Raw genomic sequence first — 60,948 nt, forward strand, 5'->3', positions numbered from 1 at the left:
TCAAAAAAAAAAAAAAAAAGAGAGATGGTGGAATGTGTGAAACATCAGAGAGCTCTGACAGCAGCAGAGGATCAGATGAGAGTTTTTTCTTTAATGCTGCACTGTACACTTCTTACGTGCGGCAGCCCGGCAGTCGGTTGCAACAGGTGGAGTAACTGATGCGATTCTGACAGCTTTCGTATCCAGGAGTCATGTGAAGTGATGAAATTTGCACGAAACTCCAGCTGCTCTTCAATCTAGAGGTAAAAAAAAAAAAAGAATCAAACATGGTTTCTAATTAATTTAGATAAGTTTCAAGAGGCTGAATATAAAAAAATGTTCAATTAACCAATGCTGAAGATCTGATTTAACTGAAGTATTAATTTCACTGCTACATATACCTGGATATTTCTTGCCTCTATGAGAAGACTCTGCCAGTGAACTCTATAGGAGGTATTTCCCTCCTCCGCCCTTCTTTTCTATTGCAGCTCAAAGATCTTTCTCTTGTGTTTTTTCATGTGATTAGACACAGTAGTGAATGGCCTTCCTACATACATCACAGTTCACAACATTTTCATTGACAGCTGTAAAATACCTCCACACAATGCTCCTCTTTCATTCAGCCACCACTGTATTCATGTGTCGGATTGGTGCTGATGGTGTGCACGCTGGGTATGTTCGTTGTTTGAGTGCACACACGACACGACAACAGCAGTAGCAGTAAACGTTGTTTGCCCAGGCAGTTTGACTCTTTGATTAAATGTGTACAATGCAGAAGAGAGAAACTGAAACTTGTATCAATTGATCTTCAAAAACGAAACATAGTATCTGTAGTATCAATATTTTGGGATTGATCTGCCCACCCCTACCACAGAAACATGGCAGACTTTTTTTGGCTTCATGCACCACTGAGGAACTTTTATAGGGACAAACACAGTATCCAAATCTCCTTAATAAATCCATGCTAAGGACGGAAATGTTAGTCACGCAATCAATCAAACATTTTGGTCCAAATTATCTCATCAACTACTTGTCCGATTGACACGAAATTTGGTATGAAGCTTCTCAGAGAATGAATATTTTTGGTGATGCCTTGACTTTTATTTGTTATTACAGACTTGTCTGAACAAACAGCCCATGATCTTTGCATGTTTGTCATGACGCAGGCTCTTTAGCTGCTAAATGCTCCACTATGTCCACCAGCTAGCTAACCACCTAACTGTGTCTGTTTGGCGTTTGGAGCAGCTAGTGTACAGTGGCTTTTTGGGGCTTTATCTATGAAAACAGCTGCCTGCTGTGTCCGAAAACGACGCCATGAGAGCCCTGAGTGAACCACAACAGTAAAGTTGCAGCCGGGCAGATAAACAATGAGCTGAAACTCACTATAAAGCTCCGTAAAGCCGAGAGGAGCTGCAGAGTCACTGATAATTCTCATGCACAACACATGCTGTCAGTCAATACATCATTATTATTAATTATCATAATTATTGATTACAGCTGCTTTTACCAATTGCCTTTAGTTGCTTAAACAAAACCATTGCAGTGGTAATTATACTTTAGCTGCTGCAAATAGATGTTGCAGGAACACAGATGACACATGTTGTCAGTGAACATTTTGCATTTTTTGCTAACATGCCAATTAAAAATGCTCCCCTAGTTTTATAAAAAACTTAATTCTAGTGGCATAAAGTGTACCTTCTGTTTAAAATCAGTAGCATGTAAACATCTTGTATATAAACTTAGATTTTAGGAGACGGTTTCCCTACAATCATCACATATTCAAAGGCACACAGACTCAAAGGCTTCAGGCTTGTTTAGTAAAATCTTGCATGATGCATCCTTTAGGAAATATCTGAAAATAGTTTCAATTTTCTCAAAAGCTGTATCCTCATTAAAACCACTTCTATTTTTATAGTTGTGTCTTATTGTTTTGGTATTATCATGATCACATTTCATTATTTTGTCTTGTTTACATCAATGAGTGTGAGAGCTTTGGTTTTCATCTTTGTCCTCTGTAGACTCATCATATTTGTTCTGATGATGAAGAGGCTTCTCCACACTCGAGCGCTGGAAAACACTCCGGACTCTTTTGCCTTTGATCCTTTACCATAACACTGTGAGGAAATTCTCCCCCAAATTCATGATTTCTACCAGTACAGCAGTCCTTCACTGGACCTTTGATCTTTTCTCTGCAATATTCACAGAGGCTCTTATTTCCCAGCCTGGCTTTTTTCCCACCGCGGTGTTGGTGGTTCTTTGTGTGGGGTGATGACGCACTGAACCACATTGCCTGAATCCAGCTGACCTGGATAACCCGGTGTTATCAGAGAAAAGAGAGAGAGAGAAAAAAAAAGCTCTTTTTTACTGTTCAACTCTGATTCTTCAAACTCAGACAGCAAATTCAACATCATTTCAAGTTTTAATGTCTTCAAAGTCAAATAAGAATCAGGAAACGTGACACATACAAATGCAAATGTATGATGTTAAAGCTGCAGTGTCAAACGGCTTTATTACTCATAATGTTTATTAACCTTAATATTTATTAAAAGTGAAACAAACAGCATCCTTGTAGTGAAGTCTTGCTTTTTTCAGAGTTTTCAACCATATTAGCAGGTATGCGTCACTGATGGATGAAACCATAACAGCCTTTTTTTGTCTGCTAAAGCAACATATCTGTTCTGTAAATCACTTTTCCTGTTTTCAAAACAGATACAAAAAGGGTGAAATTCATATTTTAATTTCACAATTATTTCTATGAAATAACGTTCAATCATCTGCTTACGTAGCAGAAGATGAAAACTAACTAGAGTCTCGTTCAACCGGACTAAACAGCACAGATTTGAAAACACCCTTGAAGGAAGTGGTCTCTGAATACAGAAGACCTTGTTTCTGTACATCTGTGACAAAGTGGGTGAAAATACACCATTTGTCATTATTTTCACCATCAATGCCACATAGCTTACAAATTTAACCATGCAAGTTAATAGTTTGTTTAGCCATATGTCCATGATCAATCTGTAACTTGCAGACACATACTATACCGGGGTTGTTTGTGGTTTGCATTATGTTTGGTTACAGTTCACATACCAGCAACATTTTTAGTTCAAGTAAAACACAGATTTAAGTTTAGTGATTGTTTATTGGTTAAGTTCTGCATTTCATGAGTTAATCATTTTCTTTACTTACCATACCCACCATGTGCTCCACAAACAAAAGGAGGAGGCACCCAACTACTTCCTCTATTCATAAACTGGGTTATGTCACTGGGTTAGACCATGTATAGGGGGATTTATGTTATTTCATTAAATGTTTGGTTTAGTATCGATATGATTTGTACTTGTTTTGGCTCAGGCTGAGGTTTAATGTTGTGGATGTGTTTTGTGTAAACAATGTTGACTGATACAAGTAGTATTGTTATATGCCAGGTGGCATGAGGGAAAAGACACCCCTGCAGTAAATATGGTTCTGCCTGATAGATTGGAGGGCCTATTTAAGGGGAGGTTTAGGGGGAGCAGAAATTAGAGGATGACGGTGTAGCTGTGTGGATGTGATCACGCCTTAGTTTGCTTTATTCTGAGTTAAGCTAGTTAACTTTGATTTTGCTTGTGTTAATTTCATTTTTTGGGACACCTTTTTGTTTGTTTTTGCTACACTGGACTGAATAAATCAGTTTTTACTCATTCAACAAGAGTCTGAGTCTGCCTCCTACCATCTTCCTAACCACTATGGTCAGGCTTCCTCACAACATCAAATCAAATCTTACATAAAGTGATAATGTGTCGTAGGCAGAGCAGATGGTTACTGATAAATGCCGCACTGAAATTCATCAGACCACCGCAGAGAATCTGACTGTAAGCTAAGTGACTCAATTTTAAAGTGAAATGAATACAAACAAGCTCCTTTTCACCGTTTTGTCATCCGTAACCATCCCTTCGCCTCCCACACGCCTTCTGGAGCCTCATAAATAAACATTTATTCTTAAGCTCAACAAACTCATAATTAACTGATGTAATTAGCTAAACAGATAGTCATTAGGCTTCCAAGATAATACTTTCCAGGATGAGGATTTCATCAGCGGACCTCTCCACGCTGCCGTCAAACTGTCGGGTGTGACGGCGGTCTGCAGCGATGAGGTGGCCGGGCGTTGCTTCAGACACATCACAGGTACGCTGTCATCACTCAGAAGAGATGTGTTTGATTAGGTTTCAGGCTCTTCTAGCAGGCAGGAAGCATTCTGTTTGTTAATTTGAGATGAGAGAAATAAAAAAAACATGAAGCATTAATTCAGTGTGTGGATGAGTTTAGGGGGTGGAGGAGGGGGGGGGGGGCTCTCAGGTGTCTGACCTTCAGTTTGCCACCAGGTAAACTTGCATTACTTCTGTTATTAATTCTATGAAATGTGTCGTGCACTTTAAAATTCTGCACCGGCTGCATTAAAAACAAGAACTCATCAAGCTGAATATTTAAATAGCCTGAAACATTAATTACATGCTGTGGACATAAATTACTTGAGCATCATGTTTTTTCCTGCACATTTTAAAAAATGCAACACAGGAGAGCTGAAGTAAAACTGGAACTTCCAGGTTCTGGACTGTGTTGCACCAGGTGTTTATTAATCCACCAGTCTGTGTGTTGTATGTTTTAATTGACTCAGGTGGGTGGAGGCAGCCTTGCGAATGCCTTAACTTACACTTTCTGCACACATATATGGTCTATATGAAAGTGAATCTGTTATTTTATAAAATGCACACTACATCTACTGTGCTGTAAATCAATGCTGCTTCTTACTTTTTCCCTCCTTTTGCCTTCTTATTCTTCTTCTGTTGATATTTTCTCTCTCCTGTACCCTTTCTTCTTTTCTTTCTTTCCTCTACTCTCCTCTATCATCTTATTTTCCCTTTCTCCTACATGTAAACATTCATCCACTTTCTCAATATCTTGGATAAGGTAGCCATGGAAACACAGTTGACGTGTGTTGGTGACAAATCTGATTTTGTAACGTCCAATCAATGGATTACTTACCTGCCTGAAACACACAGATACACAAACTTGTGCTTCCAGCTCTCTTCTTATCTCTCTCTCTCTCTGGTGAAATAGCCTTAATCTGTTGCCATGGATACCCTCGTAAGGGTTAAATCCTTCTGGAGGAAACTTTGAAGCACTTAAAAGAAATAAATAATTAAAAAGTGAATATTTTCAGAGAGATTGTCCTGTTGGTCAATGCTTACCCATTCACTCAGTTTGACTATAACTGTTGGTATTTACAGTCACACTGAGGAGCTCCTGCATGTTCTGCTGCAGGTTTGTCTAACAATCCAATACACACAATTCAGATACATACTGCTGCACTGATCAGGAGGACCAGTTACTGTACGAAGCCAATGACATGGCAGCAGCAATCATATCTAAAGCAGTTCCACTCTGATGGTGCTGAATGTGAAAAGGTCAATGCACAACTGCAGCCATGTGTATCATATTTGGACATAGGTGTTGTTTGGTACCAGGTGGTTTACCGTGATATTTAAAAATGGGACAGTAAGCACTAACAAATTAGGGCTTCATGGTGGATGTACGTTACTGTCTTCAGGTGTTCCCTCAGGCTGCACTTACAGCTGTCAAATAAAAGCAAAATTAATCTTAAAAACGCTCCCAAAACATTAAAACATCCATATCATGAGCTTTATGTTAAAGGAAAAGGCTGGCAATAGGATTTGTCAACAAATATGAAAGGATCAAAACCAATAATCTGTCAGTTTGTCTCTCAGTTCTTTTCATCTTCCACTCTGTCTGCGGCACTGAGCCTCAAGCCCGTCGATTCCTGCTGAAGAAAGAAATCCTTAAAATCTTGTTATAAATATACAGTAAACTTTTGGCTGAGTAATATTCTAATAATGGATGGAGGTTTTTGCTTTTGTTTGTTTGTTTGTTTTTACAAACATTAACTCAAATAGGACTAAATGCATTTTATAGTGACTATTTTCAGCTGCAGACTTCAACACATTTTCGTGTTTAAGTGAGTATTTCCAGCAGCGGTGTGTGCGGGATCGACTAAACCATGACAGTTTGGCTCAGTTATGTTATTAGTAATGTTTGGAGCTCTATGTGCACAGAGAAATAAACAATATCAGGCTTTTTGGGTAGGCAGACAATACTTTTGCTCATTTAATAGGATTTGTTGAGAAGAACAAGAGCTCTGCCAGACAGAGTCCTGGGAGATATAAACATGAGAAATACAATATTTCAGTTCCAAAAACTGATTTCATGATGCAATATTGTTTTTCTTTTACTTCAGATTGATGTCAGTCTGTAAGGTCCATCATGTTCCACGGAGGTCAGCCCTGAAAAACGTCCATTAATGAACTGATTTAGGAGCCCCATAAAGGAATATATATATATCTTAATGACCAGCTTTCATCCCTTAAAACATCTTTAACTGCAGGAATAAAGGCACAAGAAAGAGAATCGTCTCTACTAAGGAGGGGATGTACTGGGATACAATTTGGGTTAATATGTCTGGTCCCTCCAAGAACCTGAATCACCAACATGAAATTTTGCCTGGTTGCATGGTTATATAATTAGTGAAAGTGAACTTAAACGAATTCTTAGATCAAGAGGTTTCTCCAGAAGAAAGCAGTACGGTCATCTGCAGGATGCTGTCGGTTTCATTAGTGACCAGTTACTGTTCTCAGGACATCTGCACAGATACAGATGGATGTATTCTAAATGTAGAGAGTTCGGCTTACGAGGAAGAAAAGAGGATGTCTGCTTGATTATGAAAGAGCTGGATCCCAGAGGGGTTTTACTGAGGAAAAGAAGACGTCTCCAGAGGCCGAAAGGCTTGAGTTTATCATAAGAGTCAATATGTCAGATGAAATCTGGTCCCATTGGGAAGTAATTCTGCCTCTGGAGTCATCTCCTTTTCCTCAGTGAAACCCTGATTACTGTACTGCTTTCTTCTAGAGAGACCTCTTGATGTAAGAATTGATTTAATTTTGCTTTGTGTCCTCTGTGTCGTGTTTGTTTATTTTATTAATCTGTTTCAATTTTGCATGTGTCTATATGTGTCTGTAAAGCGCTTTGTAACTGTGTTTTTAAAAGTGCTATATAAATAAAAACTTACTTTCTTACTTTCACTAATTACATAACCATACCTCTTGAGCAGTAGTACTATATCGGCATATTTAATGCCCAGTTCAAAGTAAAATCCAATGAGCTGATCCATACTGGGGTGATGTGCTGAGAGCTCAGAAGGAACGGAAGATGAAAAGTATTGCAAAGTAACACTAAAGTATTGTGAGAGAAAGCAAAATTTATTGCGAGGGAATGCAAAGGAAAAAAAAATCTCACCGTGTCCCTTCGGGGGCTCCGTATTTATGAGAGATAACAGGTGTAGTTGTGTAGTTACATAGTAAATATGAAAGTAAATATCTATATACTGTATGTATACACATATACTTACATGTAGTAAGTGTGGAGTGAATGTGTGGTGAAGCACAATATGATAAAAGACAAAAGCAATCATTTAAATTTTGAAGTAAAAAATACTGAATATGTGCTGAGAGTTTGTCCGTCTGGGACGGCAGTAAAAGTTTTAAAAAAATGGTCTCCATGTTTCCTCAAAACTGGCAGATGATCCTTTAAGTGTAGATTCATTTATTTAATGTTTATTTGTAAAGGAACAAAGCGCTTTGCCATGTTCATCCATTCACACACACATTCATATAATGATGGCAGAGGCTGCCACACAAAGTGCTAACCGACACACACACATACACACACACACACACACACACACACACACACACACACACACACACACACACAGCCATCAGGAACAATTTGTTCAGTATCTTGCCCAAGGACACTTTGACTGGAGGAGCGGAGGATTGATTAGGCCATGTTCAGACAAAATCAAGGAGAATGGCCCACTGCTGCAGGGTTGAGAGGAGGTGTGTGTGTGTGTGTGTGTGTGTGTGGGGTGGGGGGGGGTGTGGGGGGGTGTGGGTGTGTTTATTTGTGCTTGAGACAATACTTCTGTGAAACAATCAGAAAATAATGTTTTATTGATCTGATTCACCAGCTGTTTTGCTACCAGCCCTCCCTCTCTTTATTTACTCTCTATCTCGCTCAACCACAGCTGCTTTCTCTCTCTCTCTGGTGCTCTCAGCTCTCTCTCTCTCTCCTTCTCCGGTCTTTTTTATAACGAGCCGGGAAGCAGACAGCAAAGCATAACTTTACTTTTAACATTATCAAACGAAGATAAATGTCCTCCCCTCCTCCTAGTGACGTCTTTGTTCTCCCTCATGGCAGACTTTACAGCTCTGATCAGTCTGATCTTGGCGCCGCTACGGCCAAAACGCCTGCAGCCAAAACACAGTACCCCCATTCAAACGAATGGGAGAACCTGCTTACGCCGCACCGCCTGATTTGGTCTGACTATGGCCTTAGTGGACGATCCGCTCTACCTCTGAGCCTCAGCCGCCCCATCACTGTAGATTCTGACTCTAGTCAACTCAAGAATTTCATCTCCTCTATATGCATACGCTTAAAGTGATGTGACATTAAAACAGACACTGACAGGATCGATACACTAACTAACCGTTTGGCAGCAAGCAATCAGTCTGTCCATATTTCTGCAGGTGTAAATGAAGAGAAGTGAGCAGCCAAATACAGTCAGTCAGTTTAGATTGAAGTTTCCTGAGCCAATCAAAATGATGCTTATTAGCGGTACTTTAATGTTAATCGAACACATGTTGTTGACAGTTTGATTGGTGTTCGGATCTGATGGTTTCAGTGATGTACGACCGCATGGCCTTTTGTAAAGCATCAATCAGGCTGAAAATAACACGACTGCCAAGCAGAGCACCCCGAGGTGCTGAACACACAGAGAAAGAAAATAACTTCTTACATCAATACTGAAGAAGCTGAGAACACACAAACACACCACACATTATGAAGACTGATTGTAAATGCAGCCATGACTAATTCCAACATCACAGAGAGTCTGCAAACAGCGCCGGTGTTTCAGATCTCTTAAAGTCAGAGAATAGTGATTATATCAGACATGATTGATTTCCACAGCTAGAACCACAATGTGATAATGTTACGAACTGAGGAGACAAATCTGAGTGAATAAAAACTTGTCAGTCTGTTCAGGATAATTTAAATCTCTTCTGTGAAAACAAGATAATCAAAGTTAGGTGTATTGTAAACTGTAGATCATTTTAAAACCTTGTGTCATGAAGTGAAGCCAAAGCCAGTTCTCACATTGTAGACAATAACTTCAAGTCTCAGCCTCAAAAAAAAACAAAACACCCATTTTCACATTTATTTCTAGGAATTTGCCTCCAAAATGTTGAGCACGTATTTTCTAATGCATTCTGCTAATAATGCTTCATCCTCCGTCCTCCTCCGCCACCCGGCAACTGACCGAGGTTGTGTTTCGGAGGAGATGAGGAGAGAAGAACGAACTGTATACTGAAGTTTATTCTACCCCTCCAAAAAACAATCTTGTGTGTGTAGAATCTGTATTACGAATGAATCATGAAAACAGTCTCTTATCTTTATGAGCCAAATGGCTTTTCTTTGCTTCCTTTTTTTTCCTGTTTTCTGTTTGAGGTGCGTCTTGACTCATTCAGTAAAGATATACACCTACACGCTCCTATATATATCCACACTGTCACTGTAATTATTATTACTCCTATAATATCATCCTGAGGCTGAAAAGGACATCAGAGTTCCTGTACCTGTGCTCTTTCACAAACTAATCAGTCAAAATAACATTTATATCAGTTTTTATTGCTCCTTCACATCCGTTTTGTGCTTTTAGTGAGGAAATAATTTGAATTGCATATAAATTATTTGAAAATTTACTCAAAAAGTACTTATTATGAAAATTGGCCCTACTCAGTGTTGTTTCACTGGGTTTTAATACGACTTTTTCACACTAATTGATGGTCTAACTCTTCAGCTGACGGTTAACAAAGTGTTTGTAAATGATCAAATACACAACACTGTAGCTCCATGGAAACTGTGAGAGCTAGGAAATATACAATAATTACTCTATCTTTTCACATTCTGATGATAAGCCCATTGCACTGCAGCCTTACAATATTCATTAATATTCATCAAAGCTAAAACCATATATTAACTTCTGACTAAAATGAATTACAATTTATATTCCAATCATGAAATATCTCCTTTTTAACATAATGAGTACTAGAGGTGAAGATATTTAACTTAAAATGAAATATGTTAACATTATTTTTATGAGCAATCAGGGTCGGAAATTAACTTTTTAAAATATATATCTACCAGCCACTGATAGATAAATGTTCATATTCACCAGCCACTCAATACTAAATCATTATTTTGTGTCTGAAGTCTACCAGCCACTTTTACCAGCATTTGGCTGGTGACTGCTGCTAATTTCCCACCTTGTCTACAACTAATAAAAACATAGAAAAACAATCACACATGCAGCTTTAACCTTTTATATTTCAGTTACTGAAAAACACAAAAATAATGCTGCATTTCTTTATACTGGCAAGCAAACTACTATGAGATGAAAACTTCCTCTTAAGACTGAACTGCTCTGCATCTAGCTAGCTTAAACACGCTAACATAAAACTATATTTTAAAGAAAGCACCACAATACCACTAAAACTTTAACCAAACATTAATTAAACCTTGTTCCCTTATCAGTCAGGTGCTAAACAAACGAAATATCAGACATTTTCCAACGTTTGGCAGGTGCTCGTATAAGATGCGGACACACTTGGCGATCTATAACGTAGAATCTTTGCTCTGCATTTGCTCCTGGCTCCTTCAAGATAAAAGCCTCAACCTTACTATTTAAAATCAATGTTGAGCAGTAACACATTTCTTAAACTCTGTTACTTTTACACTTTGGGGTCCTCGTGCTCGCTGTCTTAAACCTTGTTTATACGGTGCACAACCTACAATGCACAGAGACATTAATGCTCAACACGTTTAAAATATTCTGTAGAGTCAACGAGTGTTAGCGGAAGAACGTCACTATCCAACATGGCTACACACACTGTCCTGGAGCTTGTCATTGCTGAGGAAGAATTCATCTGCTTATAGTTATTAAAACTACAAAGGTGCCACAAGAGGAGGTCGGTCCCTTTCATGTGGAGAGACGTCTCGATGGCGAATATAGCCATATTGTGCTATGGAGAAGGAAACGCACTTCAGCTACTAGTTACAAAAATTCAGAGGAACACAACCAAGCACCACGACAATATGCGAAACCATTGTGCTCAAAGCAAAAGATGAGACAACATCAGTTTTGGTTTGCGCACCCTCGTCCCGGGGACACTGTTGAGCATAAACTTTGCTTTATCAGGATTAATGGAGGGTTGATATCAGTATAGTTTCTGTGTTCAATTGACAGACTGGTCCGGAGGAGGAAGAAGTGCGACTCGCAGTAATCCTTATTCACGTGTTGTGTGTTCTTAGCTGGCTTGCTAACGTTATCCACAGGTACACTGACATTCAGGAGTGACTAGATGCTGGTTTTGTTCAGAATCGGAGAATTGGTATGTGAATTATGCAGCTGAGATCAGAACTTCTGGAGAGCTGTGTGCAGTTACTGAGGCCACGCTGTTAAATACGAAAGATGCAGCATGTGGGTTTGGAGGATTTTGAAAGTAACTTGCCCAACACTGACTAAAATACAGGACAAATAACATAACTTTAAGAAAATACTTAAAAACAACACATTCTTGGAATATCCTAGGCCATTTACACTGATCAACAGAATGTCAAAGTGAAAACAGATGTCTACAAAGTGATCTTAATTCATAACAAATATAAAATCCATTATATGTTTTACTTTTAAAGTGGTCAGTATCTAGATCTGAAAAAAAAAACTACGGTTGTGAAATAAATGTAGTGGAGTAGAAAGTACAACATTTCCCTCTGAAATGTAGTGAAGTGGGAGTATAAAGTAAAATAAAATGAAAATACTCAAGTAAAGTACAAGTACCTCAAAATAGTACTTAAGCACGGTATTTGATTTAAGTAACTCTACTTAAGTTACATTCCTTAGTAACTTAACTTAGTTCAGTTGTTTGCTGTTGAAGAATATTTTATTTAGTCAGTCTAAATGTATCATTTTCTCCAGTATAATAGTTTCCAAAATTCAGTCACCACATTGAGAATATTACTGGTTTATTAGTGGTTGAGTCTTCTGGCTACTTTCAGCTCTGTCCTGGAATGCCTTTATTTGCTGGAGGCCATAAAAAGATTTGGGTTGCTGTCTCTGCTGGCGGCTACAGACTCTGCACTCAAACCTAAATGCTGCTGTGAGGATATCATAAAATGTTGATTTTGGATGAAAACTGTCCCTGAGGAAGAGCAAGTGTGTCTGCTGGCTTGAAGGTATCATCAATATCTAAAGTTCTCTTTTAAATCCTGGACCCTTGAAGGTAGTGTCTACAAATATCGTATATTTACTGGGTATATTTATCTTTTTAGCTTATTTTATTAGCTTTTTATTTAAGGCTTTAAATTCCTCAGAGTTATGTGGCCATATTCATATGATGTCATTAAGTTAAAGGAAATTAAAAAGCTGATAATTGTTTGCACTCACCGGAGAACGTCGTCTCTCATCTGCCATATCAATATTAGCACAGTCAGGAACAAACTTGTTAGATTAGAGTCTGGCATCAATATTCCCTCCTGAATATTTGTTGAACTGTATATATGACCCAGATTCACAAATGATTTTGTGGCAGGTGAAAACAAACTTCAGGTAATTGTCTGTATACTTAAGCCGGGCCGACACTGTGTTTTTTATTAATCATGCACATTGTGTTAACTCAAACTACATGCTTTAGGACCTCTGTGCTCACAGTGAGCTCAGACTGTATGTTTGACTGGTCATGATGTAATCCTCCCACTGAACGTTAATGCAGGTTCTTCTCCTTCGTATGGATTTCCAGCAGACTAGATGTCTTGTGCAAGTGGCAACCTCCAGGGCTGAAAAATGAAGCCAATGCGGAAGTGCCAAAAACTGCAGTTCCTTGAATGACCACATGAGGCTCTAAAAGCGAGTCAATCCCCATAGACCCCCATGTTAAAATGCCCAACTTTACAGCAGAAATAAACATGTTTACAGCCTGGTACAAACAACGGTTTTGGTCTCTAAAGCTAATTTCCCCTTTCATGACAACTGTGTGAATTTTTTTGTAACTCACCCGTTTAAATTTTATTAAGCCGTAAAGTTATGCATAATGAAGGACATGGCTGCTTTGATTGACAGGTCCGCCAGCCGCTAGGTGGGTTGTTTCAGCCGTTCAGCCCGCCTCTTTGCCCATTTTTGATTGGCTGGGAGTTAGGCAGAGTCACGTACTGCCAAGATGGCGACAGCTAGAGCGGCTCACTTTGAGCTTCAAAACCGCTCTTCAGAAACCAACAGGTGACGTCACGGTAACTACATCCATATTTTTATACAGTCTATGGTCTTGTGGCACATTGCTGCCTCTCACAGGGGGACCAAACGGGTTTGTCCATTGACAATTCCAATAAAGTTCCATTCAAACATGATGGTCTCATCCTCAAAGCTGTTGTCAACAATTAAATGATCAAATATGTCATCTAATCATGTGACTCCAGAACAACACATAGGAGCATTTTCTAATCTGGCGGCCCTATTAGCAGTAATTGGCATCAGTTATCTGTGCTTTCCAAAACTGTTACACATCACTGTTAAAAAATAATTATGTTTTATAATGTTACAATGCTGCGGTTAAAGCCTGGTAAGGTTTGGGCACAAAACCAATTGGTTAGGTTTAGGGAAAGATCGTGGTTTGGGTTAAAATTATCACTTTGTTAAGGTTGTCAGGCTACAGTAATAACCATGGGGTTAAGGTTAGCTGACGACTGTAGTTACGGTTTTTAAAAGACAGTCCCAACTCGCATTTGGAAACAGGAAACGAACAGCGCCTGTGGCAAAGTCCGCTGTTCGGTTAATGCCTCCATCCACCCTCCTCCTCTGAATGAGGAAATCTGTCCCGTAGAAATACTGCAGTTAGCAAACAGTAATGGATAAACAGTAGACATAGTTAGCTAACACAAATGGATAACAGATAACACTCAAATTGGATAAATGGTGAAAGAGCTGAAAATACGGATACAAGGTTGAATCTGAATGCTAACGTGACCAAACTGACCTAAACGATGACGTTTATTACTGTAAAAATATCTAAAAAAAAAAAGGGGGGGGGGGGGGGGGGGGGGGGGGGGGGTTGGGACCTTACACATGTGTATCATAAGTATGGCCATAAGTATGTGGTCACTCCTGTGAAAACCAGCCAACTTTTTGCCACAAAAAAAGGTTTCTGCAAGCTGATTTCATAGTGTTCAGACATGAACTGAAACCAGTCTGGAAGGAAATCAATTAAACATTTGGTGTTCTTTGGAAATGCTCACACGTTATGTGCTGACAACCAGCATTGTGCTTTAATACAGTCATGCACGTCTCCTCCGCTCTGTCTGTTTGCTTCTAAAGGGAGGCCCAAAAAAATGATAACAACTGGAAAAAAGATAAGAAAACCCAGCTGTGCTGTTAACACAAACAAACCTGATGTTCTTCTGAAAATAGAGGAAACACAGAGATGATGAAATTCCATCAGTGTGAGAGGGAGCAGGGCAAAACCAGATAAAAACCAAGAAGAGAAATTAAAAGGTGAGCTAGAAGATTTAACACAAACTTATCCGAGGTAGTAAGAGAAGTGGACTGTAATTAATTTCCTGTGAGGCAGGAAGCAAGTTGGTGAGGGGGGGAAAACAATAATGTAACAATAACTTCCTGTACAACATTAGCTCCAAAGTCACTCATAACAGCAGGATAACCAGAATGTAAACAAACAGGCACGGAGGATAATAAGCAAAGCAATTTACAGAACTCCTCCAGTTAGCTCCGAGTATCTCAACATCCCCCCCTTGCTCATTCATTTATTTAATTTTTTTGTTTGTTGTGTTTGTTATATCTCCTGGCAGCACTGAACGTCCCTCGCCGGGTTAATTAACAAACACCGATAAGGAAAAGAGCAGGCGAGTTAACACCTGCCGTTGGAAAATACTGCTATCAGTTGTGGGTTCGGGTGAGTCGCAGATAGCCTCTGAGCCGGGGAGAGTGTATCAGAGATAAGAGGAGTTAACACACGTCGGTCGATAAACATAGCCGCCAGGCAAAGAAACGAGCAAATTAAGCCCTCCAACCAAATCACAATAAAGAGCAATAAAGAAGAAGGTTTGGCCCACTGGCAGTATTACAGCAAAGCATGCTGGTCTCTGGCGGGGATTTCCTATCCTGGTGCTTAAAGCAGGAAGAAAAATGTCAAGGGGGGGGGGCATGTTTTATTAATCACTCCATCAAAGTACAGAATCACTGACTCTGTATACTTATTTCATTCCCTCAATTCAGTCATTTGATTCATAAGTTGTGCTCTTGCTAAACAAAGTTATTATTTTAATGATTGATTAATTATTTTCTTGATTAAATGATTAATTTTGTCTATAAAATGTCAAAAACAGTGAGAAATGCCAGTTGTTTTATCCGATCAACAGTCCAAAACCCAAAAATATTCAGTTTACTATAAAGAAAATAATTAAATTGTCACATTTGAGAAGCATGAGTCAGCAGATTTTAAACATTTAGGTGATAAATGAGTCCACATACTGGAGATATGCTGAATCATTAGTAATATATAAACCAAAACTGTAGGAGATACGGTTGCAAAGTTGGGTTTTTAGTTCTAAAAATGGCACCTGCTTGTTTATTCATCATCATGGCATGATAACAAAAGCAGACGGCAAATGAAGTTTCATCATTTCAGTTTCATCAATTAAAAAAAAAAAAAAAAGATGTGTAGTTTAATATTACATACAGAATACAAAAAGAATAGACCTCCTCATAGTTTGGATTTATTTATTATCTGCGGATTATTGTTGTGGCAGAAAGATGGTCGAGACACAGGTGTCAGATGGGGAATCTCTTTTATTTCATAACGGCTCACCAACAACGTAGACAGAGAAAATTCCAACATTACAGAACATGACATGCCTTTTTATACTGAAGACAGGCTGTGTGTGTGTGTGTGTGTGTGTGTGTGTGTGTGTGCATGTGTTTGTGTTGCGTGACACGTCTCATCCTGTTTGCCAGACTCTTTGGCAATCCCAAATTCTAAAGAAGAACGGTGGGACATTTCTTAATTTCACTGATCTTGGACAAATATGAATGGGCGTCGCTACACTGTGTGTTTGTGTGTGTGTGGTATTCCGCCCCTTTCCCAATATCTCCAGATGTCTTCTGTTTTGGTTTGGTGGACTGACATGTTTGGCATCAGTAAAGGTCACAGTGTCCTGGCTCTCATCTCCAAACATTATCTTGCTAATAAAAAATGTAATCAGACAAACTACGATGTGAGGATCCTCAGTTGAGGATACAATATGATCAACATAAAGTGAACGTTTAAAGGGGGCATATCTAGCTTTCTGTGATTTTTCTGTCATTTATATCCTGTTACGATGTCGGATGTTAAACATGGTCAAAGTTCTAAAACGTGAGGTGACTGTGCAAGACAAAGCCAAGGTTTCAGCTGCCCTGAATGTTTCTTTTAGTGTTCTTCTAGTTTCCTGACGAGATGACATCAGCTCATCATGCATATCCATAAACATGCGTCCATTCTGTAATTCTGTTGCTGAAGTTTTTAGCGTTGTCCACTCTCAGTATTTTGGATCTGGTTTGGGCTCCAACATGTACAGATGGATTTGAGAAGATTATATTTGGAGTAAAGAAGGAGAAGAAGTAGTGAAATCCTTCTACTAGTGTTTGTTTATGTAGCCTCTGGAGCCGGGGGGAAGCGAACATAATCTGGAGGGAGCTGCTTCAATTATGGGTATCATATCAATTATCCTCACTGAGAAAATCAATTAGTTTATTGTGTCTACACATTCATTAGCATACCAGTGCATTTTATTCATAATTCATAGCTGTTTCTCTTCAGCATTTTCTTTCAGTTTTCTCCCCGGTGGCAACAAGAGACTGTTACACTCTTACACAAACACTGTCAGGCATGTGTTGTGTTATCACTGCGTCCTTTGTGTCCATCTCCTCCGTCGTCCTCCGAGATCTCGCTCTGACGTTATCGCTCATTCAGCTGCTTTGCCGGTTTAAAAGGCGACGGATGAACTCTTACAACAAGGTGTCTACAGTAGATGACCTTCGAGGTCGTTTTCAATAATTCATAGTTTGATAAAGAAAAACTACAGTGGCCCTGAGAGCTCAATGCACAGCACGTCAAGAGGTCACGTGCAAATAGACAGCAGAGGCAGATAAAGGCAACATCTTCAACTCGACAACACGTTTAGTAAAAAAAGCATAAAACACAACTAAATATACAAACACGCTGCAAAAAATTAACTCAAGAATCAGCCCCTTGAGGAGCATCATCTGGTTTTCAAGGTCGTCCTCAAAAACAAAAACAAACAATTGAACAAATTAATAAATCATGAAAATATTGATCCTAATAATAAAGCGGACAACACAAGACAATATAATATCAAGCTGCAACGATCAAGGCCTTTACACACCGGGGATGTTTTTTTCCATCATTGGACGTTAATGTTTTTTTTAACTGTTTTTGTCATGAGTACTTTCACACAGAATGTAAATATTATGCAGCGAAAAAGCAACTTTTTTTTCTTGGAACAAGGTCATTTTTTTCCTGAGCTTTCACACCACGAATAAAAGCATCGACCAATCACATTGTGTGGAACAGACGTCACATCACAACACCTGATGACAATGGTTGACCTGCTGATTGTGTTTCTCATCACCCTGAACTGCATGACAAAGGACACAAAATTATAAAGACTATGAGCTGAAGGACGACGTGTAGAGGAGCAAACAACTAGGCTACCAGGATAGTGAGTAATTTATGTAGTTTACTCTTGGATATAGTAGAGTTGGATCCTGTGTACTGCAGATAGACTATCAAAAGTAACATAAGACACTGGAACATAAATATATGTGCTTTATATGAGCGCTCCAGTGTCGTATTTCAGGTATTACTTGACTCTCTACTTTGTGTTTGACGGCTTAAATGCTATGTTTTGATATCGTATGTTAACATACTGTTTATGATTTTAGTTGAAGAAGCTAAGAGAAGAAAAAAAAGGGAGGAGAAAGAAAGAAAAAGTAGAAATACATGGATGTTTTGTCTTTCATTGAGACGTCAACAGCTTGCAGGAAGTAGCGATGGAAAGCTGTGGTGTAAAGTCAAGGGAAATAGAGGATAATTGCATGGATAACCAGTTAACAAAACTAATTCAACACATTACTTTAGGGCACAACATCCCATAAGGATGTCATTGGTGTAGAGGGGTACATAAACATGACATGGGATGACTTGTCAAGATATTTTTGGACGAGTTATACAGCAATCTAGACCAGCCAGAGCAGGATGAGGAGCAGTCAGAAGAGAGCGAGGGAGAGACGACTGCAACTACAGTCTACTGAGGCACCGAAAAGGAAGAGCAGGGATTTCATAGAGCAATATTTAGAGAGGAAGGAGGCGAGGGAGCAGCAGCGGCGGCAGCGTGCCAGGGAGCGTGAGGAGAGAGATTTATTTCTCATGAGGCTGGCATGAGAGGCAGGCAGCCACGGCTTAAAGTTCAGACTGAAGAGATGCTCCATGAGGCAGTTTGGAGCTTCATATTCACAGCTGCCACATGCACAGCTGTGGTGTGTTTGTGTATGTGTGTATATAGTTGAGGTGAGCGTTGATAGCTTTGTTGTTTTTATTGTACATGTTGCTGTTGTATAATTGAGAAAATGAAATCACTGCATTCACTGTAGCGTCATGTTATTTTTGCAGTTGAAAAAAAAAAAGACATGATGTGTATTGTGTGTATTTTTTTATGTATGAGATTAAAGTGTTCAGAACCATTGAACACAAACTTGTTGTTATTCTCTCTGACTCAGTGATCAGCCGTCTGGGTCTTAATGGGACTCGGTGGGGTTTTATTTTGCAGGCTGAAGTCTCCATCAGAACTTGGTTCATTTAAAGTCTGGTTCACCAAAAAAAAAAAAGCAAACCATTTCCCGCATGAATACAATCAGTTTAATTGGGATTTTTTTTTTCTTTCCAGTCCATTTTTCTTATCTGATCAATCCAAACGGAACAGGCAAACTCATAAATATTTAAAAACTCTTTCTTCTTGAACTGCAGTGGGAGGATATATTTCCTATGAAACAGCAATAAATGGACTCTAATCGCATCAATAATTGAACCGGGCAGCCCAGTCTGCACCGCAAATCCCCCCATACAGTCCCAGCAGAGAGGTGTGATTATATTTATAGCTTGATATGAGATAAAGATGGCTGCCTCTGTGTTGCGCTCTCTGATACTTTTTCTGTTTTTGTTTATTTATGCAGTCTTCAGCGCTCCGTTTCATATTACACCCATCAGGGAGGAACTGTTGAATATTCGACAGTTCATTTTGATTCCAACGCAAACCGTTTTATTCACCGCTGGAGTTTTCTTCCCTTATTCTTGTCAGTGTTTATTTCCCACCTCAGGCCTGTGTTACTGAGGCGATAAAACACCTGGCTGACCAGATAACTCACAAACATCCAGACTCCTTTCTCATTATCCTTGGGGATTTTAACAGAGTAAACCTAGTGTCCCATTAGAGATAAAAGCACACTGGACCACTGCTATACAATATTAAAGGACACATATTGCTCTGTTCCCTGTGCAGCTTTAGGACTCTGTCTGGTCACTGTCTGGTTCATCTTCGAGGTTACAGGCAGAAACTAAAATGTGAAAAGCCTTGTGGTTAAAACTGTGAGAAGATGGACTGATAAGAGCTGGAGCTACAGGCTTGCTTTGACTGCTAGAGCTGCTAGAAACTGGAGTCAAATTCCTTAAATGTGTAAACAATAAAGCTGATTGTGATTCAGGTTTTTGGATTTTAAGGTTTGGTCTAGTTTTCAGGCTGGAGAAAGTTCCATTATGGGACTTTGCTTCCAGTCTCTTCCTTCTTTACCCTGCTCTTTTTCTTTTTTTTTTTCTTAAACCAAACAACAGCTGTAAATTTAAGTCGTGCACTGACAGGTCATTCATTCGTTTGACTGACTGACATGCACCAAGGTTTTATAGATTTGATTGTCTTCTCTGGTGGTTCGAGCAGCTCAAAAAGAAAAAGATGAATAACAGTCGAGACTGTAGCTGAGCTGGATCAATCATTGCAGAGAAAACTAGAAAACTGAGGAAGGAGACGATGAAGCAGAAGATTATTCTGGGTAATGTATTCAGTTTTGACTTTAGAGGTGAAAAGTACTGTTATCAATATGTTACCTGTTATAATAACAGGTAAAATAATACTGACCCGCTGAAATGTTTAAGAACAGACTCAGTATTAACCAACTCTGCAGCTCTACAGAGCTTTTTAGCATCTTTTAGCTTGTCAAGACTGAATGACTGAGTCTCGTGGCTCTCATCAGACCCCATTTAAAACAAAAGGCAGCTGTTTTTATCAAACAAGATTAGACAGCTTTATGATTAGACAGCGTTATTAATCCCAAAGGGGATTGCCACCAAATCAACTCATACAGACATCAAATAATACGGACAATGCATTCACAGGATATAACACATAAATACCACCATAAAAAGCTATTTGAGACATGATTACCAGCTGAAGCAAACAATATAGACATCGCATTCACATAACACCAAATAAATAACCTCGTAAAGCCATTTAGACATGATTGACAGCTAAAAGGTGCTGTGGATTTAAACCTGATACACCAAGCAACGACTACCACGGCTTCAGGCTTAAGCTGATGTGGAAGTACCTTAAAGCGCCACCAAAAGCTGCTAGATGCTCAACTTCTCCCTAGAAAAAAGTCAATCATTGTTTTCAATGAGTCATTCTGCTCTCAATCTCTAAAGTCAGGTCCTCTAATAAATGTGCTGGTGGTCGTTTAGGAAATTATTGCTCCGTTAATAAGATTTGAAGACTTATAGTAGCTTTGATGTCTGCTGTGTGGGCGTTGATTGACAGCTGTGATTGACAGTTGGCTCACCTGCTGCTCCGGGACTCACACTGAGTCGGATTATTGTCGCAGTATTTCAGTAAGTTTAATGTTACTTGATTACGATACCTGCTCTATAGTAGCTAACGTTAGCAACGTTAATGTTAGAAAGTAGAACATCTAGCAGAGAGAGATATTTTTTCGCAGGAGTTGGTTTCTCAGTTAGCGTTTCTTTATTTTTAATTTGTACTACTTAGTTTTTCTTTGGACTTTCAAGATTCTCTTTGTGTTTCTTGGATTTTCTTTTGTCTGAGCTTGTTTTTTTATGGTAAATGGACAAATATTCCAGGAGTAGGGATTTTGTGTAGCTTGGTGGCTGTTCTGTTCTTCTATTGGTCTGATAAACTGTCAGTCAGGAAGGCACTGAAGGCAGTAGTGCTGCATATCATCAATTTTACATTTACAGTGTATTTATCCATTTTGCAGATGCTTTTGCCCAAAGCAACATGAAAATGAGTAATGAAAAGTTTTCATTCTTTATTTATGACAATTAGAGTTAGGATGTTTACAATACACCAAGTCTCTGGCATTTTTATTGAACACTAGCTTGTTAGCTTGTTTATTAGCTTGTTAGCTACATCCAGCATTTCACATTGTAGCTCTTTGTCATTTTGGTTGGATAATAATTTGGGGTTGTGGTTAACTTTGGATACTTTGTCTTTCCACCTTTCTTTGTATTTTTATTAACAGACAAAACAAAACAGACTTAAAACCTGTGTTAATTATTATTTTGTCCACTAGTTTTCACCGACATATTATCACCTTTTATGTTGACATGTTGAACTTGTTAGCAAACAGTTGCTTATTTCCGCATTCAGCAGTTACAGAGCAACATTATCATTCATTTGGAGTCGTGTTTCTGTCTATCTGGTGAATGTAAGTCCAATATTCACTCTCTTTTAGCAGAGTCCAGACACTCTAAATGGTGATTAAGGAACAGGGCAGTACTAGACTGAGACTGTAGTCAGTAAATGGTGAAGCTCATATTCCATATGTAGTTTTACTAAATGCTGTTTTGGTTCCTTTTGAGTGTAACAATAGCAAACTTTAAAACAAAAACATGTCTTTAGAGAACAAAAAACTAGACACTTTCTACGCTGCTCTGAACCAGTGAATTTGTTTCTGTCAGCTCTTTCAAAGTCAAAGGGCATAAAAAGTAGACAGATCAGGATCACAGATCAAAGTGTGAGTCTTTCTGGTTCGATACCTGGACCGATTCTGCTCTCATCACCTCGGCCTCGTTTACTCTCATTCCAGCAGCTGTTTGTCAGTTTGTCCATCACTTTGTCAGCTAGAAAATCTTAATAACCTTCAAAAGTGTTCTGTTTGTCCTGTTTTCTGCTTATCAGTGGTGACGTCCTTCATCAGTATTCTGCCTTGTGCTGCATTTACGTCACATAAGCTGGAAGGTATTAATGAGGGAATGTCCGTGTTTACGACTTTGAGTGTTCAAACCATCAAGCAGCTACAGATTGACGGTTGTAGGAATGAAATGAGCATTACATAGTACTGATCATAGTTTTACATCCTTACACCATTTATATGGAATTATGGTACTACTTTCTGATTAGGCATCCTTTATAAAGGGTTTATAAGCATTAATTAATGGCTTAATTAATGGTTAATAAATAATTTACTAATTCTTTATAATTAATGAGCATATTTTTTGGGTTGCAGTTCTGAAAAAGCCCTCCTTTCTATAAAACCTGCTTTAACATTTGCTTTATCTGATTCTTTAGGAAGACACCTCCGATGTTCAACTACTTACCTTCTAGAAAGAGCTGCAGGACATCCAGATGAAAATCCATTTATCAACAATTTATTAACATTTATAACTACACACCTTATTTATTTTCATTAATGACTTATTAAATATAACTGCAGGCTGATGACTTAGAAAATGTTAAACACAACCCTTTATTAATGACTTATAACCAATTATAACTGCGGACCTGATGACTTATCACAAAGTGTTATGTTACAGTAATAAATGATAACGGTAGGACCGATTCCCACCAGCAGGAACTATTCCTTTATGTTAGTTCAACAGGTGATGTGATGAATAACCAGAATGTCAAAACACAACGGGCTACTTCTCTGACCTCAGCATGTTTTCACTCCATTATTCAGAACATTACAGTCATGTACAGAGTGATTAAATTACAGATTCAGCTAAATAATGTGTCATAAGTTGGTTACCCAGCTAGCTAGCTGCTGTTCAGGCTGTTGGATTTGAAGCGATATTACGAACAATTTTTAGTGTCCCCAGGAGGTTAAAGAAAAACTATCAGACACATTTTTTAAATCTTTTTTTTATGTCTTAAAACATGTGGAGGGGATCTTTAAATTCCTTCCTTTAGGTGATTAAAATTTTGACCATAAATCTAAGAAATAGGTCAAAACAAACACCAAGGATATAAATAATCTATTTCTAAGCAAAAATTACTTTTAATTTCAGTTTACTTTGCATGAACAACAGACTTTGGCTGATTTGAGGTTTTCGTGCTTGTTTGTTCTTTTAGGTTCATTATTTAGTGTCAAGTTGGACGTGACCATCACATCAAAAAAATCCCAGTTCCACAATTATAATTTGGTTACTGACATGAACGCTACTCACAAGTTAGCACAGTAAATCTGAGCTCAAAATGTTTAATTTTACAGGAAGTTTCCACACGTTTGCGAATCCTTGAGAAGCAGAAATTGCGCTGGTTGCGCGATTGTTTTCCTAGCGGTGCCCGACTAGGCGGGACCACCACGCATTGCTGGAAATCACCACCGAGCGCTGCGCTGAAAGTTCAAATTATTTCAACTTTGACTTCGGTTGCCGCTGACCTTTCAAAAGCTCAACCAGTGAGTTAACAGCTATATGTGACGTAGCTAGAAGCTCATATGTTTTCAGGCAGGAAAAAATGGCGGCCTGTCACAAACTTTCTCAAATTGCAGCTTAAACAGCACATTAAAATATGTTTCTGAAAACATTTTAAGCGGGAAATAGGCAATGCAGTAACAGAATCATGACCCAGTTTGATCTAAGTTTTGCGAGCAGCTCTGGACAGACTCAAAGAGGATGAGGAAGGAAGAGAGGAATCACCCCTCTCCACCTTCACTTCCACTTTCCCTCCTGAACATGTAACATTTATTAACATCTATTAATGAACAGTATCTGGGTGTTTTATATGTGTAGTCGGGGTTAGACGGATTTGCATCTTTTGCGTAGCCTTTGATTGAGGACCTATGACCTCTATGCTCTGCGCTCTACCTCGCAGTGAGCGAAGAGCAAAGTTCTTATCATCTGAAGGCAGCTTTAGTCTTCCTCAGCAGTCTGCCAGGTCTTTAATGTCTCCAGTCCATCTCCTCCTCAGTTCCTACTCTTCATTAAAGTCTCTTTTCATTTAACTTTCTGCTTGTGTCCTCATTTGGGTCAGTTCCTATATATCCCCCTAGTGAGTATCAAACATGAGATTTATAGACACAGTAAATTTCCCAAGCATATGTTTAGCTTAATTTAATCCAAGTGTAGAGACAGAAACAGCCAATTAAATAAAATTGCAATTCATTAGAATAATTTGGGAGCTAGTGAATTAAAGTTGACATTTTTCCGATAAAAGCTGCCAACTGTTGGATGATTTATGTAATTTATATTACTACATGTACGCATTCATGTGCATATATACATACTGACTCTAATTAGAGCGTGTGTATTCTCACAGGGTCAGCTGTTCTAGCATCTGTGACGTGCCAGAAAGATGATGTCATTATATAATACATATGTGATTCCCCCTGCTGTCACATTATCTGGTTTATAGGCTGATTTATGAGCGACTGACTGATAAAAAAATGTGTCGTGTATGTGTTTAAGATGAGCTAGTAATAGTCTGGTTTATCCCCTCACACAAACTGACACGGTGACTGATGTCGCCCTCGAGATTTACAGCACATCACCTTGAGCTGTCGCAACTTGATGAAATGCAAACAGCTCAGAAAGAGAAGATCCATGAAACCTTCCACAGATCCAGCAGCGCGGGCTCGACTCCAACCTGGCACCCTGACAGCAGGCACCGGCCATCCATCTAACGCCGCCACCACAGGCTCGGCTCCAACCTGGCAACCCAACAACAAGCAAACGGATACTTGGAGTCAGACACACACACACACACACACACACACACACTGCACGCAGCCATCTGCATATTTTTCATTTCACAAACTAGAAGCTGAAAATGGATGAATGCATTGATTATGTGGTGTTTTAGTGCCTGGAGAGACAGGTACAGATACCCGGACACAGGCAGTGAGAAAAACAGCTGATGCCAAATGCACCAGAGCCAGCTCTCAATTTTATGCTAAAAAGGTAAAAAAGCCAAGCCAAAGTGAAAGGTTTATGAACTGTGGAGCAGCATCCTCTGCCCCCCCCCCCCCCCCCCCCACACACACACTATCTGTAGCTGCACGAGTGATGCTTTTATGTAGTTTGTAGGTTTTGATTTTATTTAATTTTTTACATCAGACAAGCTGATGGAACCTCAACTCCCAGAGATCGAGCTGTCAAATTCAACAAAATCAAACATGAAACACTTTTTTTTCAGTGAAATTGGTAAGATTGGTAAGACAAACTGTGCTCAAATTTAGTGGTTCAGGTTTGTTGTTTCTAGGTAAAAATCTAATTTAAATGTTATTTCAATATCCCCAATTTTTCTGTTAACTATGATTTAAAGGTCTATCTGGGGATATTTGTCACTCTACATTTAAAACCACAAAGTTTTGAGCCGAAATGAACTCATTAAAGTAGAACCGCCCGCTGGGACAAAGTAAATCTGAATTGTTTGTGTCAAGTTCAAGAAATTTGTGCCATACAGAGTGTAGCCCACCCACTCAATTCACATTTAACAGTGTGTTATGGCATACCTTTTAACACCTTTTAACATCTGTGCATGAGAGGTAAATTACATTGTGTCAAGTAGTTACACAGCGGTACTCAGGCCCTCTGTTTCAGAACAGTAGTCACTCTATTGTGTCATTGTGGTAAGATGTGTGAATGGCTGGAATACTGTGTGTTGGTAGATGCAACATTCTGCCATCCCTGCCATTTACCATCCATGCCAAGTGTAGTGACTGCCATGAGACTAACACTTGGTGCATCTACTGCGATGTATGAAAATTTATTCTCAGCACTGAGGAACGTCTTCACTGACCACCGTTGGTCCATGCATGTGAGGCGCAGCTGGCCTTTTAGCAAAATGTCACATGCAAATGCCTGAATGAATGGAAGGAGAAGATCCTCAGGAGATTCCACACCGAGACACCTGCAGCTCTTCTAACAGGTGAGTCCAGTGGTTTAACTCTCCTGTTATGTTCAACTGTAAGGAACGGCAATAAATTTGACGCAGTGCATATTTAACCATCCGAAAGTAGTTAACAAAATATTTTTTCTCCATAAACATTATCTTTAGCTCAATTAATATTCATTTAATCAATATTTAGTGTAATCAAGTTTTTCACCCCTTACAGATCATGGTTTGTTTATGATAATTCACTCATTTTTCATTAAAAAAATAATTTCCAAACTGTTTTTTCTGTACATCGGCAAAAACAACACATTTGTTTTATTTATTCTGATTTTATTTAGACGTGTTCAACATTTTTGACATTTTTCTGTCATGGGGGCATGTTGATTAATTGTGTGTGTGTGTGTGTGTGTGTGTCTACAAAGCACACGAGAGGCAGGATGCCACTACATGTTTTGTGGAAATGAATTTTTTGCACTTGAAGCATGTGGTGCTAGTCTTGCTGTCATCTTTGGACTTGATTTGACACCTCTTCCTCTTTTTTTCACCCAGCAGCAACCTAGGCACAGTTAAGAAGTTTGTCTTTTCTTTGCATCCTGATCCCGACACGCACACCCACACTTACCTCAGGCACTGGTGGGGTAGGTGCTTCCCCCTCCTGGATCCTCTTTGCCACGGCTACAGCGGCTGGTGTTCTTGGCAGGTGCTGCCGTCTCTCTATGTAGGGAGTCAGAAGTGTTCTCCCAAGCTCCGGCTTACGGCTTAAGCTTACGGCTGCCACAAACTGCTGCCTTGTGTGTGTCTGTGTGCAGTCATTTTCTTTAGCGTCCTTTTTATGTCATGTCATGTCAAGTCTCCAGTCATCCAGGCTCTCCTCCCACTTCCCGGCTGGTATCGGAGAGGGTCCTGATTGGAGCGGCCCCTGCTCAAGCCAGCCCTCCAATCCCGAGGCTTCAATCCATGTGCCGAACTGATAAATGTCTGGCCAGCCTGCCAGTCGGCGCGGCTGGGACTCAGGGAACAGCCCACCAGGGTGCCTCTCGTTGTTGTTGTGTGAAAACTGGTGTGAGACTAGAAGCTCTCACTGTTTAACTGTGCTTCTCGAGCAATCGCTTGTTGTTAAGGGACTGGGCCAGGGGTAGTTGAGTATTGAGTAGTTTGCTTTGGTAGCCTCATTAGGAGCAGGGGTGCTGTTCTTCTTGTGTTTGTTATAAACCACTGAAAACTAGACATAGAGAGTGAGGGGTTATTTTTGTTGTTTTCTTTGTGTTAGTAAGTTTATCTCTGATTTAGGAGTCCTCTTTTGGTTATATTGTTTTTTTGATTTGCTCAGCACCCGTTGGCCCCTCTCCCTCAGTTAGTAGTTTGCCTTTTGTGTATGTGACCAATCAGCATTCTGGCTTTATGTTGCTTCCCTGGTCATAACAAGCTGTCTCCTGAACAGCTTGGAAGCATTTCAATCTGGGAAGATCTCAGTCCAGATAACAAATGCATTGTAGGCCGACAAATCTACAATGTTATAAAAGACAACCAAAGCATGCATTTGCAGCTGTAGGACCCAGTGACCTTGTCAAGATTGTCCATCCCTCCCTTGCTGGCATTGTAATCCAGGATCATCTCAGGTTTCTGGTCTTCTGCATTCAGCAGCTCCTGTCTCAGGATGTAGGAGGTGAAAAGGTTGTTGCAGATAGTGTTGTGGCCCCTGAGACCCTGGATCATCTGGTGCTCCTCCAATAGGCTTACTAGTGTAAACCTGCATGTTCCATGCATAGCTTGAGTTTGCATCACAAGCTGCCCAGATCTTTATGCCATATTTGCTGGCTTTGAGGGCATGTGTTGCCTAAAGGGGGCAGTGATGTCTGAATGCCACCAGACTTTCATCCACAGTGACATTAGGACCTGGGTTGTAGAGTAGTGGCAGCTGCTCTACCCACTCGTCCCACGCTGTCCTAATAGCTGCCAGCATATCTCTGTACCATCTGCCAACTCCTGTCTCCTGATTATTAAACCTTGAGAAAATACGAAAGGTCTCCAAAGACATGGTGGCTCAGATTATGGTCCCGTCTGTCTCTGCATCCCACAGGCTGGCTGTTGATTCGTCTTTGGACTTATAAACTCCATCCAGGATGAGAAGCCTAAACATGTGATTAGGTTGCATCCAGTTCTCTCCACTCCTGCCCAAAACAAGCCTCCCTTCTAAATTAGTAATTTCTAGATCACTTTTCTTAATTGAATCAGGAATGACCAGCTCAGAGACAAGTCACTGCCATCCTAGTGGACCCTGGCACCGTCTCTATTATGTTTGCAGCTGATATTGTTCCCCGACGCACATTCAGGGATAAGAACCATTCTATTTGGCCATTTTTTGATATGAAAGTCTCTCTTGGAGTTGACGGCTGTGGGGGAACACTCTCATCATCTGACAATTTATCATCATAATCAGAATTGATCTCAGACACTTCCTCCTCTACTTCACTATCCTGATCAAAGATGTGTTTCAGAGCTTCCTGGGCCGTCATTTTTCTGTTCATATTGCTCATATTTCAACCTCTGGGAGAGTTCAGCTGCATAATGTAAGTAGGACTACATTTATATTTATTGCCCATCATCCCTGAGTGTGGGAGTTTTCCTGTGGGAAATACACGGTTCCCATCTTAGGTAGAATAATATTTGATGCTTCTCACACTTTTCCTGCAGAAACTGCAGGAAGGGGTGTCGTTGGGGTCCAGGAACAAATTCTGTTTGTGTGCGTCTGTCTATCTGTCTGTGGTTGGGAGGGGATAGGTAATCACATTGTGTCTCATATTTTTTTGGTCTAAATTTGATATTTTTACCCTTTGTAGCCTCCATTCTCACTGCTGTGTCATGTAAGGAGGGTTGCAAACACATTAAATTAGTCATTTTCCATTTACATATTCATTACACTAAGCCCAGCAGAAAAGGTTTCACACTCCATAAATTATCACAAATATTTTTCCTGTATTTCTAAACTATGAAACTATGGTCAATTTTACCTGCAGCATAACAGGAGGGTTAAAAAACTGTAGGTGGAGTGTGTTTCGGAGTGTGTTTAGCTGTGGAATAAGGCCAACGATGCTCATCCTGCTCAGGACAGATTACAAACCCATTTTAACTCAGGCTGCTTATGTTATGATGATGTGGCATTTTGGTGAAATTAATCAGCTTTTCTTCAGCAACATTCTTGTATTTCTTCTTTAAGTTTGTGTTGGTGCTGATGAAAACCAAAACTCTAGCTGTGTGGTAGTCCTGCAACAGGCTGAATCATTATGTACAAGTCTGTGTGTGTGCGTGCGTGTGTGTGTGTGTGTGTGTGTGTGGGTGTGTGTGTGTGTGTCTGTGTGGGTGGGCAGGTCATAATACAGTCCATATTTCTCAGCGCCAGACTTCCTTTGGCAGGTTGTGTTGTACCTTTCACACACCGAGCTGACTGATCGTATTGTGTACAAACTGTGAGCAGTCGACCCAACACACTGAACGTCTGCAACAAAGTTCCTGCAAAACATAAAGTCGACAGGTGTGAAAGATCCAAACTCCAAAAACTTTCCCTTCTTCCTAGCTAGTGTACTGTCTTTGCTTAAGGCTTCCTTTCTTCCATCCTGAATAACCTCCTTGTTTCCTGCCTTCAGTGTTTATTTCCTTTCTCCTTTTTTCCCTTCCTTCCTTGATTGTTGCTTCCTTTTTTCCTGTTTTTTTGACCTTGTGTCCTTCTTTTTGTGCATGTCTGAGTCCTTTTTTCCCCCCGTTCTCAAATTTCTTTCACTCAACTCCCCATTGCTACCTACAGCTAGATTGTTAACATTTTTGATATCTTTGGTTTGAGATTAAATGACTAGATAAAACAAGTCCTTCCTTTTCTAGTCCGTAGACTAAATGAAGGCGCCTTCTATTAACATTTGCAGAGATAAAGAGCCTGCAAATCTCTCCTGTGTCAACTTGATCAAGTTTGTGTAGGTGGATGTGCCAGACGCCCGCATTGTTCAAACGACGTTGACTTACGGAGGCGTGGAGTCATGTCTTAAGCCCTCTTAAGGCACTGTAACTTTGTTCTGCTTCGGCTGAGGAGCGTAGCACTACAAGACGTCTAACCAAAGACTGTACATGTGTAAAGAGAGCTTTGAGAGAGTTTAATGTGTCAGTGATGGTGCCGATTAACATATTAACATATTGCAGGAGGTGTGATGTCTCTTTTTCTTTAAAATGGAAGGTGATGAGGAGCCAGTAGAATTTACTGACCCAACTTGCGATTCAGAGAAAGTAAAAAACAATTAACACTGTAACCAAGACTTTGTTTTAGCTGGAATTGTATTATATGGACATGCAACAAGCATATAAAATTAATTTAAACTTTTTTTTTAATTGCCACTAATTTGCAAGTCGAACAATGTTACAGCAAAACTACACTGTTTCCTTCTTTTTCTACAGAGAAACACCCATTATGTACTTCTGTATCCAGGATCTAACATTTCTGCAAGCAATGCTCATCTAATGATTACTGTTATGGAATTTTCCATCTTTAGAGGTTACAGATTGGGTTACATTGGGTCAAGCTTGGCTTTGAGGTCACACTGTAATTCTTAATCAGAGATTAAGATATCTTCTCCTTGAGACTTCAGCTGTCTGTGATGTTTTGGGGAAGGCAGAAACCCCTCTGATAGAGGGTATATCAGCATTTCCATGGTTACCAAGGTCAGAGGAGGCTTCCCTAAACAACACAGATAAGTGGATGACACAGTCAAACACTCAGTGAACCAATCAGACTAATTTTTCATATTGTAGGCTGATAAAGACTAGGACTCGGACCTTCAGAGGGCAGAACGGAAAGAGACAGCATCGGAGCAGAACACTCTGGTGTTTACTGTTTTTGGTTCTCCACTTGGCCAAGAGCTTTCAATAAACATTTTCAGCATTAAGAGATCAAAAGTCTTGTGTTTTGTGTCTTGTGTCTTTCTCCACTGCTGACCATCGCTCCAAATATCCACAACAATTACAACTTTTGTTCTGTGACACAAAGTCAATGGAGTTTCATCACAAGATTTTCACTCTCACTGTTTTAAACACACTGCCGACTGGAGTGAGCCCTTCTTCAAAATTTCTTTGTGAAAAGAAGTTTGCCGACATCGAAGCAGAGACAGAAATCCACTTTTACTGCTACAACTGCAGAGCATAAATTGGTTCTGCTGCTCAGGCAGTTTGTCCCAATGGAAACTGCAGAGAGCCTGTGAATACTGGGGAGTAAAAGAAAAAGGGGGAATATTATTTATATCTCTCACTAGTTTCTCAGCTTAAAGATCTGTTAGAGAATTACAATGTGGTCACATCTTTAATTGATAAATGGAAACACATCACCAGTGCATCTTTCAAGAACATTTTTGATGACAGCAAGATGAAAGGTCTTCTAGAAAATAACCTAAACAACAATGACTTGACATCTGTATGGAACTGTGACTGAGTGCCTGTTTTTGAGTCATCTGGGTACTCCATTTGGCCAGTGCAAGTTTTGGTGAACGAGGACGTGGTTTGGTGGTTTGGCTCACTCGCATGGTGGAAGAAGGAACGGTTCTTGCTGAAGACGGTTTCTTGAGGACAAATCCTTCTACACACAACCAAGTACGTTTGCATTTTTTGTCTTTTCAGCTTGTGATGCTGTGACAAGACCTCATCTCAAAGATTCAGTACAGTTCAATGTCACGTACGGATGTGACTGGTGTGTTCATCCTTGAGAGATGGTAAGCAAGGGCTCCGGCATCGCTCGTATCGATCCATTTAGTTTGCCTGAACCAGAAGCCAGAACAGTCTGAGCGGGAAAACGATGTACTTAAGGCAAGTCAACAGCAAGCTCCAGTCAGATGTCTTATAGGGACTTGCAATCTGCTTTTTTTTGCCTCTCTTTAACATTTGAAAGACTTTATGGCAGATTATATGAATTATGCTCTACTTGGAGCTGTGAGGCAGTTTGTCAGTCTCTGGATTGACTCTGTTTCTCATCTCAGTCCCTGGTGTCTCGGAAGAAACCTGCCAACTCAACTCCAGACTACTGTCCATCAAGCCTCCCAGAGAAATCAGTTGTGCTCCTCGCTCTTTCACGGAAATAAGGTTCTGGAAAGCCACCGAGTACAAGTCTTTCCTATTGTATTATTCTTTGTTTGTGATAACTGGAGTGCTGCCTCGTCCATTCTATAGTCACTGGTGTTCGTTTTTTCCATGCTTTTTTTTTTTCCTTTACTGAAAACTGAAGTTACCAAAACATGATAGAAAAATCTGATTTAATGTTAAAAACTTTTGTGATTTGAACTGAAGAACTCTACAGACAGAGTGCATCTCCTTGGCCCCTTTGGGCAGCATCAGCATTTGTATTCGAAGCCAACAACAGACATCTACTTTTTCATGGAACTCGGTATGTACCCAATCAAATCACTAAATCCTTTTTGCTTTGGAGAAGCATTCCTAAAATGCTCAACATTTGTGATTCGCCTACAGATGTGCAAGAGTTTGTTCAATGTCTTGGGAATTGTAGCGGAGCACTGCCAAAGAAAACATTCAAGTGAGCACCCTTCACTTTCTTCATAAGTGAGGAACAAAGAGAGCTTCCTCTTACTCATCTTGTAGCACTGAGTGAACTTCTGGAACACGGAATTGAAAATACTCAAGTAATTTTCCACAATAAAGTCTTGATTGGACAGTCAGTGTTTTCCACAAGCTCTACTCACAGAAGAAGTACAGGTTTGATAGTGCTGTGGAGTTCAAAAATGGAGCCTTTGGGGTGGTTAAGGACATTGTTACAGTGACTGTATGTGTGTAGATGAAAAAAAGCTGCATCTGTCCACTGACCTTGATAATCATTAACACAAACCTGAGGAAAAATTCAAAAGCGTTCCACACAAACACCAAGCTGAGGTGCTCGTCAGCTGGAGTTGGTCATGAGGTTAAACCTGAAGCTACATATGACAACAGATCCCGCCTGTAGCTGGTACACAATCTTGCAGGAGTGCTCTGCAGCCCTTGAAGTTGAACATTGCCTTGAAAAGGTATAACGTATGAAACCTGTGACCTAGGTTTGATGTCTTTAGCATGTTTTATTTTTGAGAGATTTCATAAAAACATGCGTTTTTCTATAGTTTAATATGGAACAAAAATTGCTAATTTTTAGCATTTTGTACAAAAATTGGATCACTACCAAAAGTCGTAGCACACTTGTTGATTGTAACCAATGGTGACTGTGCTTTCGCGGTTGTGGCCCCCACCCTCTAGAACCGCCGTCCTTTAGTAATAATAAACGCAGAGTCAGTCAACGGTTTTAAAAAGTTCTTAAAAACTCAACTTTTTCGTAAGCACTTTATTGCATAATATCTGATCACTCTTTGTTTTTATTGTTGTATCTGACTTCTGTGTATTTATTATGCTTTTATTGTTTTATATTGATGTTATGTGTTGTTACACTTTTTTAATTTTTTTAATTTTTATTTTATTCTATTTTATCTCTCTCTCGTTTTATTTGCATTGTAAAGCACCTTGTAACTGGTTTTGAAAGGCGCTCTATAAATAAAATTTACTTACTTACTTACTAATCCAGTCTTGTAACTTGGTCTGTTTAAGTGCAGTGAGGAATTATGTGTGAATATTTGTGTATTATTCTTTGTTGATGTGTGTATATATATAGGATGAAATGTTATTGATCCTGCCGTAGTGACAAAGAGTACATTTTCAATTTTAAGGGTTCTATGTAAACAGCTTTTTTACTACGTAGAATAAAAGAAATATGAAAAATACATGAACTGCTCAGTATATTGCTTTTACTGCTTGTGAACCTCATGTTCAGATAGATAGATGATAGATTATGATTATACAGTCTCAGCTACAACACCTTAGAAAATGCAGTTTGTGGTAAATATATGGTACAGATTCTGTGTACATTACCACTGAATTGCTTGTTGTAATGTAAGGTCTTACCACATGAATACCACAGAAACATTTTCCACTACACAGGAAAGTTTTGTAAGTGGAGTGAAGCAAGAAGGTACATTAGCATAATGAAAGCCATCCTTTGTTTCTCTCTCTGATTCATGAGTGAGTCTGAATTTCAAAAAACGGTACAGCTTGACCTTTCTAATGTGAAAGCCTGTTTGTGTGTGAAGGCTGACAATTGGCTGTGGGGTTCAGCTGTTGAAATCCTCTGGTGTTAAGGCACAAAGTCAAAGAGCCGAACTCTGTGACTCACCGTTTATTTTTGATTGGCTGAGCGTCTTGACTTGAGGGCAATCACAGAAAACCACAAACACTAAAGGACTGAAACTATTAGTGAGGAGGAAAAGCTTGATTAAATGTCTAACTAAATGGAATTGTAAAAGCTGACTGATGATGAATAAAAACTACGACACTGTCACCTCTCCTGACTCCTTTCAGACTTTAAATCAGATTAAGGACATATTTCCCAGATGGGTTCTTGCTCTCAAGGAGGTTTTTTTTTTTCATTTCTCTCTCAGGTTTTCCATCACACAGCAAAACTGTGAGCTACAGTCAGCTTTCATTTATATTAACCACCAATGTTACGTTTTATTGTTACTTCAAACACGGAGGACAGTTTCTCACAGCGACACACAGCTCTTTATTTCATTAATAATGAGATTAAAAGTCAGCAGATCAAGGATGACAGTTCTTCTTATTGATTTTGAACCATGTTTATTTAGTTTTTCATGTCAAGATTATTTCTTTTATCACTTTAAAATGTCATTCTTTTTATATTTCACGTTTTGATTTACAGCCCACTGTCTTTTTACTGTATATTTATGCAAATGTGATATGAACAGTTTATATATTTACAGTTTATTTATTTGTACATATAACTAGACATACAGACACAAAACCAATAAATCAGTAGTTGCAGCCTTAAAGACAGAAGCTTTGTTCCAATGACCGAATAGGAGTTTGTGGAGTGTTCATACAGGAAAAGGGACAAAATTAAGTGTATTCAAAAAAGGAAAAAGTCAGTATGTCGTATAAATCTGCTTGATTTTTGTAGCACTTTTTTTTAAATCAAAATGTATTTTTATTATTATGCGTCAGAAAATTAATCAGTTAATCAGTTATTTCAAATTATATTCAATATACAATAAATTCATAATACAAAAATAATTACCAGAAATTACAAAAGAAATAATACATGAATTATATTATCATCAGGGGACTGTTCATAGCATGAAAACTCTTTGTTCTTTTGTTATTTGTAAAGAATCTATATTTCAAAAATCAATATAAATCAAATTCTATCAACATACCTTTTATATTAGGAAAAATCTGTATAAGTGAATTTTGCTATGTGTATGTGAAAATCATCCTTTACAATTTTAATAGTTACAATAAAACACAAAGAGTAACAACGCCAGTTACAATAGAATATTCTGCTTTATTTAACATAAATGTGTATATCTTTACAAAACCGAGTTATAACATAACATTGAACTTCTGAATTTGAAATTAGATTGACATCAGTCAGTGCATCATTTCTTGTTAGTACAAAAAGGTACATCGTACATCTACTTCCTGTATACTACTTACTAGTATATACTGTCTATCTATTAGTATGTAGAATGGAACTGGGACACAACGAGATAGAAACTAGGTAGAATAAAAAAGACTTAAGAAGGTGATTCTGATAAAAAAGTAAAAATGAAACCAGATATTATTATAATGAAACATATTTATGTTGCATCTCCTGTGTGTCTCCTGTAGAAGCAGTTTAAATTTCAAAAAGACGATTCTGCTGTAAACCAGCAGGTTTTTTTTCATGAACCTGCAGCCTGTCAGCTCATCCTATCATCACCTGCTGCAATCAGATCTGTTATCTCCTCTCCACATTTGAATTTCATTATGACACTCAGGTAAACTACAAGTGTCAATATTTAGAAAAGGTGCAATTATATCCTCATATCAGCATGTGTACACAGAAAACACAGCAAAACACTGTCGTAACCCGGGAGTTTCCCCAGTAACCAGCAAAAGCATCGTCAACTGGTTACTGACAACAGGATGCATCGATTTATGTAGTCAACTTGTGAAATGATTTAGTTGGTGTGGTATATTTCAACACTGTCTTCTACAGTGTACAATGACTTACTTACTTTGCCAAATTTGGTTTTGGATGAAGCATGATTACTTTTTTTCTCAATCTAGTCTGGTGACCAGTAAGAAACAGGGCTGGGTTTCGAACCTCTATACTTTTTGGGTACTGAACGAGATGTGTCCATATTACTGTGTTTGAATGCTTGCTGTGATTCGTTTGCTTCTTTTACGTATTCTTTGTTCGGACTGTTTCTGATTGAAATCTTATTTTATGGCTTCCTGTGTTATAACACTTGATGTCTGAGAACTTCATTGGCATGTTTCACTATGATAAGAAAAAAGGCTTTGAGGATGAGAGCTAACTATTTTAGCAAACGTAACGTTACCTTGGCTAATAACTGGCTGGAGCTGCTGAAGTGTAAATGGCCCTACGTTAAATAAAGAGCAGGACAAAGCTGATAACGTTAGCATATCATCCAGCAGTGGCCCTAAATCAGTGGATGTTCCAGCCTGAATGAGGCTTTTACTAAAGTAATTTGTTACCCCGCAAAATAATGTAGCTAGCTACTGATAGCCTCTACTTCTTGGCCTTGAAAGTAGGAAGCTATTTAGCTGTGCATGCTAACGTTACTGCCTTAAATTAGAACAGACAAACACACTGCTGAATGAATTCCCTACAGGTTTTCTCAAGTTTTTAATTACATCACAAACTAATTGCTCAACAGCAAAAAATAATTAATTACATTACTCATTGCTTTACTAATTATTCAGCTGTCTGCTTTTATTCTGTCCATTAACAGCTACCTTACCGTTAGCTACAGTGACTGCCAGTGTTGCCAACTATCTTTAGTAGGAAGCAGCTGAAGCCTGTTTGAAAAGTTGCTGGATGACATCACATGCTAATTTGCATTTCTGTGACATCACAATTTAATTACAAATACACAATTTTAAACATTTTAAGTCAAGAAATTAATGTCAAAACTGACTAAACAGCTATACCATTAGGTGTTTTTAAGCAGCCATGTCCTCAATATGCATCTAAATCTACCTCTAATATGAAAAAACATTTTTATGCAGGCTGTTACAGATTGTATAACTGAACTATCACAAATGAAGAGATGATCCAGACACCAGTATAAATAAGTACAGACATTCACAACTCATTTAGGTCTCTGTCTGGCTGATTATCGGTCTACTGAATGTGCTGCTGTCAGAGCCACAGCCACATTAGCGCTCATTTACTGAGACACGTTGGACTCTCACCAAGGAGTAGTTAAGGTTTGCCTAAAAAGATGTTAGATTTGCTGCTAGCTGCTTTTTTGGAAAAAAAAGAAAAGAGTCGCTAAAGGGGTCTTAAAAGTTGCCAAATTTAGTGAGGAAGCCACGAAGTTGGCAACACTGGTGACATTAAGTCCCGTCCTCACAGTGAAGCTGCATCACTCTCACAGCGTCCATCTCTGAACTAAACCAGCTGATTCTGAATGTAGCCTTACTGGTGGCTACGTTAGCAAGCCGGCTAAGAACATGTGCAGTAAATAAAACAACTTAGGAGCTGCATTTCTCTTTTGGTGTCCGGTTAACCGTGTCCCCACACCTCCAGCCCCAGCACCAACCTAGCAAATACCGGACCAGTCTGTCCACTGAACACACAGACCAAACTGCTATCGACCCGCCATCAAACTATCAGCAAGCATGTTGTCCATGTAACAGAGCGTTACTGGGATTAGTAACAGTGATGTAATGACTGAATTTCAAATTGTAATTGCTTACACTACTCCTTAATGAAAACGGTAACTAATTACTTTAACATGCTAGAGAGTAATGGCTAACTTCCCAACGCTGACCACTTTGGCATGTTGAGAAATCCCAAGCTTGACAGACTTGCTGTGCCCAGTTACAGTTACTGAACTATAATTTGACAATCGCTGTTTTGGGAGGGGTTCATTCATCCACAAGGATGGTTTTTAGTCCATACGTAAAGTAGAAAATTCTTCAAACAGCTTTTAATATTTGAGATCTTTGTTTTCCTTTTGTAAAATGAAGGGTTTTGTAGTAAAAAAGGTTTATATTCTTTCAAAAAAAAGCATAGATTTGGCTTCCGTCAGGTTATGAATTGGCACTTTTGAACAACTGCAGAGCAAGAAGTGATTGTATGCATTAAATGAGCCCTTGTAACGCCATCGTGTTACACTGTGGATTGACCTTAAGGTAACTTCTGAACTCAGAGCATGAATAGTCATAACACAACAGGAAGGTATTCTGTTGCTCTGGAAGGATGATTACAGAAAATGTTAGGTTTGCAGCTGCAGACTGATGGAGTCTGTGAGAACGTGGATTGGATTCCTTCAGTTTTCATCAGGACAGTGGACGCTTGTGAAGAAATGCTGATGATTTAAATCATAGCTGCCATTTGTTCCCAATTCCAACATGAATAAAACCTGAGCAGCTTTAATTCATTTTATAATTCATCTCCTCCCTTTAATTTTTTTTTCCTTAGAGGCTCCTCTGTAATTTATTTTCCATTCTCAATTTAGTGAAAGAAACAGAGCGAATATGGATGAGTTTCTCCTCTGTTTGAAAGACCAAACACAGCTTTCTGCTCCACTGTTGAACCAGGTTTGAGCTGTTCGATTTGTGGTTGTTTACATCATGCAAATATCAGATGCAGATAAACAAATTGTCTTCATTTGACAATGACATTTTCCTGATAACTGAATCAGAGTCCGACATGTCAAACAGGAATAAACAAGCACTTTATTTGAAAATGCATCTGGTTAGTTTGTTCAAAGTTTACACTCACTTCAATCTGAATCGTTCTCTAAAGGGGAAACTTCACTAATTTGCAGCATCTGAACAAATAGGGGTAAACGTATCGCAGCATATCTCTCGAGCATACTGTAACGCTGCGTTCGGTGAGGGTGACCTTCATGCCTTCATTGTGTTATGAACTCACCCTACAAGGCCATCAATCTTGCCAGACTCATTTAAATTAAAGGCAAAGTGGATGTTTTGTTGCCTTCTCAGGGGGCAAGATGAGATGAAAAACACCTTGGGTGGTATGGTGGTTGCAGGGATAAACTGTCAGGGGGAGAATTACAACAATTTCAGTGTCCTTGTCTTGGTGTCCTGAATGCACAACCCCGATCTGGATTCTGTTCAGCTCTCTCAGCTTTTTCATTCAGGACATCTAGCTGGCAAACGGCCACTTTAAGTGCTAGGACTCCAGGAAGATGGAGATGAGGTGATGGAGTTTGGCAGGTGAGCTGGAGACCGATGATGATTACATTAGTGTGGAAGACGAGGAGAAGTAAAACAGACGTGAAGGTGAAAAATAAGACAAAATATTTGCCTACAGCTAGTCACTAATGTTCTCTACAGCATGCGTCCAAGACGGAGTAAAGACAGAATAATGACTTCATTATATTCATCATCATCATCTTCTGTCTCAGCAGAAGTATTCTTGGCACAGATGTGGCTAAAGATAGCGGGTATATTTATATTTAGTTAATTTTTATGAAATTGTAATCTGGATAAATGTTGGATCAGTTGCATTTCTGTGAGAAGACAACAGCATCATGTGAGAGACATTTACTCCGAAGACTTCGACACAATTCATAACAGCATCCTGTCATAAGCTATCCCAGGTAGCAAAAACGTCTTGTCGCAACAGTGGCTGTCATCCAGCTTCCCAGGTTGTCAGATTTATAATGAATGAAGAGACAGCATTAGCCAAAGAGGGCCGGTTTGACTCCAAGAGACACTTTTGGCCCAAAGCTGCTGACTGGAGCTGATCTGAGTAAATACTGTGCCAAGTCCGAACTCCAAAACTTAGTTATAGTGCTGAAACAGTTGGCTGATGTACAATTGGAAATCCATGTTCATTTTTGAAACAATGGGTCACTGATTTTAAACAGATGCAGACAAAAGTGGCGACCATTGATTTTCCAGCTAAAACTGACTGGAAGATTTTTGCAAGCGAATTAAAGGACGAGTCCACAGTTTTTCAAGTGTGTCTTAAAACAACAGTCAGAAGCCCAAATGAACGCTGAAACCTGTTTTTCTTGCTGTAATCATTCCTCCTGTTCATACTGACCGCTAGAAGATCCCATCATAATGCACTTACAATGGAAGTGATGGAGGACAAAATCCACAGTCCTCCTTCTGTGCAAAAATGTATTTAAAAGTTTATCTGAAGCTAAAATGAAGCTTCAGCGTCCAAATGAGTCAAATCAAGTAGATATCTTTCAACGTTACAGTCTTTTTAGTGTCAAAGTTCCTCTTTTTGTTACTATACTTCCACCTGCAGCTCAACAGGGAAACACTGTCCGAGGAAACACAAAGAGGAGAATTTGATTCTAAAAAGACTGTAAATGTGTCAGATATCCACTTGATATGACTAACTCAGACTGCTGAAGCCTCATATAAGCTTCACATCAATTTTTAAATGACTGTGTGGACACACTGTGGATTTTAGCCTCCATCACTTACATTGAAAGCACATTTGAAGGATCTTTTAATATCCAGTATGAACAGAAGGAATGATTACAGCGAGGAAAACCTCTTTCACTGTTCATATGGACACCTGACTGCTGGTTTAAGACATACAGACTTGAAAAATTGTGAATCCGGCCTTTTACTTTGAGTTTTTCAGCTCATTTTAATAAGAGAACCCTGATGGCTACATGATGTCTAGCAGACTGAGACTAAAGCTGAATGTTGCAGGCAAAAAGTCAGAATCCTCATAACTTCATGTATGTTTCACTGTTACAAGATTAAAGACAAGTTTGTTTAATTAGTGTGTCATGGGGATTTTATGAAATAACGAGAAATGTTTTAGATATATCAAGGAAAAGTGGTACATAAAAAAAATTAATTTGATATTAAGCAATAAAAGGAAAATATGTAATACAAACATGAAAAATTCTCGGAAAAAAATGTAACAGATCTTGAGCTTCTAATTCTGAAAAGAAACTTTTTTTTTTTTTAGTCATTCTGGCAGCAATGTGCTACCAAAAAAACTTTCTTCACAGACTAGAAAAACTTCTTGAGTGTGTGTGTGAGATTGTCTCAGTGTCTGAACTGTCAGGTTCAGTTAAAGAGACACTAATCCACATGTGCAGTGGTTCACCGAACAAGAAGCCAACAAGAATGAGGTTAAAAACTTTTATGTTCTGGTTGAGCAACTTTAAGACGTGAGTGATTGATGATTTAGATTTTCGAACTCAGAGAACCAGTGCTGACGTAAATACTGCTGTTACTGAACCCTAAAGGAAAGTTAGTGAGAGGTTTCTACGCTCCAACAAGTAAAAACCTTCAAATGTCTAAACTCACAGGTGAGGCTCAATTAAGCTTATAGCTGAAATCCACCGGGCATGGCGTCACATTGGCGGGGAGAAGCAGGGTTTTCTACCTGCCACACAAACTCCGTCTCCATCACTGCCTGAATATTTAGCTTTGCTAAGTGATAATGCAGTTGGTTATGCAGTGTTTGGAAGCGTAGGCTATATTAACTGGTACGGAACAACAGCAGCATGAACACACATTGATTTCATTGATTTATTTTAATATGCAATGTAAAAAAATTCTCACTGCCTCTAGTACAATGTTTTCACACAGTTCAATGTAGGTTTTACCTGTTGCAGGGCTGCGTATCTGCACACAGAGAGAAAAAAAAAATAGACCAACTGTGCAAAAATAGAGATGAGTCGCGTGTTCCGTGTTCATGGTCGGTGTAGCAGCTTCAGTCGGTTATAATGGACGTGCAGACGTGTCATGCCGTGTCCGTGCCTGCTGTATTTTGGCCGCTAGTGTGGAGAGAACACTTTTCCAATTTGAGCAACAGCTGAACGCAGCAGAATCTACTGTGATATTAATCAAAGCTGTCTATCTACTCGCCAGTCCTCCAAACATACCGCCTCTCCCTCTGAGAAGTGAAGTAAAAGGATTTGTACCTTTTGAAAAAGGCACAATATTCCCAGAGGCTTCATTCTGCTGCTGCTGCTGCTGCTCATGCTGTGAGGCTTTTAGTAGCTTACAGACTGGCTGCGTGTTCAACAGATGTTATCAGCTTGTTTTAGTTGAAATCATCAGTAACACATTTGACAGACACGCTGTCTCGTAAGTGTTTGATTATATAAGCCTCTTGTCAGGCGGTTGAGTTAGAGTTTGGAGTCCTGGAAGGCACCGGGAGATGTTTAATCAGAAATTCATGACATATTTACAGATGAAGAGTGCTTCAAAAATTAAGGCAGTATGCGGAATAATTATATTTTTAGGAGCAGTCATTATGTTGTCTGTTTACTCAGAGCATTTAAAGGAAATCACAGAAAACAGGAGAACTGTGTCACATTAGGTTCTGTTTCCTGTCAATCAACCTCACACAGGAAGGACTGGAAATGATCGTTTAACAGCATCGCCTCACTCGCTGTGTCATATTTATTCCTCTTTGTTTATGGCGTCTTTTCTTGCTGTTCTGTTGTCATTCAAACACAGTTCTGTTCATAGTTAGACTACTTACTGTGTGTTTTAGAGTAAACAGTTGTTTTGCATATTGATTTGATTGTTTCAAGTTAATTTCTTCTGCTACTCCACGTGTTGGTGGGGTTTTTATTTATAAAAATTAATGGACAATTACATAACATCAAAACACTTTAAATGTTGGAAAACACTCCATGATTTCATTCTCAGCTAAATACTATACAACAAAACACTGTATTAATGATTAAAAAGTAGAAATTGCTGCACTCTAGTTACCTTAAAAGGTGTTCAAAGACGGCACAAATTGAAAAACTCAAAGGTTTTGTTGTACATACTGAAAAGGTGCAAACCTCCTGGCTGTATGTGACTGAAAAATCACTCACGTCTTTCATGGTGTCTTTTCTTGCTGTGGCAACACTTTATATGCTTTACAATGTGAGGTTTTATTTTTAAAACAACAAAAACAAGGAAGTCTTGAGTTATCTCTCTGTACAGCTGTTGGTCCAGCTCCACAATTTGATGTCAGAAACCTTCCTGTCTCTCCTTCTCTATTATGAGTTTCATCTTTCTATTCAATGCTGCTTGCAGCTCCTCCAGTTCTTTCTATAGGGCTTCCTGGATCTCATGCACCCAGTCCTCCACCTGTTTCCTCACATCCTTTTTTTTCCTCTGCAGCATTTGATGCAGCCCGAGTAGTTTCTTTTGGCTGATGACGCCTTTTCTCCTCTGATTTCTGGGAAGAGTGCCTTTGTAATTTCAACAGCTTCTGGGGTTTTCAGTCTGCTCCTGGACAACGAGCCCTTCTCTCTCGGGAGCTGCTAATTGAGGCCATCCAGCTTCCAGTTTCCCCATGGTGAGCTCAGTGGCAGTCATTTTCAGCCTTTCAGCAGGATGCTTACGGTTTCTTTCCTCCTCCAGTTATGGGCGTATATAGAGGTAGTTTTCTGGAGCTTTTTTCTTCAGATCTTTTATTCCCAGGAGCTATTTGTGACAAACTGTTTCAGCTGCTCATTTTGCAGCTGAAGGGCCTCGATGTTTTGGCAAAAGACTCAGATCTCACACTCACAGATCTCAAAGAGGTTGATGGTCAGCTTGTCAGTCCTGGAGTTCTCGACTTATCTAAACTCTTCGAAGGGAACATATTCTGCACATTTCCAGGTCCACATTTATATTCTGGGCCTCTGATGGAATATCTTTGCATGACTTTCTCCTTATTTATTTTATACTGGTCCTTTATGCAGCCCCTCAGTTCAGCTTCTGTCTGAAAAAGACTGTTTTAGCTCCTGTTTCTTTAAGGCCCCGCCTCCCGATGAGCCCACTCTGTTCTGATTGGTCAGCTTCAGGAAGCTACATAAACAAACAATAGTTATAGGATTTCCCTTCTTTTTCTTCTTTTTTTTTCCCAAATGGCAATTTCTCCAATCCGTCATGTTTGAGCCCGAATCAAAACCGAAATATGAGAGTGGACAACACCAACAACGTCCGCAACAAAGATTACAGAATGGTCGGACGTTTATGGACATGCACAACAAGATGAGGTCATCTCGATATGAAAATTACAAAAAAAAACAAAAAAAAAAACGTGCTCAGGGCAGCTGAAACCTGGGTTTTGTCTTACAGGGAGCATTATTACATACATTAAACCTCAAGTTTTAGAACTTTGATCATGTTTAACATTCATCATAACAGTGTATAAATGACAGAAAGTCACAAAAAGTAGAATATGTCCTATTTAATAAACAGTCACTAAAAATGCTCAACTCAGCCAAAGTCTCAGAGTCTTATTCAGGAGAAAACTGCCCAAGAAAGCATCATAAAAACATTACAGCAATGAATACAAAACATACAACATGAATAGAACATAATTAGTGTTCACAAAACCCATGAAAGCAATCTAACCTAATCTAAATGTTGCATGTTATGAGATTTATCTTTTATTAGATGTTCTGCTGACAACAAAAGACTTCAGTTTCAATGTATTTGATGGTGTCTGGCTGTATTTATACCTTCAGGATCTCTTGAATGTGTATGCAACATGATATAAGACCTTGCTAGAAAATCGGCTGAAAATCGCAGATTATTTTATAAAAATAGGAAAAATGATGTGTGTGTGATGTAGAACCATCCAGATCCTCTGATGATGCTCACATAACAACGTGACGATGAGAAACAAAGGCTGAGAATAAGGATACTGTGAACACAAAGCATCAGGGCTTGAGGAAGAGTTAGAGTTGGTATTCTGAGCCCTCAGAAAACGATCAAACTCATCAAAGATTTTTGAATGTTGCTGCCAACTTGGACAGTGTTCAGAGGCTGCCTTTAAAATCTGATTTAACTGATGAAACTGTTGGATTGCTTGCTGGAGAAATGAGGGGCCACAGAGGAGGTTTGGAGTGTTTTTCCATTTATATATATGTATTTCTCCATTTATTGTTGGCTGCTGTTTGAGTTAGTAACGCCTTCGCATTAGTGCTGGTAAAAACTGATACTTCAGATACTTGCGTTCAGTGCACAACTGGCACAAACTGCCTCCAGCCTCAGCTTGGCACTCTGAGTCTGACACAGACAAGAGCCTTCACCTTCTCCTCTCTACTCAGCTGTTATCTGTTACCAAATTAACTTCCTGCGATCGAGATGGAAAGTGAACAATGTTAAAAACTCACCCAATACTGTGTGACAGTATTAAGCTTGTTTTAAAGTCAAATTGAAATAAATAAGGTTGTGGTTTCTGTTTGCTACAGCATAAATATAATAGAAAGTTAGTTGTCTGTCTACATAGCTGGAGAAATTACTTTAATACAGCAAATTAAACGTTGCATAAAGCGTTGATGTGTCGTTCTATCATTAGCAGAGCAGACGGTCACACTGAGCCTGATTGCATCCTGCTACACAACACAAGAACCACTGACTCTGAACATTAGCTTTCCTGCTAAAGTCTCCTTCTTGTCTAACTTACAAACATGAACACATCTTGTCCTGCAGCTTAGCTTGTTGAACGAGCCACCAAACAAACATTAAGGGGGAAAAGTGCTCCGCTAACGTCAGTTAGCAGATAGCTAATTAGCTGCTCAGCTGCAGCTCATTAAAACAGCATGTAAACATACTTGCAAATGTCACTACAGACCCTTAAGATGCTGGTTTGGTTCTTAATCTTCCATCCCACTTCTAACAACACACTGTCCACCCATGACTTGTAGCTGCAGCAGTTTGTTTACATTGATGTTACACCAGCAATCAGCCTGCCAGCTGCTGTCAATCAAACATAGTTTGGTTCATAGCTAGACTACTTATTGTGTGTTTTAGAGTAAATAATTGTTTTGCATATTGATGTGATTGTCTCAATTCATTTCTTATATCTGCTACTCCAAGTGTTGGTGGATTTTTAAATACTATACAATTAAAAGACAAGTATGTAACGTCAAATAATTTAAATGTTGGAAAAACGCATCATTTCTTCCTCAGCTAAATACCTTGAAGGAAAAGTTTGATAAATTTAGTGATACATACTGAAAACGTGCAAACTTCCTGGTTCTGCATAACATAGAAATATGACAAAATGACAAAACTTTAAACAGTTTTTTCCCAAAATGCAATGTACAAGGGAAAGGAAGAGCAACTCGCTCTAAAAACTGTCCTGACTTGTGTGCATAAGTACTGTGATTGTAATTGTCCATTTGTAAAGTTTCAAACTGTTTTTGAGTGCACGGCAGTGTGGTGGCTGAAAAGATCCAGTGTGACACTAAATGGGGATTCTTCATCACGGCTGCATTGTTTTTGTTCCGTCCTCTGCACGGCTTCAAACCCCACCGAGAGCATTTCAGAAGCGGACCATTTTGCCAGCTCCATTTTTGTTGATTCAAATTTGTTGGCTCAGATTTTGTTGATTTTGTCATTTTGCCTTGTTTTTTGTGTTTCTACCAGAGGTAAGTAGGCTGTGTAGTTAAATGGTTTCTTTATTTGTCTGTTTTAATTGTGTTCATTGTTGATATATGATCGGGAGTCTGCACAGGGTGTTTTATATTGAAAATTGACCCATGCTGTTCCTGTGTCTGACATCCTGTCCAGCTCGATCTGCTCTGTGCAGCTTGAGGCGGCTTCTGTCAAAAATAAGGCTAGGTGAGTATTTTTCACGGAGCAGAGTGGAGTCATAAACATTGTCACAAGCCAGAACACGATGCAGTCGCGCTTGGTGGAATCAAGCCGTCAGTGCGACGACTGCAGCAGCAGCTGATGTACTTTCACTGCACAACAAGGTGTGAGAGTTGATGGAAACTCTGACTCAAGTTCAGCATGACCCCAGTATTTACACTTAAGTCAAAGATCAGGAAATTGGAAGCTGGATAAATGTTCTAATCTCTGAGAGTGAGGTGAGCTTCCTCTGAGGCTGGTTGGACCTCCATAAGAGAGAAAAAGTAATTGAAACCGTTTGTCCGTGACACATCACTAAATGTGTGACAGTTACAGCCTGTAACCTGACCTGCTGGAGAAGCAAAGCCATACAGAGACACCCTGGTCAGCCGTTATGTTCTGTCTTAGTAGTAAGCATGGCGTTGACATCCTGCATTATCATTACTCGAGATAATTTTCAGCAATTAGAAACAACGGTGCTGCTCAGATAGAAACAGATGAGCTGCCACCAGTGCTGTATTTATCCCATATCTGTGTAATTAGCGAGTAATCAGAAAAGGCAGCCTTACTGTGAGATGATTAACAGCACCGCATTGAGCTGTGGAGCAGCTTATTGTATGTACCTAACAGTTCTAACAACAGTTATGTGTGTCAATGTGTGAGTGCAGGTATAAAAGCTGAGTGATGTGCTGCTTTTCACAGGTTCTGGCAGTCAGATGAGGTTTTCATTTCAGGCCGAGAGATGTCAGAGGAAGCCAGCGTCTATTAATGGAGGAATCAAAGCGATGACGAGGACATGAGTCAGATCCAATCTTGCTTATAATATAACTGTGTTATCACCTCCTCCTCCTCCTCAGGAGCAGAGTGACAGCAGCAAATGGAGTTAAATTCAGAGCCTTTATTTCGCTCTCTGAACTTCTCACTGCTTGTCCAGCATTAGTCTTGCTGGTAATGTGTCTTACATCTTGAACTCTCCTGGGGACAAAACCAGCCTGAAAGAGTCTGAAATCCCAAATTCCCTCTCTATTTAGAGGACTTCTCCACTAAAAATTGCAGTAATACCAGTAATCACACTTGCAAGTCTTGATGGATATTCACATGTCAGGAGGTGGTAGGCAAATATGTACCATGTCTGAAAAATACCACTTAACCCACACTTGATGGGGGTGGACATATGATTTTCTGTCTCATTATGATGCTGGATGTTTAACATGATCAGAGTTTCAAAACTTTGGGTGAACTTATGTAGAAACGTTGCCTGTAAGACAAAGCCCAGGTCTCAGCTGCACTTTACCTTCTGCTGAGTCACTTTCTCTGCTGAAACAGACAGATGGATGTTTCTGATGTGTCAGGTATCAAAGAAAATAATTTCGATGGAGGTCAGCCATTTAAGTGGACACTACATGAGCTGATGTGTGTTTCAAAGTATTACCAACTTTCGAACAAATTGGTTTTCATTGAAGAATAGAAAGCAAAGCCAGCCTGAGAAGTGAAAAGACTCTTTTAATCTGTCACTCTAACTGCCTGTGTGAGTAGTTGATGATGGCAGCTGCCAGAGAAATCCTTCAGTAGACTTCAGATGGTCAAAACAATAGTGTGAGTAGCTGCTTGTTCCAGAGGTGTTTTTTCCCCAATTCTGTACTCTCATTTTAAATTTTTCTTTAAACGATATCCTCAATATCATTTAACACAGGAACATGGGACTCTCCTCGATAATGTAACAATCCTATAGGTTTATGTTCTGACCACAAGTTTCAATGATTTCAACTTTCTTTCTTAGAAATCACGTTTTGTCTGTCATTTTGGCGGACAGCTAAAATTACTTCCATAGAGTTGGGAAGTGGGAGGAACTATTTTGGAAACCCCTTACTAAAGTGGGAGTAAAAATCCCATTCATTCTTACATGACTCACAGTTTGACCTCTTCGATGGCTCGGACCGGCATGAAACTCTCCCGATCAAATCATCAGTACAAAAGAAGAACAACTGTTAGAAAATATCTGGTTCTTTGATAAAAAAAAGTCAAAGTTACAACCACAAAGGTGCATTTTAGCAAGAAACATCCAAACACAGAGTTTAAAATTCTGTAACCTGCACCGCTAACAACGGCGGAAGCTTAAAATTACATTGTTGAGAAAACTGATCTTATGATCTGCAACGTAAATCAGTTCACTTTTCAATTTTGGTTCAATTTGGATGAATTCAGTGTTGCATCTTGTTTACAACTTCAATGATGAAGCGTTTTGAATTCATTACTGCTCAGATTTGCATCTCCGACTGGTTTCTTCTCAATAGCATCGGCAGCCGATGGGTAACAAAGTTGAAATAATAGAAACCAGTGGTCATAATATAGACCTTTAAGATTGTTACATTATCCAGGAGAGTCCAGTTTTTTGATGTTAAGTGATATTGAGGATATCGTTTATAGAAAAATTGAAATGGGAGTCAGGAATGGGGAAAAACACTTGCGGTACCAGCGGCCCTTCCCAATTTGCAACTCTTTAGAATTAAACAATCTCCTCAATGTTACTGAACATAGAAACTCAGGACTATCCTGGATGACCACCATGTTCAATAATTTCAACTTAATTTCTGAGAAATGACGGCAAATGGCTCCAAATACTACAATACCCATGAGCCTCAGCTGCTATTATGGAGAAGAAGCTAGTCAGGGGTAGGATTGGATGTTTTTTGCCAAAAGGTCTCTTGGGAGTCATAGTTAATCTCTAACTTCTTTTTATGCCCACAGTCCCTCACTTTTTATCAAAGAGCCAGATTTTTCAAACACAGTTGTTCATCTTTTGTCCTGATGATGCAACCAGGAGAGTTTCATGTCAATCCAAGCTGTGGAAGAGAGAGGACTGTGAGTCACATGAGAAAAATCAATGGGATTTTTACCCATGGTGACTCCTTTTGTATTATAACTCTATACTGCACGTTTTTAATATAGTTTTTATAAGAAAGGCATATCACATGACAGCATATTGCTTTTTTAAAAATCATTTTGTGGCCACAAATGTCAGATGACATGCCAATAATATTAAAAGAACTTTGATTTAAAGTTGAATTTACAATTACAAAAGAAGCAAATCCTCACAAATGACATGCTGGAGTTGTGGAATGTTTAAACAATAAACCATCAAAATACTAGATATTTATCTGTTGATCAACTAGTTGTTGCAGCTTTATAAAGAACCAATTTGTCATTTTCAAACATTGTGGGAGAAACTTAATGGAGCATAAAAACTGAACGCTGCTTCTCCAGGTTTAGTGTTGACTCTGGGGACAGAAAGCAGACCTGTCCCAGACCACCTAGGAGGTCTGGATGGTTCATAACATAGCAGCAGATCAGAAATGTATTTTGGCCCTAAACCATTCAGTGCTTTATAAACCAACAGCAGTATTTTAAAATCAATTCTTTAACAGACAGGAAGCTAGTGTAAAGATCTGAGAACTGGTGTTATATGATCCACTTTCTTGGTCTTAGTGAGGACTTGAGCAGCAGCGTCTGAATCAGCTGCAGCTGTCTGATCAATATCTTAGGGAGACCTGTGAAGACAGCGTTACAGTAGTCAAGTCTACTGAAGATAAATGCATGGACAAGTTTTCCTTTAGTCCTTTAATTCTTGAAATATTCTTTAGGTGATGGTAGGCCGACTTTGTAATTGTCTTAATTAAAATGGCTGTTGAAATTCAGGTCTGAGTCCATGACTACACCAAGATTTCTGGCTTGGTTTGTGGTTTTTAATTATCAATTGAAGCTGAGCATTGACTTTTTTTTTTTTTTGTTCTTCCTTGGCTCCAAAAGCAATTACTTCAGTTTTATCTTTGTTTAATTAGAGAAAATTCTGGCACATCCAATCATTGATTTGTTCAATGCACTTACTCAGTGCTTGTATTGGACCATAGTCCCCTTGTGATACGGTTATGTAAATTTGTGTGTCGTCTGCATAACTGTGGTAACATATTTTACCACAGTCCATGATCTGAGCTAGTGGGAGCATGTAGATGTTGAACAGAAGAGGCCCCAGAATGGAGCCTTGGGGAACTCTGCCTGTCATTTTTGTCTGCTCAGATGCGTAATTACCTATAGACACAAAGTAGTCCCTGTCCTTTAAATAAGATTCAAACCAGTCTAGTACTGTGCCAGAAAGTCCCACCCAGTTTTCCAGTCTGTCTAGTAATATGTTGTGGTCAACTGTCAAATGCGGCACTGAGATCCAGTAAGACTAATACTGAAATTCGGCCACTATCTGTGTTTAAGTGTATGTCATTGAAGACCTCAACAAGAGCCGTCTCAGTGCTGTGGTGTGGTCGAAATCCTGACTGGAAGACATCAAAATGGTTGTTTAGACCTAAGAAGTTGTTCAGCTTTCTCAATGATTTTACTTAAAAACGGGAGGCTTGATATGGGCCTATAGTTGCTCATTAGTGAAGTGTCTAGATTGTTCTTTTTTAAGAGTGGCTTGATGACTGATTTTCAGGGCCTGTGGGAAGAAACCTGAGAGAAGATGGATAGAAGTTCAGGGGCTACTGACACAGGAGGGTTTGTTAGCCTGTCGACTGTAGCAAATAAGGTGTTGTCAGAGAAGAAGAACCGCCTTGCATTTCAAATTATAAATGCAGAGTCTCTCTTTATAGATGTCATAATGGACCTGGAGATTTGTTTTTCACCACCTGCGTTCAGCCTTTCGACACTCTTTTTTCTATTCTGACCTTCATGGCATTTCTCCATGGAGATCTTTTCTTACCATAGAGACCTTCACCTTAGTGGGTGCAATGGCATCAATAACATTTGTAATTTTAGAACTGAAATTATCTACAAGCTGAGTAACTGAGACCCAAGAGAGGGCAGGTGTGGAAGAGAAAGCCTGAGTAAATATTTCACTGGTGTTTTCAGTGATATACCGTTTTGTGATTACCTCTGTTTGAACATTTGTGTGCACAGAGATAGCACTCTCAAAGAAAACACAGGAATGATCAGAGAGAGCAACGTCAGCCACCACAACCTTAGAAATGTTCAGACCCTTAGAGATGAGATTAAGTCCAGAGTGTGCCCCTTGTTGTGAGTGGGCTCCGTCACATGTTGAGTCAGTTCATAGTAATCAAGAACAAAATGTTGGTGTTAACATCACCAACAATAACTACACAGTCAAAGTTAATACAGATAATAGACAGCAGTTCAGTAAAATCATCAAAAAAGGTTTCACAGTATTTAGGTGGCCTGTAGATATTTAAAAGTATAGCTCGAGAGGAGGAATTCAACTGAAGAGCTACAAATTCAAAAGAATCAAAATTTCCACAAGACATCTGTTTGCATTGGAGGGAATCATTAAACAATATGGCAACTCCACCTCCTTTCTTATGCACTCCAACTTCACTCATGAAAAGAAGTTGAGAAAGGTTGATTTACCTACAGTATCAGTATCATACTGAATATCAGAGATTATACAGCAGAGTACTGACAGCTATTTCTGTTATACTGCAGTAATGGAATTTGCCAGTTAACAGCTTAATTTAAATTCGCCTGTATTCAAAATGTGACACAAGCATGAACGTTTTCACGCTTTCTCTTATCTTAATTGTCAAGACACATTTGGGCTTCAATTTTAAATTAGAAAATATTTTTAACCATCGAGCGAGTCTTTAAATGAAACCTGACACGATTCAATTTTCACTTTAATTAAAACATGTGTGCATCACTTCTGTAGATCTTGATGTGTAGAAATCGATATTTACAGTTTGCATAATTCATTCTGTATGATGTGACTCATCCATACAACAGAATGGGGACACACTTGAACATATATTTCCCTGCAGAGTCGACACAGAACTGAACAATGTGCTGGACTTTCTCGTCCCTCGGGGGAAACAGCTTTGCAGGGCTGATAACGAGACATGTTTGGTGAACCTGGAAGGCAAATTTAAAAACATAATGACAGTATGAGAAAGTGATTGGTGGGCTAAAACACCCTACTACAGTTCAAAGTGTCAGCACATCCATAATGCTGATAAAGTGCAGGTCTACAGTATAGTGTGCTCAGTCTTGTGAAGTCAGTATTTATAAAGGCATAGATGATGACAGGTGACCTGAGGTCTGTAGATAAGGTCACCAGTAACATGATTTGTGTCTAACCAGACTTTCATTATTTCCTCTCAGTCTGGTTTTCTGTCTTTTCTCAGAATCCAGCAAACAGTTTCCTCCAGTGTAATGATGAAGCTTAAGAGGACGCCAGGTGGTCATCGTCATCATCTTCAACTTCACACTTGAAAACTGGATCACATCATCTGGATCTGTATATTTTCTGCATGTTATGTGGGACCAGATGCATAAAACTATCTATAAATACACAGTGTCACTCGGTTTCTATAGTAAGATTTATATTGTGTACATGTTGCTCCACGTTGTACATCTCAGTTAGAGCTGAAGGTTCAGCGTTTATCAAACTTCTAAGACGGACACTTAGAAATGCTCTCAAGGATCAACTTCACATTTATCTAGTGTCTTCCTCCTACTTAAAGCCAAGTGTAAACGTCTCAAGTGATCACATGATTGAATCCTCACAGTTTATTCAGTGGTTTCTATTAATTTTATTTGTGTGAATGTTTTAAATCTGAAGGAATAATGAAAAACAATCTCATATTTACAATGTTTAGATACATAAATAAGGATGAAATAACAGGAAATTGTGTGAAATGGAAACTAAATGCTGCTGTTGGTAAAGATACATCAGACAAATCATAATTAGGAGAATTTAGTTTCACACTGACGAGTGCAGACAGTGAAGATGATCAGAAAGTGATTGATAATCAAATCAATGCAGATTTATTCCTGTTGTTTGTTTAATAAATATAAATAAAGTGCTGTAACATACAGTCAAATGCTCAAATACAAATAATAAATGACTCTGTTCTTAATGACGCTGCTTCAGTAACGTATTATCGATCATGATCAATAATATTTAGTCCAATCAGACAGAAAATAGTTTCTGCATTGCAGTCATCAAGGATCTACTCTCTCACTACTCCACCACAGCTCTCTGAGATGTGATCAGAATCAGAAACAGGTTTATTGCAAAATAGGTTTCGCTCACACAAGGAATTTGCCCTGCTGCAGAACAATCAAAAATAGAGAAGAAGAAGAGAAAATAGAACTACTGAAAAAGTCAGGTGATCATAAATAATATAAACATTTTACAATAAAAAATAAGTAAAAAATGTATTCAAAGAGAAAAGAGCTGCTACAGCTTAAAAAATATAGAGGACATTGACTGGGAGTGTGCAATTAATTAACTTATTGAAAAAGAGCAGATAAGAATATTGATAGAGAAATGGACTGATAAGGAGTATCGATAAAATCCTAACGATATCCGTTCCTAATTATGATAATGCAGCCAATACACATAATTCACAAGGATTGGAACAACAAACACGAAGAAAGTTGCATGTCTCTGCTCATCCCAGTATTAAGGTAAACCTGTTTTTAATTCAGATTGTACTGTATTGCGTTACATATTGTATGCTGTGAGATGACTTTTGGTGTTTTGCAATAGAAGAGGCTCTCCTATTGACTGTGTCCTGCCAGTGTGGCTTCCATGAAAAAAAAACACAGTGAAGACCACTATTCTAGCAGCTCCCAGCTGCTCCATTAAAGACAAGATGAGAGGACTCAGCAATGAAGTGAGCAGACTTCAATCCACTGTAAATGTAAACCTGAGTGCAGGCGTCGGTGCACTCAGTGTTTTCCATTAATGGAATATCCTGTCCTGTCATTATGGATAGTGTTCTCTCATAACAATGTAGGTCATATTTTAGATGTAACCTAATCAAAACCGCAGGAAATGAAGCGCATACCTGCCTCTGTCCTGTGTAATGCACCTCTGCTGCAGCTGGAGGAAATACTGTAGATAAAAACAGAAAATAGCAATCAGTAAATAAATAACTGTACTGTAAATTGACATTGTTAGATCGAGACAACAGACCCCAAAGGTTATCTCAAACGTATTGTCTATTATAGCACCCAAGTTCTTTAAAACTCCATAAGTCTTATAAATCAGTAAGAAAGTGTCTGGACCTGAATTCATTTGGACATGAGCAGATTAAAGCTCAGTGATAGCCGGACCATTTGATGATGTGAAATTGGTCAAATTTTAAAATTCGCTATGTGCAGATGAGCTTATCTGATCTCAGTTAAAAAGCCTGCAGCGGCTGAGTTTTCTTGTTCCTGGCAGAACAGAGCGCTGCATCAGTCAGCAGCAGATGAAAACTTCTCTCACCAGAAAAAAAGGACACAGCTGACCCAACTTTTACAAATGCTTCCCAACTTCCAACACAGAGCGCTTCTGTTTTCAGACTGGATCAGTATCGACTCACCGTGCCGCTCTCTGCCTCACTCACATTATCCGGTCTGGGCCCGGATTGGTTAAGCAACGTCTCCCAGAACACAGAATGTCCGCAGGATAATAACCGTGGCATTTGAGTCGAGGTTGAGGACGATAGCGGAGAGCGGCCGTGTCGAGTCCTTGATGAGGAAGAGGAACGAGAAATCGATAATGTGACCAAGTGGTCTGATGAATTCTGAGGAGGGTGATGCCGTCGTGTCAGGTCTTACTGATTCTAATGAAGAGAGGTTGTGCATATTAACAAAACTGCACAGCAAACTCTCTGCTGTTCATGGGAACCCAAAATCTGTCGCATAGTTGGTGTTAAAACAGTGTTAAAAGGACGGGTTCACAGTTTTTCAAGACTGTCTTAAAACAACAGTCAGGTGTCCATATGAACAGTGAAAGAGGTTTTCCTCGCTGTAATCATTCCTCCTGTTCATACTGGATATTAAAAGATCCTTCAAATGTGCTTTCAATGTAAGTGATGGAAGCTCGTAATTTAGCACCACCGCTGTTACATTACGAACGCTGCTGCTAAAATTTCAGATAATCATTAATATCAAGGAGCTACTAATGATTTTCACTCGCACACTGTGCAACACCCTACGTTATTGTGGATTTTCTTTAGTCATCCTCCCTCTCTTCGTTCCTCAAAGGACATCTACATGAAAGGTACAAGGAGTAGCGTAGCTCCGTTAAGGAATAAGGCAGTGCGTTCTCATTTTAGTGTCAATCTCAGCCGCTGTTTAACAGAGAACGGAGAGATGTCTGGCTGATGAGTCTCTGTCTTGAGTTTTTTTATATGTCCCCCACATATGACAACGCAGTCAACCTAGGGGAAACACTGCAGTGTGTCCACACAGTCATTTAAAAGTAGATGTGAAGCTTATATGAGGCTTCAGCAGTCTGAGTTAGTCATATCAAGTGGATATCTGACACATTTACAGTCTTTTTAGCATCAAATTCCCTCTTTGTGTTTCCTCGGACAGTGTTTCCCTGTTGAGCTGCAGGTGGAAGTATAGTAACAAAAAGAGGAACTTTGGCACTAAAAAGACTGTAACGTTGAAAGATATCTACTCGATTTGACTCATTTGGACGCTGAAGCTTCATATTAGCTTCAGATAAACTTTTCAATACATTTTTGCACAGAGGGAGGACTGTGGATTTTGTCCTCCATCACTTCCATTGTAAGTGCATTATGAGGGTGTGGTGGAGGCTGACTTCCTTTGAGCAAACAGATGTGCCAGTGAATGTACAAAGACAACATTTATGTCTGTAAGAGACAGTGCAAAATGTATTTTAAGGTGTTTAGAGGGAGGGAGGAGAGGCTGCCGTCTCAGCCGTTAGGTCTACAAGAATTATCCACATTTCAAGCTATGTGGCTAATTAGGCTAACTTTTTAGGCTACATACAGTCAGCTTTCCTTTTAGTTTGTTCATAACATCTTAACCAGCGCAGTAGTTGTGTAAAACATACTGGTGGTGGATTGGAGACTGCAGACCAAACAGTTGAAAATATCACTTTTCTGCATGTTAATGCTTGTTGAACAGGTGTTTAGATAAAGTACTCTCAGTGGATTATTACTGCAAGGTTTAATCTCACTTACACTAAAGAGTGTAGTTGTCATTAACTTGAGTAAGACGTTATCTCTCTCCTCAGTGCAGCCTCTCTGCTCTCCTGTCAGCTGTGTGTGTGTGTGTGTGTGTGTGTGTGTGTGTGTGTGTGTGTGTGTGTGTGTGTGTGGTGGAGCTCAGCTGTCAGTCAAACACCGACGCAGATAGCAGAGGCTGCAGCGCGACCATAAATTACACTAAAACCATATTTGCTGCTCTGCTAATCTCACTGCCTCGTTTCTTCGAGTACCGATAAAGAACTGACCTTAAAAAAAAAGACAGTTTCGGGGGGCATCGGTGCTCACAGAGGAAGAGAATTTCTGTCTTTAGAGCTTCTTGATCTGCTCAGCACCGTTGTTTTGAGCAGAAGTGAACCCAAACCAAAGATCGGCTTTCTCTTCTTGTTTCATGCAATCGTGACTTTATTGCTCACACTTACGTCACATAAAGAATTTTCCAGTTACAAGCTGCAGAACATATTTTGTATTTAACTTGTGTAGAAAAATGTCAAATACACAAAATGATCATCTACAAAATACTGTTAAAGTAAGCTAAGGTTGTGTAATTATGTGTTTTTCTTGATCGACATACTGGGGACTATCAATTGGATGTTTCATAATAACACAGGTGGGACAAATGGCACAAATAACAGCAGCAGCTTTATAATTAGAGTAATAATTATAACCAGAGTACAAACATGACGCAGGTCTCTGTTGGGTGATTCAGAAAGGAAACTTTACTCTCTCTTCTGTGTGTGTGTTTCAACAGAAAGTCTGAGATGTGTGTGTGTGTGTGTTGCAGAAGTGTCCTCTCTCTGTAATTACGTATTCAACATGCAGCTGGTGCAGCGGGGTCTCAGCCCGCTGATGGACCTCTGATGAAAGCAATTCAAATAATGATCGCTGCTTCACATAACGTATGAGTCTAAAAGAAGGAATAAGAGAAAATCGTCTCTCCCTGCTTCCCCTCTTCCTCGAACACTACTCCCGACCTGTTGCGTCACATCAAAGTGACCCTGAATCTGTTCTGAAATATAAAGTGACAAGTGAGCAGTGGCAGATGCTCCGTTTTTAAATTGAAAACGCTGTGACACGAGCTGCAAGGTCAAGAGCCCTACAAGCAGCGCCGCATGTTTAAGTTTTGTTGTGGCGAGATGTTGCTCAATCTGTCCTCGTCTGTGAAATCTCAGTTTTTTGATAGATGAACATGTTTATGGCCCCCAGTAAGAACGTCCCAATAATGGTTTTTTTGACTCAGATCCCAATCTCAGTAAAGCTCATCAAATAAGGCCGTTGTAATGTCAGCTTCAGTTACGTACTGCTGTTCTCTTTAGAGCAGTGGGGCCCACTCAGCACTATATTACCCCTAAATTCCACCGGGTGCGTGTGCACCGCGTTCCGGCTCCGACGCGACTGCCGGAGCCACTCTAGTCAATGTATCCGATTCCACCGGGCGCACCGCGGCGCTTTTCAGAAGCGTCCCAGAAGCGGCTCTCCGCTCTGCTGCGCTAAAGATAGGCGCCTCGTCAAGCAGCACAGAGCCGATCGAGCTGGGAGGAAGTGAGACACAGAAACAACATTGAGCATCCGGTCAATTTTCAAAATAAAACACCCTGTGCAGACTCCTGGTCGTATATCAACAATAAACGCAATTAAAACAGACGAATAAAGAAACCATTTAACTATGTAGCCTACTGAACCATAGAAGAAGCACAAAAATCAAGGAAAATTGCCAAATCAACGAAAGCTGAGCAAGTTAACAAAATTGGGCAGTTTAGTTGCCCTGCTACTGCAGTAATTACGGTAGCTTTAAGGGACTTTATCAGCTTTGACTAGGCTGCTGTAATTACTGTAGTAGGTGCAACTGACTTTAAACGGCGGAAGGCTTCCCCACAGTGAAGACGCTCCGCCTCTGACACGCTAACGGTGGAATAGTGCGCCGTGGAGAGGACGGAGCAAAACCACATCGAAGCCGGAACGCGGCGCACACGCGCCCGGTGGAATCCCGGGGTTAGACTGTTATGTTTATTCAACAGTTTAATCAAATGCACTCTGTCTAACAGCTCAACAAATCTCATCCAAGTAATGTGTATCCAAAGCCTGATATATCTTATCCCTCTGTGCCGTAGACCTCTGTCGTTGTCCAAAAACGATTAAAAACACATCAATGAGCCACACTGCTGCACTGGGTGACCGTTTATAAAAAAAAAATAAAATAAAAGCACTAAATGTCTCGGTTCACTTGTCGAACCAGCTCACACTAAGAAAGCCTGAATATGTTGAACTCGCTACGTGGTGCACGCCTCAGCTGTGCACACGCCCCTTGAATCGGATTGTGGTGAAAGATGAGAAGTTGAAAATTAAATTACATTGTATGTGTGTAGATTGTGTTTCATAGATGATCTGGCAACTTGGGTAACGTCAGACAAACATACAAAACTTATGGATCAGTGTGTAAAATGATTATTCATAATAAAGGTCGAGGACCGTGCAAATTAGGGGAGTTTCCCGGGAGAAACAACAGAACGGGATCACAGCGGGAGAGGGGGTGAAATTATGGAAAAACGGGAGACAACAGGACAATAGCTCCTTGTGGGACATTTTGCATGAAATCGTCATCATCAGAAAACTTTTAGGAAAAATAAAATAAAAAATAAAGCAGTATGAAGCTGCTCACATCCACTGAGTTTGTGATGTCATGTTTCGCATTTCCTTTAAAGTGTTTGTTAATATGTGGCTGCACATCTTTAAAGATGGACCCACAGAGATGTTCATATCATTTCATTTACAGGAATTCAAGGTTTTTATGGTGTAATTTTGAACGTGTTGAGAGAAGCTGTGAAGAGATGCAGCCTCTCTTTTTCTCTCTTCCTTTCTTTCTCTCTATTTCTCTCGTTTTATCTGCCTCTAGTTCTCTCCAGTTATACTCGTGTTGTTTTGTCTTCACATTAGTTTGCTTTGAACTTATGTTCCTTTACTTTTACAGCCAACATTTCATGCATCCACACACCCACTTTACACCACTGATGCCTATCATTCCCATATTTAAATGTGAATTGTTATGTTTAGTTAAATATCTTGTGTTGCGAGCCCTGAGCCAAGTTTATAACATAACCCTGACATCACAACTGAGAAACCAGCTGTTAAAAAGGGGGAAAGAAACTCTCAACTAATCTGAAGTAGTGGATCGACACTGGATTTCTCCTCATTAGCGTAAAAACTTTATTTATTTTTAATTGTGTTTTGCAGACAGGATTAAAGATTTTTATTTTTTTATTTAAACTGAAAACCTTACACAGCAGATACAAAGTACATTATTTCCTGTAAATGTGCTGATATTCTGCTGGCAGGCAGATCATTTCTGACATCAAAGATGCTCTGCATGAATAAAAGATGTCTCCCTCACGGCTCGCCTTTGATCAAATATTTGGTGACAATCTCATCTTACTACAATGACGGACTCTGTGTGATATTATCAAAATGAGATCTCTCAAGGTGCACTGACTGTCATTTCCCCGTGTCACAAAATGACCGTTATACTGAAAGTACATCTGCAGGGACTTCACAGATTCCTTTTCTGGTTTGGAAAAAGTTCTTAATGACTTTGTGTCCCTTGAAGCAGCTGCTAATACCGAAACAATTGGATTTCCTGCATCAGTGGAGAGTTTCAGTGTCCCGTAATGAGCCAAATGCAATCAGGAGAAGAAGACCACTCTGGGATGGAAACTGACACTCAACAACACTTACACTTGTAAACTTTTTTTGTTTGTTTGTTTTTTTAAACATCAAGACAAATGTGTGCTTTAATAGAAAGTATTTAGACATTTTAACCTACATATGAATCAAAGTGTCATGTGGAGTGGAGCATGGAGCA

General features: G+C 39.3%; 2 long non-coding RNA genes and 1 pseudogene across 2 annotated transcripts; 1 reads left to right on the plus strand and 2 right to left on the minus strand.

Annotated features, from left to right (window-relative positions):
* Positions 1–24,216: 24,216 nt before the first annotated feature.
* On the minus strand, positions 24,217–35,280 carry LOC137183554 (uncharacterized; annotated as a pseudogene).
* A 6,148-nt stretch (positions 35,281–41,428) lies between these two features.
* On the plus strand, positions 41,429–53,427 carry LOC137183557 (uncharacterized). Its single transcript, XR_010928492.1, has 2 exons — positions 41,429–43,804; positions 53,269–53,427. It is a non-coding gene; the product is annotated as an uncharacterized lncRNA (long non-coding RNA).
* Positions 52,745–56,172, minus strand: LOC137183555 (uncharacterized). Its single transcript, XR_010928491.1, has 3 exons — positions 55,452–56,172; positions 54,933–54,979; positions 52,745–52,989 (listed from the first exon to the last, which is right to left on the minus strand). It is a non-coding gene; the product is annotated as an uncharacterized lncRNA (long non-coding RNA).
* Between the last annotated feature and the right edge of the window lie 4,776 nt (positions 56,173–60,948).

Source organism: Thunnus thynnus, chromosome 5 (genome assembly GCF_963924715.1).
Source record: "Thunnus thynnus chromosome 5, fThuThy2.1, whole genome shotgun sequence".
NCBI lineage: Eukaryota > Metazoa > Chordata > Actinopteri > Scombriformes > Scombridae > Thunnus > Thunnus thynnus.